We start from the raw sequence: 72089 nt of genomic DNA on the forward strand, positions 1-72089 counted from the left end.
GGGCCGAATGACACTTAAGTGACTTTTATTCGTTCGACCCGAAAACCTAACTTTTGGTATTGAAATCATTATAGTTACGTCGGTATTCAATTTATAGACGCATAGGAAAAAGAATCACTAAAAACGGACTCATGAGTCAAAAGTTATGGTCGTTTTAAGTTGAAAATCTGAAATTCTAGAACTGGCAGCAAGTGCAGGATTCAGAACTGAACCTGCTGGAAAATCGTTCCTCCCGCGCCACGCGACAGGATCTCATGATCCTGCCGCGACACGCGACAGCTGCCGCGACACGCGACAGCTGCCGCGCCACGCGACCGGACGATCAGAACCTGCCGCGACACGCGACAGGATGAGTTCTGAATTTTTATTTTGTTTTTCATGCTTGAATGCTAGGACTTGTTTGTATGATCTAATTCAATGTCAAAACTAACATTTTTAGTGGTTTTGACCCTAGGTGACTATGAAGATCTTACGCATGACAGTCAAGCAAGGGTTGAAGAACCGAACACGACTTTTTTTGAAGCTTCCGCATCATTTTAACTTCTAATAGTCTATGTTTAAGGGATGTAAACAATTGTTAAACAACTTTTGAATGTTTTAACTTAGTCGTTAGTTGACTAAGGGTTAACTACTTTTAAACTTTGTCTATGGAATCTATGTTATAACTAGATATCTTTTATATAAAATGGCATGAATAACTATTATATTCAAGTAAAAAAAAATTTTAGACGGGTGTAACACCAAGCTTCCTTATACACCTTCTAACACCTTTGTGATTACTTGAAACTGGATGAAGATGAAGTGAAGGTGGTGGTATGGTTGTTGTTGTTCTCGGCTGAACCCAAAGAAGAAGGGAAGAAGGAGAGTGGTGTGTGTTGTGTAGTTTAGAGAATGATGAACTCATGTCTTGTGGTTAACTTATAAATCTTCTAACACACAATTTTCCATTGGTTCTTATGTTTTATAATGTGAAACATGATCCAATATAATATGTAAATAAAATCTTGATGTGGAGCCCTTGTTGGCCGATTACTAGGTGTGTGTGTGTGTGGGGGGGGGTCTAGGCTTAGGAAGTAACTAATAGTTAGTTTATGTAGTTAATATTCAAGTATTAGTTAGGTTAGTTAGTTACTAGGTGTTATATGATGTGTTATGATGTTCGGGAACCGTAACTAGCTTGGTAATGTTAAAACAATGCTTCTAGTAATTTGGTATTTCGGGTAGTGTCCGGTTGTTCGGTTGGTTACCAGTTCGTTAAGGTGCTAAACTATGCAGTTTAGTGTGCTTTATGTTACCTTTCGTGATATCCTAGTGTTTAAATGCTGAATTTTGCTGACTTTTGCGGAATTCTGCAGTTTGTTTATGTTTTATGCACTTTCCTGCACTTAAACTATCACTAGGAAGGCAGTTTTGTTATCCTTACTTTCCTACACACTATACTAGTGTAATACTTGGTTTCTGGCTTATTCTGTGTCTTAATACAATATCTGTCTATGTACTGAACTCCGTCAGCATATTTCTGATTTATCTGATAACTGTGCTAACTGTGTTTCGTGCATCATTTGAGTCAATAAAGTTTGCATGTAATAATGATATGTCATTTGCAATATGTGATGCACATGTATGTATAAGGCAATAATCAAAAAGCAATTCTAGTCATTAATTGTAATTCAGCACAGTCATTAAGCACAAATCATTGTTTAATAATTGTACGGATGCCTGAAATTTTGACAGTTGTCGCATTCTCCCCCTATTAAGAAAATTTCGTCCCGAAATTTTAAGCTTTGCTGCTAGCTGCAGGGGAGTTGGGGAACAAATGCGGGTATTTTGCTTTCATGCGGTCTTCACGTTCCCAAGTGAACTCCGGGCTGTGACGTGCATTCCATCGAACATTGACAATCTTAACACTACTCCTCTGAGTCTTGTTAACCTTCCAATCAGTAACCTCAACGGGTTCTACGGTAAAGTGGAGTGTGTCATTAATGCGAACTTCGTCAGCAGGGATAACCACTGTCTCTTGAGTTGGACTTTTCTTCAAATTAGATACATGAAATGTATCATGAACACCATTGAGTTCTGCCGGTCCGATATAACGTGGGTTTAACTTACCACGCTTCCCAAAGCGTGCCACACCTTTCCAAGGTGAGACTTTTTACAGAACCATATCACCCACTTCAAATTCCAAGGTTTTTCATCTTTGGTCCGCATAGCTCTTTTGGCAATCACGAGCCGCCTTGATGGGCTCTCGGATCTGCATAATCTTATCAGTTGTCTCTTGGACCAGTTTGGGACCAACCAGTTGTCTATCACCTGCATCTGCCCAGCATAACGGTGATCGACACTTGCGTCCGTAAAGGGCCTCGAACGGTGCAGCTTGAATGCTTGTATGGTAGTTGTTGTTATAGGAAAACTCAACCAAAGGCAGATGAGTATCCCAACTGCCACCTAAAACCATTACACAAGCACGTAGCATATCTTCAAGCGTCTGAATTGTTCTCTCACTTTGACCGTCCGTCTGCGGATTAAAAGCAGTACTCAGATTCAACTGAGAACTAAAAGCTTCTTGAAAGGATTGCTAAATCCTTGACACAAATCTTCCATCTCTATCTATTATAATTGAGATAGGCACTCCATGACGTGTGACTATCTCTCTTAGGTACAGCTCAGCTAGCTTACCTGTGTTATCCTTTTCTCTAATCGGCAAAAAGTGCGCAGACTTTGTCAGACGGTCCACGATTACCCAAATCATATCATGACCTCTGGGAGTCTTGGGAAACTTTGTTATAAAATCCATAGAATTCTGCTCCCACTTCCACATGCGTATCTCTGGTTGTTGGAGAAGACCTGAAGGCTTTTGATACTCGGCCTTTACCTTGGCACAAGTCAAACACTTTCCAACGTAAGTAGCCAGATCGCCCTTAAGTCTTGGCCACCAGTAATAATCCATCAAATCTTGGTACATCTTGTCTGATCCTGGATGGAATGAGTACCTCGATTTATGAGCTTCATAAAAAATAACATCTCTAAGACCACCAAAAAGCGGAATCCAAATTTGTCCCATAAAATACAAGGTTCCTTCCTCGTTGGGTACCAACTTTTTCTCCATCCCACGGAGATATTCAGCCTTTAAGTTCTCTTTCTTAAGAGCTCCTCTTTGTGCAACACGAATACGCAACGAGAGTTTTGTCTGAATGATCATCTCTAAAGCCCTAACCCTTATGGGCTTAATCCTTTCTTTTTGGCTTAAGGCGGCTGCCACCACATTCGCCTTTCCTGGATGATATTTAATTTCGCAATCATAATTGTTTAACAGCTCTACCCAACGTCGCTGTCTCATGTTAAGTTCTTTCTGATCAAATATGTGATGAAGTCTCTTGTGATCCGTGAAAATCATACATCGGGTACCATACAAATAATGCCGCCAAATCTTCAAAGCAAACACCACCACGCCTAACTCCAAATCATGTGTGGTGTAGTTCTTCTCATGAGCCTTCAATTGGCGCGAAGCATAAGAGATAACCTTTTGTTGCTGCATCAGCACACAACCCAATCCCTGACGCGAGGCGTCACAGTATACCACGAAGTCGTCGGTGCCTTCGGGTAGGGATAAAATAGGTGCATCACAAAGCTTATTCTTAATCAGATGAAAAGCTTCTTCTTGTTTGTCTCCCCATTCGTACTTCTTATCCTTTTGAGTAAGGGAGGTCAGCAGTTGAGCGATCTTTGAGAAATCCTCAATGAATCTGCGATAATACCCTGCTAAACCCAGAAACTGACGGATCTCGGTTGGCGTCTTCGGAGTTTCCCAATTCTTAATCGCCTCGATCTTGGTGGGATCCACATGAATTCCATCCTCGTTTACCACGTGACCGAGGAACTGTACCTCACGTAACCAAAACTCGCACTTCGAGAACTTAGCATAGAGCTTCCCCTTCTTTAGCAGCTCTAAGATGGCTCTAAGGTGTTGCTCATGGTCTTCTTTTATCCGCGAATAGATTAAAATATCATCGATAAATACGATCACGAATTTATCGAGATATGGCTTGCAAACCCGGTTCATCAAGTCCATAAACACTGCTGGTGCATTCGCCAAACCAAACGACATTACTAGAAACTCGTAATGTCCATAACGAGTTCTGAAGGCTGTCTTCAGTATACTTTCTTCTTGTATTCACAGCTGGTGATAACCTGATCGAAGATCGATCTTAGAGTAGTAACTTGATCCCTGAAGTTGATCGAATAGATCATCAATCCTCGGCAAAGGATACCGATTCTTGATGGTTAACTTGTTCAGCTCTCGATAGTCAATGCACATATGAAAACTACTGTCCTTCTTCTTGGCGAACAGAACTGGAGCTCCCCAAGGCGAGAAGCTTGGTCTAATGAATCCCTTATCCAGAAGCTCTTGAAGCTGCGTCGACAACTCTTGCATCTCTGAGGCGCAAGTCGGTAAGGTGCCTTGGCGACAGGCGCGACGCATGGAATTAAGTCAATATGGAACTCGACTTGTCGTTGAAGAGGCAATCCTGGCAAGTCTTCGGGGAAGACTTCAGGATATTCCCTTACCACAAGGATATCTTCGAGCTTCGGTTCTTCGGCTTCTTTGTCCACGACATGAGCCAAGAAGGCAACACATCCTTTACGCAAAAACTTCCGTGCCTTCAAACAACAGATAATCCGTAGAGGCGTATCCTGCTTCTCCCCATGAATCACGATCGTCTCTTCATTCGCCAATGGGATACGGATAATCTTCTCATGGCATACAATTTCAGCTCGATTACTTGACAACCAATCCATCCCAATTACTACGTCGAAGCTTCCCAACTCAACTGGCAGGAGATCTACCGAAAACTCACGTTCTCCAAGCTCTATCATACAGCCTCTAATTACTTCGCTAGCTTCTACTAGCTTTCCATTGGCTAGTTCTATCGAGTACAGAATATCTAACTTACTTGCTACTAACCCAAGTATATTCTTAAACTCTAGAGATACGAAGCTATAGTCGGCACCAGTATCAAATAGCACAGATGCAAAATGTTGATTAATAGGGAACGTACCAGTGACTATGTTCGGATCTTGCCGAGCTTCCCTAGCTCCAATGTTGAAGAATCTTCCCCAGGCTTGGTTATTCTTGGGGCAATCCCGCTTGAAGTGCCCTACATCACCGCAACCAAAACAGCCTTGGTCGCGTCCATTCCCATTTCCACCTTGATTGTTGTTATTATTCCCTCCGCGGTTTCCATTTCCCGCCTGATTCCCGTTTCCATTCCGGTTTCCATTACCTCCCTGATTATTTCTATTCCCATTACCGTTTCCACCACGGTTACCATTCCCATTGCAATTTCCATTTCCTCTCTAACCACCATTCCCACGACCAGTACCATACTAGCGTGTATCCTTCGAATGACCAACCTTTCCACAAGTTTCACATTTTCCAATTCTGCATCGTCCAGTATGATGAAAATGACATACATCACATTTGGGCAAGGTGCCCATGTATCCCTTCCCTTTGTTCTCAGAACTTGCAGCACCAGTCCTGACCTCGGCTGGTGGGTTAGCATCTCAACGCTTGTTAACACTGTTGTTGTTTCCTTGGGTAACCTTCTTGAAATTTGAGAACTTCCTCTTGTTCTCTCCAGACGACTCGACATGAGTTTCTTTCTTCTTTCCCTCAGAAATCAAAAACTTGCCCAATCTGATTGCTTCTTTAGTCAGTGCCATGCTCAAGTCGATGGCTTCAGTAATTGTTGGTGGCTTGGAAGTAGTTACCATGCTCAGTATTTGGGGTGCCAATCCCCAAATGAAACGTTCAACTTGCTTGAACTCTGGTTCTACCATGTAGGGGACAACACGAGACAAATCATGGAATCTCTGCATGTACTCAGCTATCTTAGGACCATCCATTTTCAGATTTCAAAACTCGGTTTCCAACTTCTGAATTTCAGCCCTGGAACAATACTTCTTTCGCATCAGCTCTTTCAACTCATCCCAAGTCATAGCATACGCTGCAGCCTTACCTAGAGTCTGAACCTGAAGGTTCCACCATGATAGAGCTCCATCGAGGAATAGTCCAGAAATGTAAGTGACTTGATGCTCTGGCGCACACTTACTCATCCACAGCACCGAATTTGTCTTCTCAGCCCATCTCACAAAAGCTACGGCGCCTCCAGTGCCGTCAAAGTTCAGAGGCTTGCAGTCCAGAAACTGCTTGTAAGTACAGCCTGTACAAGCAACATCATTCACAGAAAGCATTAGCAAAACGCACTTGGAAATGTCCAAACGTATTGTAATGTGTCTTAAATGACTTAAACATTACCGTTAGGTGGGTTATTCCCTGAGGTGCCTCCGCTGTGTTCGGAGTGTAGGGCCTCATGTTGTGCGATTGCCTGTGAAATTCGTTCTTGTAATTCTGCCTTGGTTTTGGGCAACTGAGTGTTCCTTCGAGGAGGCATCTTCTAAGAAGAAGATTGTATAGGTCAGGTCTTATTTGTATAATAACTAGTACGTATATATAATAGCATTTATCATAGCCAGCAAGCATATAACATCACAATCATAGCACAAACATGTAAATCAACAATGTGTTTAATGAGAACATGACAATTGAGCTTTCATAAATCATCGACCACAACGTATTGTTACATGTTTTACAAAGTGTATCATATCAAAAGGAACACATGGTCACACTAGCCTTGTCCAACAAGTCTACTAATCTACAAACGTCATACAATCAAAAGGTGGTCTCCAAAAGGCTTCACAAGCTCAGCTCAATAGTGGTGCTCTCATCAAAAGTAATGCAACCTACATAAAACCAAAAACCAACTATGCTGATGGTGGTGGAGGAGGAGGTGGAGGAAAGAAAAGCAAGCTGCACACATGCGCAAGCTCCTCCTCAAGCTCATAGACATGACGCAGCAGATAACTGATCTGCTGATCGACGGTGAGAAATCGAGCATCAAACTCTGGAAAAGGAGTAAGTGGAGCAGGTGAATGTGAAAATGGAGACGGTGACGAACGAGGGGGAACAAAAGCCGGCTGACAAGGACACGGTAAAGGACGCGGAGTCAGCTCATGCTCCAAAATCCTGCGACTCATAACCTCAAACTGGAGCTGAATTGATAAAAGTAACTCATCCCGTGTATAGCCAACAAACTGAGATGGGTGGTAGGGATCTGAAATCGGCATAGTATAAGGTGGAAACCATTGGAATGGCTCATCAAGTGGTGAAGAAGTAAAAGGAGGAAACGGTGTAGACTGACGGATATGTGGAAAAGCTGCTGAAACGTAAGGGTCATGGCTAGGCTACTGGCCTGAAGTACCTTCCCCTGGACGGGGTGTGGGTATGTCCTGCAAGAAAATGATAGGTAAATCAACACGATGGACATCAGACTCCACAGGATGAAAAGGAGCAACATCAGCGGGTGCGGGTGCAAGTGGAGGAATAAGTGGCTCAATAACAGGAGGTTCAACGGGTGTAGGAACTGGATCAGGTATAAGGGGTGCAAAGTCGGGTAAACCAAAAGGAATAGGGTCATGATCAGGCATGGGCTCAGGATCAGCAGGTGCAAAATCAGGCATGGGCTCATGATCATGAATAGGGTCATGATCAGGCAGGCTGATCAAGAGGAACAAAATCTGGCTCAAGATCAAGCTCGGGGTCGTGTGGAGGAGATGGTGCAGCTGACATGGTCGTATCATCATCAGAATCAGTGGCATAGCGCTGTAATCTAACTGCCTGCAAAGCTGAAGACGTCACAGACTCAAAGGAATCTGAGACAGAATGCAAACTAGTATCAGAGGATAACTCGATAACAGGAATCTCAAGAAGTGGAATAGCAACAACGTCCTCATCTAGCTCTCTATCACCATGGGCGTCATTCGGAGGACCATCAACAAACAAATCAACGTCATCATCAAACAGATCATCAAAAGGCCAATCCTCAGGAGGGATGACCACTAGAGGAACAGGAGCGAGGATCGGTGCCACAATATTGTCGCAACCCCCGTCCCTTAACAAATCCGGGAACGGGCGGCCGCGGCCAGTTTTGGTGGTATCTTGTGTTTATCCATTTTGGCAGCGGAATTTTCATCAGGACCGTAGTTAGGAAATATTTTATCAGAGTAAAATACCACACTTTCATAATATTAAACACATGGGATAGAACCCCACTTTTAAGTACACACATTTCCATAGGAATAAATCCTATTTTTATTTAATAAAACATCTATTTATTTTAGGTAACTTTATTGCCACTTTTCCAAGCCTTCAGTGCTGTCCAGCTGACTTCTATTTGGCTTTCACATTTTGTTACCTGAAACGCGTTTAAAAACATTTTGTCAGTGGGAAATACTGGTGAGTGAATCCCAGTTTAATCAAGTTTAAGTAAAAACCATTGTACAGTATTGAGGGCGTTCACGCAATTATATTTGTTTCCAAGTCATACTAATTACCACCCACGGTACTGTCAACACGACTTATGGAAATGTTACGCCTCGCAAGGCAGTAACAAATTTTGTATACAAAACTCCAACATATCGATGATAATTATATCCATATAAATACTCAATAACTGCTTAATATATAATTAATCGTGTGAGGTTTTGTAAAAACAGTTTGCAAAAAGGAGATAACACACATTGCTGTCTTAGGTTTTCTGTAAGGGTTTCCTGGTGACAATCTATAAATTACACAAATGCACACGTGTTAGTATAATAACCCATTTTAACATTAGTAATACCCTCCCTGAGACGGCATTCCAATGACTACGTCGGGCAGAACCACGACAATCGGGCAGCCGTTACGGAACCCTAGATCAATCGGGCAGCGTATCTAATACGTATCCAGGGGTTATGATACTTACAACGGAGCAGAACTTCGTTATTTAGGGGGTATTATACCCGAGAATTATGCCTAATTCGTGAATTTTGAGAGAAAGAAAAGATCGTGAGCGAGTTTCGACTGAAGGCCGAGGCCCTCTTTATATAGGGCTATAATTCGAGTCTCTCGCGGCCCGCGTAAGAGTAAGCTAAGGCTTACGCGGCCCGCTGACGTGTGCGCGACTACAAATATTTTTACAATGAAATTACACACGATTTGGTTTTAAATTGATAAAAGTAATTATTACTTTTACATCAAAACACACACGAAAGAGGCAAGTGTACCCCGTCATATATGTAGTGAAGTATCGGTAAGAACCAAGTATCGATCCACGGAAATGGACGGAGAAATAATACTAGACCTTTTGCCACTAAATTACCGGTAAAAACATAAGTTGTTTTTGGTTTTAGTTAAACTAAAGTAAGCATAAATAAATACTTATAAAACATAGTAAATTATATATAAATAGCCTTGCTTAATACACAACCCAAGCATGTCAACTAAGTCAGTTTTGGCACTAAAAGCATTCGGTCAATTTTCCATTTTAAGACAATTAGTATCCCTTTCGGGAATCCTAACATGACAATCATTCGGAAAGTTAAAACGATAAACACACTTTAACAACCTAAAATTGTTCTTTAACGCGCAATTGATAAATGTCTATGAAAATCTCCTAAAAATAAGTTAGTCATCCGTTAGGAGTTTTCTAACCTCACTTAATCAAGGAAAGCAACACCGATAAACACAATGCAACCACTGAGATAAGCAAAAACTAGATTAAATCACAACCAAGTTCATTTTACAAATCTTGCACATAAATTCACCAAGATAGCAATTTTGGCCGAAACTACTAACTAAGCTAAGAAATCATGGCAAGTATTCATAACAACACCATCTAACCCGTTAGAGTCCTTCCGTGAGGGCAAGCTTTCTTGATTAACAATAATTACATTTTATTAAACCACTAACCATTTCTAGTATCATGATGCCCACATTTTAACCAAGTTAAACTAGTTAACCAAATTAAAAGTTTACTAATACATGATTAATTAAGCTTCATTTTTCAACTATCTTAACTAACCAAGCACCAATCATCCAAAACAATTACTTATAATCAAGAAATCAATATCAATAACAAGGTTGCAAACTAATCATCAAAGATAATCATAGAAAATACTTCCAAATGTCAATACAAACAAAGATTAACATACTAATGGCTATAATCAAGCAAGGAATTGTTGTGTTTTTGCCCAAAGGCTTACATTAATACATAATAATCAATCTAAATGCTTGAAACATAAAAAAATTATGGAAAGATTTGAGAAACCAAACCATAAACAAGCATAAGAATGAGAATCCGGATAGTAACCGAGCTAAACCGGGCAATGTGGCTTGAATCCGGGCTAAAGCTGATGCTTCCGGAGCCTGAAAATCGCCTGTGGAGCTCTCCAAAATTCCAGAGTTACGAACAGAATGCTTCTGTTCGCTTTCTATATTTTTTCGATGTCGCACGGTCGTGCACCGATCGCACGGCCGTTCACTTTATGCATTATTGTAGTTACTGTTCATGATATCAGCAGAGTTGACTGGTCTTCGGTCTCGCACGACCGTTCTTTATATGGCACGACCGTGCCATCTCGGGATTTCGTTGCACGAACAGCAGAACTGGTCGTTCATCACCGGGATATAGCTGATCATCGGATCCGCACGAGGTGCAAGGAATGGCACGACCGTGCGTCACCGAGATTATCTTGAAGGCCTTGTTGCACTAGTCGTTCATCACCGACTGATCTTGGTTTGTCGGAGATGCACGGTCGTTCCTCAGACCGCACGACCGTGCCACTTGCCCAGGTCAGTTTTCTAACAGAATGTCCGCAGCTTTGTCGTTTTGTCCGGAAAGTCCTCGTTTTCACTATCATCTTGTCCAGTATGCTGTTTTAGGACTGTAAACAAAAGTACACATAATTAAGTATCCGAATGACGATTTTACGGCCGAAAACGCATAAAATGGGGATAAAATGGCGGACTAAAATATGTGTAAATTAGTGAATATCAAATCTCCCCACACTTGAACCTTGCTTGTCCTCAAGCAAGCTAAACTAAAATGCAATAAAAGATAGAATCAAACAAGAACGATAATTTACACACTATTTTATTGAAAACAAATATAAACGGTTAGCCGGTTTTTCGAAAGACAACATCAAAAGACTCAAACCCAATAAGCATATGCAATTATATAGCGACAACCAAAAAGCCGTGACTTCACATTTAATTGACTCAACATGTTAATCTTCACACAACTCACAATGTTCACACACACTCGGTTTTATTTATGAAACATACATAAAATGTGTACGTGCAAACACTCAATGCCTCGTCAATGAAATGTTTAATATCATAAGCTTGTTATAAGATCTCGTCTCCACCAACTAACATGCGAAAAAGTGTAAATCAAGAGGTCTTTACGGGTTGTAACGTTAGGCTTGGGCGAAGGGTATGGAAATGGATATTTAAAGTGGCGAAACGATTAAAACTCAGTTTTAGCGTTTAACTAGCGACAAACAGTATAACTAAACATACAAATGCCTTAAAAAGGCGATTATTGTGCAATCGAGCTTATCAACAAAATTTTAACATTTAAGAATTCAAAATTGCTCGATTTTTGTCAACTATACCCTATTTTAGGGTGTTTCATTTTCTGTTTTTTTTATATATATATATAAACTAACAGGTTTATACAATGGAAAGTAAATTAAAACAAGTGCTAGTTAAACGATTATTTTAACCGAGTTTCAACACAAATAGGGTAAAAACATAAAAAGGCTAAATATGGCTAAGTGGCGATAATATTGGGTAGACAAAGGTAAACGTGAAGGCTCGACATGGTTAATCCTAAAGGGTAACATAGGGTTTACGGGAAACACAACACAAAGAACAAAGCTAACAACGAAGGGGTTATCTAGGTTCCTCTATCACTTTTACACAAATCCGCAAGTTCATGGTCTTAACAAGTATACTAGTGACAAGTTCTAAATTACACATAGCATCCGGCTCACTCCTATATCCGAAATGAACAAATATATAACAATATCAAGGCTCAAATATGCTCACGTAACGGAAGGAATGGGTAAAAGTGTGAAAACTATCATGCAAGTCTTTCTTTGTTTGTCACGCTTTCCGGTTTTCTTTTTCAAAAATATTTTGCTTGTCGAGTTTTTATCAAGTCCGAAGCTTTCTAAAACACAACCAACCGGTTTATTTACTAAAATATATACAGAAAACAGATATTTTAAATGAATTTTCTGATTTTTTTTAGAGGACAAACAAAGTTAACAAAGTTAACCCCCTCCCCACACTTGAACTTCACATTGTCCCCAATGCGAAACCAAAATATAGAGAAAAAGGATAATAGTACTCCCCTCAAGATGATATCTGATGAAATGAGACCTCCAAAGCTGTGTCTGTCATATCCTCCGGTCCAAGATATGTCGGATCTGCAAGTATGTCACATGTACACCAAAACAGAACAATAACAGAATAACATAAAAACCATAATGTACATAAATACTACCAATCCGAACAAAGACATAACAGAAAGTAAAGTGTTTGGAAAATAAAATACAATCTGAGGGTGTTTGAAATACTTAAGCAAAAAGAACACCCGAAATAACAAGTACTGAAATAGTAATAAAAACCACCAACGAAAAACACCATCATCTCCTACTCGTCATCACCATCATCATCTCTCGTGAAGGATGGGCCTGCATCACCATAACCAGGTGGGTTCCATGGTGGGAACCGTGGAGGGTGCTGAAAGTAGTCGGGATATGCATGATGCATCTCCCCGAACAAGTATGAAAATCCGGCACTCACCCCCTGGTATAAGCTCTCCTGGCTATGCCTAAGTTGATCCTGAGTGGCCCTGAGCTGATCCTGACTAGCCCTGATCTGGTCCTGGCTAGTCCTAATCTGGTCGATATAAGTCCCATGCTGCTCCTGCGTAACACGCATCTGCTGAAACTGCTGGTAAAACTCTGGCCAATCCTGATGCTGGTGGTAATCATGGTGTTGCGGCTCATGTCGCGGTGTCTGTGGCTGGTGTGGTGGTGTGTGCGCCTCATGCTGCTGAACTGCATGTTGTTCCTCCATTTCCTCATCCTCATCATCTGCTGGAAGCGGGGGCAATGGGCCCCAGACCTCATTGTTGAGCCCCCTCAACCTATCCCCGTGATCAGTCTCAGCAACTACCCCCATCGCTTTCAACGACCAAATATCAACATAAACACCATCGGTCACATGAGTGAGACTCTCAAGCACCTCATCAGTCATCATGTTTAAATTGTAAGCAATTTCGGTCACATATTGACCGCCGTGGATCTGACTGTTGGGTGTTCTACCTGAGCACTTCACAAAGTATTCAGCCATCCTTGCGGCTAGGTTGATGTGTACTCCCTTAACCAGCGCGTATAGAAAAATCAAATCCGGTGTTGGACAGTTCCCCAGACTGTCCATGCGACCGCAAATAGTGTGGCTAAACACATGATGCATCACTCGAACCAATGGGTCTCTCAACCGTGAAGCCTTAGACATTCTCGGGTCATAAGGGTCACCAATAGCATTTGCAGCCCAGAATGCAGCTCGTGCTTCATCAGACGGAAAGTTAAACTGCTCAGTGAAAAACTCAGAATCCATGTCTGCAGTTGTGTAGATACCCAGCCTCCTACCCAATCGACCTACCGACCAACTGTGCCATCGTCCGCCCAACCTAAAAGTTACCCGCTCCTTGTAGCGGAATTTTGGCCTTCTAGCAGCAATAGGTTTTTCATAGGCATATGTGGAGAAAAACTCTATCGTTAGCTCAAGATAGATGGGTCAGTCGACGGCTACTAAGAGTGCAAGCGGGATACTGATCATGTTTTCAAGTCTATCAAACTGATTGAGATCCCGCATAACGTCCCAATCCAACCTTCTGGGGACGCCAAATTGCCCGCGCCTTCTCCTTAAGGCGTCCCGTCGTGGGATACAAAGGGCTTCTCGTTCATCGTTGGGGTTAAACTGAAGGAAGGGATGATCCATCTGCATGAGGAATATAGTTAGAAATCATGGAACAGGAAAAATTTCATTCGAAAACAACAGAACACACAATTATGAAGGTTCTGTCAAACTGATCTGGGCGATTGGCATGGGCGTGCGGCCTGTCGCACGGTCCTGCGTCACCGAAATCGAGCAGATGTGGCCGACAAATGTCGTAACCGCACGGCCTGCGACCAACGGCACCACCGTGCAATACCGAGCCAACATCAGAATCAGTGAACAACCGGCAAGGCACGACCGTGCAACTCCGATTCTGCAGTTTTTCGAACCCCTGATCCAATAACAGCCTGATTTTTACAAATTTTAACAAGTTTTGGGCCAACAGGGGTCGGAATCTCAACCAGGTGTTCACGATATACAAGATTCTTGCAAGGGCTAGGGTTTCGATTTGTTTATGAAGAGAACCCTAGAGAATCCTTGAAGAATCGGATGAATCTAACCTAGAAAGCGAAGAAACTAAAAATCTACAAGAAGGAACATACCGTGCGAAGATATGGGTGAAACCGTGCGATTTAAGGCAAAAACGCTCTGGAACGGTCGGCAGCAGTTAGGGTTCGCGAATTGTGAATGGGGGCTGCAGATGAAGGTATTTATATTGGACAAATGACCAAGCTGCCCTTAGTCATTCGCACGGTCGTGCGACGGACCGCACGGTCGTGCGTCGCCGACATTTGGCTGACCCTTCGCGTTGTTCTCGGAAATGCACCGGGGGTGCGACTCACCGTTCCGTCCAGCCCGTAAACACACGGGCGTGCGACAGGTGGCCCGGCCGTGCCATATCTGTAGATCAGAATTTTTTGCAGTAAACAGTTTCAGCACCCTTTTCGGCCGTTTTTCGCCATTTTTACCATCCGCAAACTGTTCTAACATTATTCCCACGCAGACCCTTCACTCGGCACGTATAAAAACTGTACAAACTAATGGAAATTACCAAATACTCCTAAATTACGCTAAAACTAGAAAAACACAAAAAAGGACGATTTTACCCCTAAAGCGCTTTTGACGCTCTTGCTGCATTTTTGATCCGCGAGTCAGCAGCGTAGACTCTCTCCTCCCCACACTTATGATGTGTGCGGGGTTTGGAGCTCAATGACCTCCACCACCGACTCTATCGGCCCGTCAACGTATAACTTCAAGGGATGCCCATTTACTTTGAAAATAACGCCGTCCGCGTTCTCTATTGCAACAGTCCCATATGGAAATACCTCTTTAACTGTGTATGGGCCTTTCCAACGTGAATGAAGTTTCCCGGGAAATAAGCGCAACCGCGAGTTGTAAAGAAGAACAAGATCGCCCGCTTGGAATTCTTTGTGGTCCTTCAAGCGTTTATCGTGCAATCTCTTCGTGCGCTCCTTGTACAACACGGAGCTTTCATAAGTGCGTTGTTGCAACTCTCCCAATTCATGAATCTGGAGAAATCGGGCTTCACCTCCGGCTTTTAGGTCCAGATTTGCGGTTTTTAGAGCCCACATCGCTTTATGCTCCAACTCAACCGGAAAATGGCATGCTTTTCCGTAAACAAGCCTAAAGGGAGTAGTCCCAATAGGTGTCTTGTAAGCCGTACAGAAAGCCCACAACGCTTCATCAAGCTTATCCGACCAATCCTTGCGGTTTGCACCTACCGACCGCTCAAGGATTCTCTTCAGCCCCCGGTTCGTGACTTCCACCTGCCCGCTTGTCTGTGGATGATAGGGCGTGGATAAACGGTGATGCACACCGTAACGGGACAAAGCTCTTTCGAGCTGGGTATTGCAAAAATGCGTCCCTTTGTCACTGATAAGCGCTTTCGGGGCGCCAAACTGGGCAAATAAGCTTTTCAAAAATCTCACGACCACCCTGGCATCATTGGTGGGTAAGGCCTGTGCCTCCGCCCACTTGGATACATAGTCAACAGCGACCAGGATGTACTTATTACCTCGTGAGGGGGGAAATGGTCCCATGAAGTCTATCCCCCAGATATCAAAGACTTCACAAACCTGAATCCAGTTCTGAGGCATTTCATCACGTGCCGATATATTTGTCGCCCTCTGGCAAGCATCGCACGCTCTAACCTAACTCTGCGCATCACGAAATATAGTCGGCCAATAAAACCCGGAATCCAACACCTTCTTGGCGGTAAAGTTAGCTCCGTGGTGGCCTCCGGTAGGTCCCTCGTGACAATGGCGCAGAATATCGGTCGCCTCCTTCCCTGAAACACATCTCCTAATCACCTGATCAGCACCAACCCGAAACAAGTAAGGGTCATCCCAAATGTAGTGCTTGACATCCGCAAAGAATTTCCTCTTTTGCTGGTGAGTCAACCCTTTAATCAGAATCCCGCAAGCAAGGTAGTTCGCAAGGTCAGCGAACCATGGCGACTCATCGCATATTTCAACACTCATCAAAGACTCGTGTGGGAAGTTGTCATTTATGGAATCCCAACGCGCGTCCACGATGTCTCAATGCTCTAACCGAGATAGATGGTCAGCCGCTACATTCAACGCACCCTTTTTATCTTGAATTTCAATATCGAACTCCTGCAGCAACAAGATCCACCTGATCAGACGCGGCTTAGCGTCCTGTTTGCTGAAGAGGTATCTGATGGCTGCGTGATCAGTATACACAACGGTTTTCGAAAGCACCAAGTACGATCTAAATTTTTCAAATGCGAAAACGACCGCCAAGAGCTCTTTTTCTGTCGTGGTATAATGCTCCTGAGCGTCGTGAAGAGTTTTGCTCGCATAATAGATCGCATGAAAGTGCTTTTCTCTCTTTTGGCCAAGAACGGCCCCTATAGCGTAATCACTCGCGTCGCACATAATCTCAAATGGCAGACTCCAGTCTGGTGCAACTAAAATAGGGGCCTCAATCAACTTTTGCTTGAGAAGGTCAAAGGCCCTCAAGCAATCATCTCCAAATGCGAACGGAGCGTCTTTCTCCAACAAACGGGTCATGGGCCTAGCGATCTTTGAAAAATCCTTGATGAATCGCCTATAGAACCCCGCATGACCAAGAAAGCTCCGTATCGCTCGCACAGAGGTGGGAGGCGGAAGTCGTGAAATGATATCCACTTTGGCTGGATCGACCTCCAGACCAGCATGCGAAATCTTGTGTCCCAAAACTATGCCCTCCTTCACCATGAAGTGGCACTTTTCGCAGTTTAGGACAAGATTCGTCTCCTCACACCTCTTCAACATCCTTTTCAAATTTTCCAAACAATGATCGAAGGAATCCCCAAATACCGAAAAGTCATCCATGAAAACCTCCATAGAATCCTCGATCATGTCATGAAAAATTGCAACCATGCATCTCTGGAAGGTCGCTGGTGCAATACACGGCCCAAAAGGCTTCCGTCGGTAGGCGAACGTGCCGAAGGGACAGGTAAAGGTAGTCTTCTCCTGATCCTCGGGAGCAATAGGAATTTGGAAGTATCCAGAGAACCCGTCCAAGAAACAGTAATACAACTTCCCCGACAGACGTTCCAACATCTGGTCGATGAATGGAAGCGGGAAGTGATCCTTGCGAGTAGCATCATTGAGCTTGCGGTAGTCAATGCAAACTCGCCACCAAGTGACGGTACGGGTAGGAATTAGCTCATTCCTATCATTTGAAACTACAGTCATACCACCTTTCTTAGGTACAACCTGCACCGGACTCACCCACACAGAGTCAGAAATAGGATAAATCATGCCGGCATCCAACAACTTAATCACCTCCTTCTTCACCACGTCTTGCATATTCGGATTTAAACGCCTCTGATGCTGTGCACATGGTTTGTACCCGTCTTCCATCAGAATCTTGTGAGTACAAAAAGAAGGATTGATGCCCTTGATATCCATGATTCTCCATGCAATGGCTCTCTTATGAAGTCTCAGAACCTCGAGAAGCTGATTTTTCTCATCCTTTTCCAATGATGCCAAAATTATGACCGGTAAGCGACGCTCCTCGTCTAGAAATGCATACTCGAGATGTGGTTGGAGTTCTTTCAACTCCAAAGGCGTCGGATCTTCAACCGAAGGCTTTGCTTCCTCCTCTTTTACATGGCCAAATTCTAGAAACCTCTCAGGACTCTGGGAACCATCGTCACCAATCTGATAGACTGGCTGCTCGAAATCGTGGCCCTCCTGCGTAATGCCAATCAGGTCCCCACACGACAGACGTGTGTCCGAATCAATCTCGTCAACAGTGCCTTGAAAATGAGAGCACACACATGCGTCGACAATGTCGACATAGTAAAGCATGTCATCGTGACTTTGCGGATGCTACATTGATCTTTTAATATCAAATGTCACGTGCTCATCATTTACTCGGAGCGTGATTTGGCCAGCTGCCACATCAACAATCGTCCTCGCTGTGTTGAGGAATGGGCGTCCAAGTATTAAAGGCACTCTTGAATCTTCGTCCATGTCAAGGATAACAAAGTCCACGGGGAAAACAAATTTATCGATTTTTACAAGCATAATTTCCACAAACCCACGCGGATACTTTATTGAGCGGTCTGCCAACCGAATGCTCATCCTAGTGGGTGACGGCTCACCCAGATCCAGCTTAGTAAAAACCTTATACGGCATAAGGTTGATACTCGCTCCCAAGTCAGCCAATGCATGGCTAACAGACATGTTTCCAATCAAACACGGGAGCGTAAAACTACCCGGATCTCCCATTTTCGTGGGCAGACGGTTTTGCAGAACGGCGGAACAAGATTCATTCATCACCACACATGATATATCCTCGAGCTTCTGTTTATTCGACATGATATCTTTTAGGAATTTCGCATACTTTGGCATCTGGGCCAAGGCTTCAACAAACTGTATATTAATGTGTAGTTGCTTAAACAACTCAAGAAACTTACCGTATTGCTCTTCGTTTTTCTGTTTCTTCAGCCTGCCTGGATAAGGTACTGGTGGAGTGTAATCTTTGACCGGCTCCTGGACTTGTGCTGTACTTGCTGGGCGTAGCCTGGCTTGCACCTCGTCCGGTGTGTCAGTCGGGACCGCTCCAGTGATCGGTGATGAGTCCGATATGACGGGTCCGGTAGTTTTTCCACTCCTGGTCATGATCGCATTCACGTACCCTCCCGGGTTTGGTTCTGTATTACCCGGAAGACCACCTGGGGGTCTTTTGGACATCATCTGCGCCAGCTGACCAACCTAATTCTCGATATTCTGAATCGAGGCTTTCTGACTCCTCATTTCTCCCTCGTTAGCTAGAAAACGATCTTCGCTTTGTTGGTATCGTTTTTCGGAGCTAGAGAGAAGCTGAGCCATCATATCCTCCAGCTTGGAACTAGATTGAGGGGCCTGCTGGTGGGAGCTATTCCCAGTGCCTTGATTCTGGTACGAATATGGACGCTGCTGGTAAGGTTGGTTGTACTGCTGGTACTGCTGACCCTGCTGGGGCGCTGGAGCACGCTGAGTGAACCCCAATGGGTTCTGATTACCTGTGTTCGCTCGCCACCCAAAATTTGGGTGATTTCTCCAACCGGGATTATAGGTGTTGCTGTAGGGATTGTTCTGCGGCCTCACCTGATTACCCACAAAATCTACCTCTTCGTGGCTCTCATACACGACTCCCTGAAAGCATGCACCAGGCTCATGTGACACTCCACACTGGTCACATCCCGAACCGGCTTGTGCAATCATCTGCGACTTCTTGAATTTCGCTGAAAGAGCCGAGATTTGTGCAGTAATGGCCGTGTAGTCATCCACCGCATGTGCTCCTGCGCGAGATGATGATGCTGCCCGGCCTCTATCCCCTTCATGACGCGAGCTGGACTTCAACGCAGCTTTTTCTATAATATCATACGCTTCCGTCAGCGTCTTAGTTCCAAGATCGCCTCCCGCGTTCACGTCTAGTCGCTCTTGTGTGTGGTAACTGAGCCCCTGATAGAACGTCAAAACCAGCTGTCGCTTGGAGAAGCCATGATGTGGAACATCAATCAACAAATCTTTAAATCTCTCCCAGGCTGCGTGCAATGACTCTCCCTCGTCCTGGCAAAAGGAAACAATCCGGTTCCGAAGCTTGTTTGTTTTCTCAGGCGGAAAATATTTCTGCATAAACTGCTCCGCCAACTAATTCCAGGTCCTGATGGACCCGGCTGGAAGTGACATAAGCCAAGCTCTAGCTTTGTCACGCAACGAGAAAGGAAACAACCTCAACCGAATTGCATCCTCCGAAACACCTGTAATCCTAAATGTCGAACAAACAGCGAGAAAAACAGCAATATGCCTCCCAGGATCTTCATGCTCACGTCTGTCAAACTGTACAGAATTCTGCACCATGTTAATAATACTAGGTCTAATTTCAAAAGTAGGAGTATCTATAGTAGGCTGAAGGATACTCGGCTCCAGGCCTGCCCTTCCGGGCCGATTTGTTTCATTCAAAGGTCGGTCGTCGTCCGCCATGACGACTCTCTCCTCATCCCCTGAGCTTTCGTCTTCAGAGATTATCACCGGCTCGTCAATTGCATTTGCAATGCGTTGCGCAATGACAAGTGACCTTTCGCGCAGCCTCTTAATTCTTCTTAGGTTATGCGCTGGTTCGTCAGTCGGCTCAGCAATAGCGGGCGCGGGAGTTGAGGACATCAACCTGCAAACGAAAAACTGACACAATGAATATTTTATTAATATAATAATGCTGTTTTTTTTTTTTTGCTGAAAAGAAACAGAATATTATTTTAAATGGGCTGAAAAATTTTATAAAAATCCGAAAATGGGCTGAAAAATTTATAAAAATCCGAAAATGGGCCGAAATTTTTATAAAAATTAAAGCAATGAAAATAATCGAATCGGCTAGTGTAAAAACGATTTTTAAGAGCCAAAAATTCAATGAATAAATGAATAAATAAATCCGGATTAGAACAAATAAATAGAATAAAAATTTACAAGTGTACAAAAGAATCACGAAAATGAATAAATTAAATTAAAAGCAAGAAATATTAACAAATAAATCAACAAATAAATAATCACGAAAATATACACAAATATTAACAAGTATATACACCGATAACACAATGACTCGGGTCGTTCCTAAAGCTCGCCAGTCCCCGGCAACGGCGCCAAAAACTTGACGTGTGCGCGACTACACATATTTTTACAATGAAATCACACACGATTTGGTTTTAAATTTATAAAAGTGATTATTACTTTTACATCAAAACACACACGAAAGAGGCAAGTGTACCCTGTCATATATGTAGTAAAGTATCGGTAAGAACCAAGTATCGATCCACGGAAATGGGCGGAGAAATAATACTAGACCTTTTGCCACTAAATTACCGGTAAAAACATAAGTTGTTTTTGGTTTTAATTAAACTAAAGTAAGCATAAATAAATACTTATAAAACATAGTAAATTATATATAAATAGCCTTGCTTAATACACGACCCAAGCATGTCAACTAAGTCAGTCTTGGCACTAAAAGCATTCGGTCAATTTTCCATTTTGAGACAATTAGTATCCCTTTCGGGAATCCTAACATGACAATCATTCGGAAAGTTAAAACGATAAACACACTTTAACCACCTAAAATTGTTCTTTAACGCGCAATTGATAAATGTCTATGAAAATCTCCTAAAAATAAGTTAGTCATCCGTTAGGAGTTTTCTAACCTCACTTAATCAAGGAAAGCAACACCGATAAACACAATGCAACCACCGAGACAAGCATAAACTAGATTAAATCACAACCGAGTTCATTTTACAAATCTTGCACATAAATTCACCAAGATAGCAATTTTGGCCGAAACTGCTAACTAAGCTAACAAACCATGGCAAGAATTCATAACAACACCATCTAACCCGTTAGAGTCCTTCCGTGAGGGCAAGCTTTCTTGATTAACAATAATTACATTTTATTAGACCACTAACCATTTCTAGTATCATGATGCCCACATTTTAACCAAGTTAAACTAGTTAACCAAATTAAAAGTTTACTAATACATGATTAATTAAGCTTCATTTTTCAACTATCTTAACTAACCAAGCACCAATCATCCAACACAATTACTTATAATCAAGAAATCAATATCAATAACAAGGTTGCAAACTAATCATCAAAGATAATCATAGAAAATACTTCCAAATGTCATTACAAACAAAGATTAACATACTAATGGCTATAATCAAGCAAGGAATTGTTGTGTTTTTGCCCAAAGGCTTACATTAATACATAATAATCAATCTAAATGCTTGAAACATAACAAAATTATGGAAAGATTTGAGAAACCAAACCATAAACAAGCATAAGAATGAGAATCCGGATAGTAACCGAGCTAAACCGGGCAATGTGGCTTGAATCCGGGCTAAAGCTGATGCTTCCGGAGCCTGAAAATCACCTGTGGAGCTCTCCAAAATTCCAGAGTTACGAACATAATGCTTCTGTTCGCTTTTTATATTTTTTCGATGTCGCACGGTCGTGCACCGATTGCACGACCATTCACTTTATGCATTATTGTAGTTACTGTTCATGACATCAGCAGAGTTGACTGGTCTTCGGTCTCGCACGACCGTTCTTCATATGGCACGACCGTGCCATCTCGCGATTTCGTTGCACGGACAGCAGAACTGGTCGTTCATCACCGGGATATAGCTGATCATCGGATCCGCACGGGGTGCAAGGAATGGCACGACCGTGCGTCACCGAGAATATCTTGAAGGCCTTGTTGCACTGGTCGTTCATCACCGACTGATCTTGGTTTGTCGGAGATGCACGGTCGTTCCTCATACCGCACGACCGTGCCACTTGCCCAGGTCAGTTTTCTAACAGAATGTCCACAGCTTTGTCGTTTTGTCCGGAAAGTCCTCGTTTTCACTATCATCTTGTCCGGTATGCTGTTTTAGGCCTGTAAACAAAAGTATACATAATTAAGTATCCGAATGACGATTTTACGGCCGAAAACGCATAAAATGGGGATAAAATGGGGGACTAAAATATGTGTAAATTAGCGAATATCACCCGCGTAATAGGGGTGTAGCTGCTAGGGTTGTTGATTCGTCGGTATAGGTTCGACATGATCATGACACGTGGCGGCTCCGGGGCTCGCCTAGTGTCTTGACGGTCGCGGCCCGCGTAGGCAGTAGCCAAGGGCTATGCGCCCCGCGAGAGCCTCAATTTTCTTGTTTTTAATTAATTTTAATAATATTAAAGGCATTTGGGGTCCGTTTTCACGTATGGGGTATATTTTAGGACATATTGGGATATCTTAAATATTTTTAGGGTGTCGAAAATATTTTGAGGGTTGTTATAAATATGCTCACCATCAGGATGCCCGATGATAAGATGATCATGGACTGGAATGGGAACAACAAAAGGATCCTCGTCTTGAATACCATCAGCAAGCGGTAAGTCATCTCCAAAATCAGGCAACGCGAATGGCTGGAAGTAATCCTCGTCGTCTGATAGCATATCTGGGTCGCTCTCAGTATCAGACGTAAAGATCTCTGGCTCCGGTGCGATCTCGTCATCGGAAACAATAGCCATAGGGTCATCAGTGTCGGACAATCCGCTATCGGATGAAGACATAGTGTCTGTAACAGAACAATTATAACATATGCACATATATTAACTATTATCATTCAGTATGCAATCAAGACAATGTATCATGAAATCATGTATCCTCATTATTCCTCACAAATCCTTTCTATCCTTCCTAGTCTATCCCAGACTAGCCCACAAATGTAAACCTTGCAATCATGTTTCTTGTCTTTCCGTTTGTAAAAAAAATGTTTGTTCCATGGATCTGGGCGTTTCGTGTATGCAATGAAAACACGTTGTAAAAATATTTTTCGTGAGAGCCCTAAGGATTGTAGTCTAGACTCGACAAAGAATCCTAGTTCGCTACAATCGAAGCTCTGATACCAAATTGTCACACCCTGACTTTTGCGGAAGCGTGATTATGTGTGACTTGCTTAATATCATTGCATTCAACGATAACAAACATCTATATGATAAAACTAAAGATGTTCATCCATTAATTTAAGTTTAAAACATCACAAACAACATCGTCTTAAACTCAAACACAGACTTCAAATCCATAATACAAACCATGCAAATTGTTTTAGTGTTCCATAAGGACTCGACAAAAGACATTAATAAAAACCAGGCTTGGGAAGATGTGCCTTATCCAGGATAAGACACACTACCCAAACCCTTAGACTTCGGATGACATCTTTTATTCCCAACATTACTTGAAACATCCAAACGCCCGCCAAATCCACATATAATTCCCTGAAATACATGTAGTTTGAAAACATCAACAAAAGTTGAGTGAGTTCATGTGTTTGTATGTGTGCACGAATAAACTTTTGAAATCATTGTAAGTATGTATGTTTTGTAAACCCGGTATGAAAGCAAACAAGGAAACAGATCAATCAATGGTTTGCAAGGCCATTAACATGTGTGCAACGGCGTAGGAAGGCTCAAACCTAGCAGATTTTGTACCGGGCCTCCGGCTGTAAGACATAGTCACCTCATGTGCCAAACCCCGGTCCACATGGGTGTGGGCTCACTACACCCAAATAGATCTATCACTCATGCCCCTCGGTCCTAACACGAGGATTAATGGCCTTAAGAGTGCACCTACCCATTCACATGATCTATAGTTCATTCCTTAGCTAACTATACAATTTCTAATTGTTTGTAAACATTTTGTAACATGTACTTCACCCCCGAAGTTATAAAACAAAACAGTTAAAAGAAAAGGGGGACATGAACTCACAGTTTTATGTTCTTCGAATCCGACTGTAACTCAAAGTTTCCTCTGGTGTACACGACTACCTACAACGTACTACGGTCTATTAGACAAGTGTGTTGTACTTGACTTAGTATTAATTAGTGTCTTTGAGTTATGTTTTATTGTGTCTTCAATATTATTCCAAGTTATATAATTATTTGTTAAAATAATAAACATTTTAACTAAAATTATATTTATTAAATTTTGGAATAATAGATAAAATAATATATTTTAGCTTGTTACTTTTTATGCATTTATACATGTATATCCTTCCCAAGGATGGGTGTATTTGTATTCGTATTCTTATACTTGTATATTTTTGCCAAATATCGGTGGCGTATTCCGGTGTGTATTTATACGTACGAGAATACGTATTTTCTTGTAATTATCAAGTATTTTATACTTAACTTTTCCGGAATAATATTTCTAATAAAACATCAATATATATTTTCAACATATATATTTTAAGAAATATTACATAGAAAAGTTATTCATAATTTTTCTCTTGGCAAAAATATTTATAAATCTCATACAAGTCTCAAAAATAATATATTTCTAAGTCTAACTTAGAAAATATATGTGTAAACTTATTTTCACCCAAAAATAATGTATTTCATGTTTATTCAAGAAAATGTATTTTTCACTCCAAAAATAATGTATTTCATGTTTGTTTGAGAAAATATATATTTTCTTCTAAAAATAATACATCTTCTAATAATTCCAAAAAAAATATATATTTTTACTTGCCAAAAATAATATATTTTTCTCCTTGTCAAAAATATAATATATTTTGTAATAATTGTAAAAATTGTATTTTCATTCTCTTGGTGTCCAAAATACTAATTACCAAAATATACTTATGAATAAAATTTCTGGAATATTTTTGTGAGTTATATTCCTTTGTTTGGTTTCTCCAATATTGTGGGTATAATTTGTATATTTATTCCTTGGAATTTTGGTAATATTTTGGATTGTAATTTTTGGTATTTTGATGAGTTATATTATTTCAAGTCCTAAAATAATATAACTAATACACATAATATACAAATAATCACACACATGGTGACTTCTAAATATATATTTCCTAAATACATATTTAGTCACTTTTATTTATAAAAACTAATCTCCAATATTTATAATTTTTGTAACAAAAATTATGGCAAACTTTATATAAAAATTCATGGTTTAAAATATACTTGTAAATATTTGTTTAAAAATATTTGTCTAAGTGTTTAATTTTTAGAAAAATTTTTTGCCATAGTTTCCCCTAAAAATGGAGGTTTCCATGCCTTCAAGGCATATCATTTTCTTTTGTAAATCAACACAATCAACAACAAATCAATCTACACTTACTGATTTTGCCAAAATCAAGCATAAACTACTACCTCATGAACTTGAAATTTATAAAAATGTGTAGTAACTTACTAGTGTATTTAGTAAGTCTAGTTACCCTTTAAAGTGTGGTTGTTTATTTAAAAACTTCCTTCTTGAAGAAATTAGATCTTCACAACTTGTAATTAATTTTTCTAAAAATGTTTTCTTCTTAGATTTTTCTTGTTAAATACATGATCCTACACTTGATTAACCACTAAAAATGTGTTTTATTTCTTTAAGAACCAAGATTAAGTAAACTTTGTATTTTTAACTTGGTTTCTTGAAAAATCATTCTTGAAATCTTAGATTTACAAGACTTTATACTTACTTTGATCATCCCTTAACAAGAAAACAACCTATTCTTTCAAGTTCATGATTTACATGAGGATGATCTATTGATCTTTAACATTTTCATTCTCTCATCTTGCTAGATTATGTCTTTAATCACTATCTAGCAAGATCATATGATGATCTACATCAATAACATGAGTAAACAACAATCAACAAGCATAACAACACATAAACATCATGATTTCTTATGATTTTAAGCTTATGAGCAAGTTTCAAGTTCAAGATTCTTAGTGTTCATCATGATCAACAACTTGTATCTTCTTTTAACCACTAAAATAAGATATAAAATGAAGTGTAGAGTGTTCTTACTACTAGCTCAAGGCCAGGGATGATTACTTAGATGAAATGGAGTGGATAAAAGCACATGAGAAAGGTCCTTCAACTTCCACAAGCTCCAAGCTTCGTTATACACCTTCTAATACCTTTGTGATTACTTGAAATTGGATGAAGATGAAGTGAAGGTGGTGGTATGGTTGTTGTTGTTCTCGGCCGAACCCAAAGAAGAAAGGAAGAATGAGAGTGGTGTGTGTTGTGTAGTTTAGAGAATGATGAACTTATGTCTTGTGGTTAACTTATAAATCTTCTAACACACAATTTTTCATTGGTTCTTATGTTTTATAAAGTGAAACATGATCCAATATAATATGTAAATAAAATCTTGATGTGGGGCCCTTGTTGGTTGATTACTAGGTGGGGAGGGTCTAGGCTTAGGTAGTAACTAATAGTTAGTTTATGTAGTTAAAATTCAAGTATTAGTTAGGTTAGTTAGTTACTAGGTGTTATATGATGTGTTATGATGTTCGGGAACCGTAACTAGCTTGGTAATGTTAAAACAATGCTTCTAGTGAAATTTTGGTATTTCGGGTAGTGTCCTGTTGTTCGGTTGGTTACCGGTTCGTTAAGGTGCTAAACTATGCAGTTTAGTGTGCTTTATGTTACCTTTCGTGACAGTTTTGATTCCCGACACTTAGGAAAGTATTCTGAGCTATTTAACCATATTTTTGCATGATATCCTAGTGTTTAAATGCTGAATTTTGTTGATTTTTGCTGAATTCTGCAGTTTGTGTATGTTTTAGGCACTTTCCGGCACTTAAACTATCAACAGGAAGGCAGTTTTGTGATCCTTACTTTCCTACACACTATACTAGTGTAATACTTGGTTTCTGGCTTATTCTGTGTCTTAATACAATGTCTATCTATGTACTGAACTTCGTCATCATATTTCTGATTTATCTGATAACCGTGCTAACTGTGTTTCGTGCATCATTTGAGTCAATAAAGTTTGCATGTAATAATGATATATCATTTGCAATATGCGATGCACATGTATGTATAAGGCAATAATCAGAAAGCAATTCTAGTCATTAATTGTAATTCAGCACAGTCGTTAAACACTAATCATTGTTTAATAATTGTACGGATACCTGAAATTTTGACAGTTGTCACATAGTATTTCTTGGGATGGAATACGGTTAATTTACTATTTATATTTCATGTCTTAAGTGGACTAGACGGAACTCTATCTGAAAGTCCCCACACAATTTATACTGATTAATTGTCGGGCCTAGCAAAAGGGATATTACTTAGTAGCGCTATTAGGTCTAACAAACCTCACACCGTGCCGCAGAGGACGGGAGTGAACTATTATTCCTGGGAAACTAGTCAATGATGATAGACATTGACTTAGGGCATAAACATGACTATAGTTAGTTTCAGTATGGCACGAGTTTAGTAGCTTAAAACGATGGGGTAGCTCCCCATGACGTGTTTTATAAAACAGAGTAATTTAACAACCTACGTTTTTGGAACAACACTGATAAACTGTGAACTCGCCACCTTTATGTTGACACGCTATTACATGATTTGCAAGTCGTTAGATACTTTGCTGGAGTTTGCACGGTGGAAGAGTCATTGTGGTGAAGAACCATTGTTGGGTTCTTGTTAAACATTATGAACTTTAAACTATTACTTGTGGTTTAAATTTTATGCTTCCGCTGGTACTTAAACTTTGTTTTGGTCTTTTAAGTACTTAGACACTAATGGTATTGATGGTGATGGGTTTTTATTCAATATGATTGGTAGCATGATCCTGGTCGGTCACACGCCCCGCGGTAATACTTTGCAGGTGGAATTTGGGGGTGTGACAATTAACGACGTGAATTACGTTATATTGTTTACTTTAAGGATAACTCAACGCGAAACCGAGCTCTAAACTGAACTAACTAGCAAAATCATTAAGGAAATAAATATCTCAGACTTATTCGTAATCATGTTTATATAACTTGTATGTGTGTATATATATATATGTATATATATATATGTATATATATATATATATGTTAGTAAAAAACCGAACCTAGACGCGATAATATATATATATATATATATAGGGGAAGGATGTATAGAAAACCCACTTTAATTTAGAAAACCCGGGAAACTCAAAGCTGCCGATGTTTTTTTTTTTGAAAAAATTTACACATCTTATATACATGTTTTTAAGGGTTTTGGGCAAAAAAAATCAAAAAAACGCCGAGTAGATATTAAAAAAAAAAAATAAACAAGTTTTGGTGTAACACATGTTACATTCATCTGACATATTTGTAACATGTGTTATACCAAAACTTGTTTATTTTTTTTTAAAATATCTACTTGGCGCTTTTTTGATTTTTTTTTTTTTTGCCCAAAACCCTTAAAAACATGTATATAACATGTGTAAATTTTTTCAAAAAAAAAAAACCATCAGGAGCTTTGAGTTTCCCGGGTTTTCTAAATTAAAGTGGGTTTTCTATAGATACTTACATTATATATATATATATATATATATATATATATAGGGTAAGGTTCATTTGAAAACCTCTCTTATTGTGATAACCGCGAGAACAATGGGAACACAAAAAAATACCTAAAAAATCCAAAAAACACACAAATTTTTTTTTTAGTATTTTTCTAATAAAAATCGCTATATTTCTTTACCAAAAAAAAAAAAACTTTTTTTTCGAGTAACAGTTATGGATGCACATGTGCATATGTATCATTTCTTGTACAAATTCCATAATATATTACCAGTAGTAGAAAAATGCACTTTAATTTACATAACAATCCGCAATACACTAATTTTTACATTACCAATATTAAGAATGCACATGTGCATCATTATGTATAACCATCATATAACGTGTTTTGGTACAAAAAGTTTGTGATTTTAAATGATGAAGTAGGCCCATATACATGTGTTTTGGTTAGTTATATGTAGTGGTTGATGGTTTGATTATATTTGTCACTTTATGATGTAATATGTTGTTTGGATGGTATAAAGGGTGTTAATGTACATGTAATAAAGTGAAATATTGGTAATAGTATTGTATTATGGATGGTAGGAGGCAATGGTATTGTATTACTGATGGTAGGAGGTAATGGTAGTGTATTATGGATGGTATGATAGATGAAAGGGAAGGTGTTATCGCAGCCCCTGACCCCTACCCCGGGAGAGGGCGCCGCGAGACTCAGAACTGGCCGCGAGACCCAGAACTGGTGGTATCGGTGTTTATTAATTTGGCAGCGGAATACATCAGGACCGTAGTTAGGAAATATTTTTATCAGAGTAAAACACCAACTTTTATAATATTAATTTATTGGGATAAAACCCAAGTTCATTTGACAATACATTTGTAGGGATAAACCCTAATTATTGAAAACAAAACGTCTTGTTTATTTAGGTAACTTTTATAGCCACTTTTCCAAGCCTTCAGTGCTCTCCAGCTGGCTTCTATTTGGCTTTCATATTGTGTTACCTGAAACACGTTTTGAAAACATTTTATCAGCAAGAAAAGCAAGAAATACTGGTGAGTGCATCCCAGTTTAATCAAAACATTTTTATCACTTTTACAGAATTGAGGGCATCCTGAAGGGGTATGGTCCCAAAAAGCCGCGCAAACCTTTTTCAGGCTGCGCGCTAGACCATACTCCTTATTCAACAAGCTGATCAATACTAGACTCGCACGGGCTACTTAAACAAGGACTGACCTCGCTCAAGGTCCAAACAAGAGAGAACATCAGTTTCAGTAACTTAGCATTCTGAATAAGAGCCTTCAGCACCGATAACCCTGCGCGGGCTAGTTACGTGCTCAGCAAGGGTCACGCATGAGTTAGAGTGCAAAGCCACTTCAGAGAGTACACAAGGTACAAGTGGTAGAAGAAAGAGCCAATCAGCGTCCACCAGGCCGTGCTCTATCGTGCTCCACGATCGTTTGACGTGCAGGAGACAATAAGTACACAAGGACGTCTACGTGGCACCAATCAGGGGGCGACGACACCTGCCCCATGATCTCCAGTTACCTGCTGATGGCAGAGGGACAGCAAGGCCGACAATAGGGACATGTGGCTCCAATCAAGGTGCGCCAGCACCGGAGATCTTCTAGAAGACACTAACGGTCGATACTTGTGAGACAAGAAGGATATTCTCTGTTGTCGCCTTCCGGCCCAAGGCCCATCAGCCCATCTCTTCTTACACCTCTCCGGCTATAAATAGAGGACCTTCATGCACAGGTTAAATCATTATGCTCCCTTCACTCTCACTCTTAACACACACTTATTTCCTCAAAGCAGATACTTATTCTCACGCCAGAGTCTGGTTAAGAGGGAAACCCCCATATTCCCCTCTTAACGAGCTAACGGTGTTCTGTTTTGCAGGAACATCGGACCATCAAGGAGCTCAGGAAAGTTATAAGAAGATTAACCCTCATGTTTGAAACATAAACCAAACTAAGTAACTCTAAAATTAGTTCCGTGTTTCTTCATTGGCGCCCACCGTGGGTTTACAATCAATTTCATCTTCTTTTTTCTGAGTTTTTGCTGTTCTCTTGATCATGGCTGGTCAAGGGATAATTCCCGACTTCGGTTTCGGCACGAACTCCAATGTAGGATTGGGGGAGGACAATCAAAATGTCCAAGCCCGACCTGTTGAGGAGATAGGAGAAATCGAAATAACAAACACTGGGGGACCCCGCACGAGCATCACTCGCATCACTCCAACGGGAACCCCAGGAAGTAATGTTGCTGGTCCTTCAAACCCAGCTCCAAACCCAAACATTTCGGCGTTACTAGGGCTACCAGAAGGCGAGACTTTAGCCTCTTGGTACGCCAAACAGATTGCTACCATAAATGTTGCGTATCAGTCTTTGAGCGCACAACAAGCAATTCTGCAAGCTGAACCATCCTTGGTTACACCTCCGGGTCCAAGTCAGGGGGCGCGCTAGACACCCCCGCAGCAGAATATCCAAGGAAGAACCAACATACCTCCTCCCCTGAGAAGGCCAAGTGTGCACGACACGCGCGACACACATGGGGAGACAGGCAGTTATTATGACCATCCGTCAAACGTTAAAAGGGGTCCAGTTCATAGCCGGCTTGGGCCGCGCAACATGAACAACGAATGGGATGACACAGACCCAAACGATCCAACTTGGCAAGATGACGAGGGGTCTTCAGTCTTCAACCGCTTACAGAAGAATCATGAATCTTACAAGCCAAGGCAGGGCATCGCATACAGCGAAGAAGCGGAACGAGACTTCAGCCTTGCCTATAGGCCAGCTGAAGCTGTAGAACATTCGAAGTTCATTCCAAAGATTGCTCTAGCCCCGCTATCAAAAGAAAAAATACCTCCAACAGTGGGAAAGTTCAATGGTCTAACTGATCCTGACGATCATGTTCGAGTATTTACAGGCGTTGGTGTTATAGAAGGATGGAACATGCCAATGTGGTGTCATCTGTTTATCCAGACCTTCACAGGGGCTGCTCGCGCCTGGTTCGACATTCTTTCGCCTGGAAAGATCACGTCATGAGTTGACTTCAGAACCCAATTTATAAATCATTTCAGCCAGCAAAGGCGTTATCGGCGCGACACAGCTGAAGTAACAGGCATCTGGTGTAGAGACAACGAGGGGCTAGAAGATTTCATCACTCGCTTCAACAAGGAGTGTTTAGAGATTGGTGGTGTAAATGAACAATTGATGCGCGCTCACTTCAAGAAAGCCATTCGATGTGATAGTCTCATCAGGACTATCACAGGAAAAGATGGTATGCCTAAGGAATGGGACAAACTCATGGAGGCCGCAAAGATAGTAGCGCAAACTGAAGAATCATTGGCCGGTACCAAGAACTATTACATTGGAGATCGTTTTTCCAAGGGAAGCTCGCGCGATAACAACAGGCGAAACAAAAACAGATACCCTGGATGGAAAACAAACCAGTCCAGCGGTTTTGATGAAAGGCCTCGATTTAGAGAGGACGCGCGAGACACAGTCGGTCGCATTAGTTATCGAAAGGCGAATAGGAATGAGAATCAAGAAAAGCATTGGACTCCGCTCATAGAGACACCGAAAGAGGTGCTCATGATGGAAAACCATGACTTCAAGGCACCAAAGCCTATGACGAACAAGAAGGGGCAAGACCCAAACCTGTACTAAGATTTTCACAATGATACAGGTCATCTGACGGATGACTGTATCAGTCTAAGGCAAGAAATTGAAAAAGCACTGAAGAGCGGAAAGTTAATTCATCTGGTTAAAAACGTGCACAAGGAGACGCGCCAGATTCAGAGGAATGATGACCAGAAGAAGGTTAGACGTTTAGAGACGCACATGGTCAATGGACCAAGATACAGCGCGAGAGACAAAGGCAAGCACCCATTCGAACCAGCATAGCAGGAACAACAAGTCATCTTCCCGGTAGTGCGCGGAGGACCACGCGCCCCGCGCCCCATTGTCATTACCGGCATCATAGGTCACTATGAAACAGAATACATCTTCATCGATCCCGGGAGTACAGCTGATATCATTTATGAACAATGCTTCAATCAGTTCGATGATGAAGATAAAGCGCTCCTCGAACCTGTTTATTATCCTCTATCAGGATTCTGTAATGAGATGGTCTTCCCACTAGGACAACTCAGTTTCCCTGTCACGCTATCTGACGGGAAACATTCAAGAACCACAAATTTTAACTTCATGGTGATGCCAGTCAACTCAAGGCATGATGTTTTGATTTGTCGAGAAACTCAAGGAGAAATGAACATGGTAAGCTCCACACCCCACCCAGCCATTGGCTTCCTAACAGAGACGGGGGTGGCGATTATCTATGCAAAGAAGGAAGTGATGGCAGCTGAGGATGCACGCCCAATCAAAGCGCCAAAAATTTCAACAACTAAGCCAGAAAAATGGGTCTTGAACCACAAGTACCCAGAACAAATGGTGACGATAGGCCATGCAATCTCACCAAACATCAGGACGCACCTCAAGCAGTTACTGCTCCACGATCGTCTGACGTGCAGGAGACAATAAGTACACAAGGATGTCTACATGGCACCAATCAGGGGGCGGCGACACCTGCCCCATGATCTCCACTTACCTGCTGATGGTAGAGGGACAACAAGGCCGATAACAAGGACACGTGGCTCCAATCAAGGTGCGCCAGCACCAGAGATCTTCTAGAAGATACTAACGGTCGATACTTGTGAGACAAGAAGGATATTCTCTGTTGTTGCCTTCCGGCCCAAGGCCCATCAGCCCATCTCTTCTTACACCTCTCCGGCTATAAATAGAGGACCTTTATGCACAGGTTAAATCATTCTGCTCCCTTCACTCTCACTCTTAACACACACTTATTTCCTCAAAGCAGATACTTATTCTCACGCCGGAGTCTGGTTAAGAAGAAAACCCCCATATTCCCTTCTTAATCAGCTAACGGTGTTCTGTTTTGCAGGAAGATTGGACCATCAAGGAGCTCAGAAAAGTTATAAGAAGATTAACCCTCATGTTTGAAACATAAACCAAACTAATTAACTCTAAAATTAGTTCTGTGTTTCTTCACATCCGCAATTACATTTGTTTATATCTACACAATTACTCATTCAGTACTGTCAACACCTGACTTGTGGGTCATATTACCCATTGGCTAACTCTTTGTCCAACGGTAACGTTTTCCACATTTTGTATACAAAACCCCAACATACCGGCAGTAATTGTAGAATCACAAATACACAATTACTGTTAAGTGTAATTTAAAACATTTGAGGTTTTGGTAAGATATTTGGACTCACAAAAATATATTTACAAAAAGATGGCAAAAAGAGAATGTACTCACATTGTTGACTTAGGTAAAACTAAAGCTTCCTGTTGTGTCTCCTGAATATTATCTATTAAAATCAAATAATTCACATGTGTTAGTAAAATAACCCAATTCAAATTAACCGTACAACTCGAGACAGAATTCCAATGACGGAGTCGGGCAGAGCCGACATGCATTACGGAATCCTAAATCAATCGGGTGTACACACGAGATAGAATTCCAATGACTGAGTCGGGCAGAGTCGACATGCATTACAGAATCCTAAATCGATCGTGTAGGGTAATAGCAGGGTTATAGTACTTAAAACGAGGCAAAGCTTCGCTTTTATAGTGGGTATATTCCCCGGGTAGAGTTTCTACTATATAGAAATTTAGAGATAGAATTTTGATTTTGAACGGTTTGCAAATGGCCTGATCGACCACTATTTATAGGCTGGACTAGGGCGGCTCGCGCCCCGCGAGGAAGGCAAGGAAAGCCTTCGCGGCCCGTGAGGAACCGCGTGTCAACTATAGCTTTGACCAGTCATCGTTGTAGCCCTGGTGAGTCATGTGCCACGTGGCACCATGACTTGCCCGACAATTAAGGGAAGTCACGACCCGCGACAGACCAGGGTGGTCTCAGTCACGCCCCGGGAGCAATTGTGGAATTTTGTTTTTCTTGAATTTAATAAGTGTAGGGCTATTTCGGGTCCGTTTCTTGTGAACGGGGTATATTTTAGGACATTTAGGGGTGCATAAAATATTTTTAGGAGGGTTGTTATAGGTGTATTCAAAGTGGTGTACCAAAACGCGTTATAACATATTCATACATATAGATGCACATGTGCATTTCTAGTGTTGTTAATGTTATCACAAGTTCATACATATAGATGTACATGTGCATTTCTAATATTGTTAATGTAAAAAATAGTGTATTATGAATAGTAGTGTAAATGAAAGTGTAATTGTCTGATATTAGTAATGTATTATGGAATTTGTCAAAGAAATGGTACATATGAACATGTGCATGGATAATTGTTACTCGATTTTTTTTTGGTTTTTTTTTGTGACGAAATATAGAGATTTTTTTATAAAAAATAGTAAAAAAAAATTTTTTTGAGTGTTTTTTTTTATTTTTTAGGTATTTTTTGGTTGTGCTCACACTTGGTTCTCGCGGTTCTCACAATAAAGGGTGGTTCCTAACAGATCGTTCTCCTATATGTATATTGGATTTATGAGACGAGAAAACGGACATTTTGAAGATATGAGGGAATTATATATATATATATAAACGGGTTCGGGAGAAAACGCTCAAAAGTGTGAGAACAGTGAGAACGCATCCTGGCCTAACACGTGTCCTGCGGCATAAAGAAGGGCTGAGGGGCTTTTTTGTCTTTTCATTCTTCTATTATTTTCACAACGCGGTATAATATTTTCTGGCGTCTAAGTTTTTTTTTTTGGCGTTAATTGTATTTATTAAACTTTTTGGCGTTTAATTAATTGTTTTTGTGTCACGTATATAATTTTTTGGCGTTATATCGTTTTCTGGTTAATTTTTTTAGCGTTTGTGGCGTTTTGTATAATAATTCATTACGAGTAATTAATATTTGCATAAGATTAAAATAAGTCCAATTTTTCTTTTTGGCGCTTATTGAATTTTTTGGCGTTTTAATACCCTTTACAAGGTGCTTTGCCAGCAGTTGTTCTCCCAGTTTTCATTCTACTATCGTTTTGGTGTTTGTAGTTTTTGGCGTTTTATATAATAATGTATTTTATTTATAGAGAATTAGATAACAAAACAACATATAACTTGATATCAATACAATATAAAGTGAAAACAAAAATAATTAAAAATGGTAATCTAATTTTTCTTTCCAATCTTCAATGTCATCAGCCTCTTCCTTCTTGAATTTGTTTTTGGTGTTTTGAACCTTTTTTGAATAATTTAGCTAGATGCCAACTTTCCTTCATAAACCCCGTCTTTTTCAGAAGAAGCTGCTTAGTGGCATCCTGTTTTTTGGTGTGATATTCTTGTCTGGTGGCATGTCATTAAAGATCAACTCTTGCTTGATGCTATTTGTAATAATGGAGTCCAAAATAGCATTTTATACTTGTGTTGAACCCTTTCTTCCATGCCTATAATCATCAAGAACAAAGCTCACACGATGGCATATCACTGTCATCAGTCTCTTTTTCTTGAATATTTGTTCATCTCATCCAGCAAAATGTTATTGAGTTAACCCCCTCAGAAAAAAGGATCCATTTCAGTGAAAGCTTTGCCATCTGTGACGTTTTAAAGGGAGTGGTTTCTAGAGGATATGGCGTTTTTTTGTGTTTTTCTGGGTGTGATTAATTTCACCATGGAACATGCCCAGGTCTACCAGAAAAGGGGCTGTGTATAGACCCCTCTCTTATAGGAGTTTTTTTGGCGCGTAGTTTAGGCAGAACTTTTTATTGTAATAAATGATAGTAATAAAGTAACTGTCTTTTCGGTTACTGTTTTTTGTATTTACTGTGTTGATCAGCTTTTATCAGTTTTATAGGTTATAGATGTCCCATCTTCTAAGTTTGGTTTTTTTTTAAATGGCCTTATGCAGACCAACATGACAAAATACAATAACGGAGTAAATAAAATATTAAGCAGGAAAAATATTTTTTGTTATTTTGGCGTTTTGTTAGGGTTAACCATTTTTAGTATTATTTTGGCGTTTTGCTAATAAAGATAGAAATATATCATTTAATTATCTTTAAAAAACGATTACATAGAAGAAAAAAAAAGAGGAAAAAAATTAAAATCCTTAGTCAGAATGTACTTTATCCGAATAGTATCAATCACTTGTGTCATCTTCTTCCTCCCCGGAGTCTTCATCTTGGTCTTCATCCATGTCATCACATTCACCTTCATTAGCTTCTTGTTCATGAAGATTCTGAAGCCTCCACCTGAACATTTCTTGCATTAACTCCAATTTTGAGTCTATTTCTGTGTTGGTACAAGTGGCGTTATGCAATTCTTCCATGAAACCCAGTCGCTGCTTTGTCATGATGTTCTCTAGCCAGTAGACTTCCTGCTCTCCGCTGTCGTATGTAACCGTCACCATGTCTGTTTCATCATCAAAACGCCATGATGTCATAACAGGGTCTGGCTTCACATCTCCTTTGATTGGTCCAAATTTGCTGGTTAATGCTTTCATAAGAATATGTGTTTCATGGCATTCGTTATCTAGAGCGATGCCAATGGATAAGATTTGCCTCTGTATCTCTTCTTCCATCTTCAGAATTGCCCTGACTGTCTTAACATACACCCTCCTTCTGTTGTCAAAATGGAGGACGTATCGCCTGATTCCCAGAGTGTATCTCCACGAAACGATTGTTGCCATTTTTGGCGTTTTGTTTAAGTTGGTGTTTTTGGTTAACGATTTTTTTTTTTTTGCAGAAAATGGATAGATTGAAGTGATTATGGAAGCTATGTTTTACGTTTGTTTATATAATGTTGCTTTTGGCGCGTAATTTAGGAGGGAATTTCTTCTAATAAATGTTAATAACTGAAATTCAGTTATTTGTGTTGTTTCATCTTCTTGTAATATTCAACGCGTTTTATTACTAATTTTTGGCGTTTTGTTTTTAATGGCGTTTTATTTTTTTGTATGGCGTTTTATCATTTGATGGCGTTTTGAATATGAGGGGTAAAAGACCCTTTTACCCATAATGAAGCGCGTCCTACATAATAATATTGATGTTATTTACGAAAACGCCACCGCGCAATCTAGTCCATGGATTGTTTTGATCGGACGATCCATAAGCGTTCTCACACTTTTCACCATTTTCTCTAAATCCCGACCCTATATATATATATATATATATATGTTACATTGAATCGTTGCATATTGGAAAATTATCGACAACTTGTATTGTCGGGTTTTGTTACAAAAATATAGGAAACTCTGCTCGATTTCCTTAAAATATATAAATATTTCCTTAAATGTATCGGGACTTAATGAATTTTATAAAAATAAATATAAGTGTATATTTATTTTGGACGGTTTACACGACTCACAAAACAAGTTTATAACATTTCGGCGAACGCGGTTTACAAGATAATGGAATTGGAAATCTATATAATATAAATCGATTATTTATATTTATTTCAAACGTCTATAACTCGAAAATTTTATAAATTAAATATAATTATTTATATTTATTTATAACGTCTAAACTAAATACGATATGTTACCGTACAACTTAACAGTTATTATTATCCGAGTTATTTTGGTAACGAGCAAACGAGAGTCGATTATAACAAGCAAACAACTATATAACTATTTCGATAATTATTAGGATACACGAGATTATTATTTCAGCAACGCGGCGATTTTATATATATATATGTACATCTTACTGAAACTACGACGAGTCGAGAAATGGTTCATCAACGTACGTGACGACTACTTGGAATCTGTACATCCACATTATATGAGTCTATAACATGTATTATTTTTATACAAACATTTGTATAAGTACGTGTATTACTATATATATATGTATATATATGGACGAGTTAAAATGAGAACACTACGAGTTGTGAGAACCGTGAGAACTTTTTGATCCGGTGCGAGTTGGGCCAAATTTTTATTGCACAAACGTAGATGAAACATTATAAACACATCTTGTAACAACCCTCACTAAACCAGGTATCCGTACGACTTAATTAACTATTAAGTGTTGCCTAATTACTGTGCTTAACTGAGATTTCTGATAAACTACTACTTGATTGTTGATACTTGTACATATCTGCATCATACTTTGATTTCCTGTCACTACATTATTTACTTACTGAACTCTAGTGACAAACATGATGCACAAAAGCACAAGTAGCACTTGAACGGATAACCTATTTGACATGCTGATATAGCCAGCATCAGGCAGACACTGCCTCTAAAGGCCTGTATGAGCCAGAAATATTTTACTACACCCATAGTGTGTGTAGAGATACAAGGGTTGTATAATTGCGTCTCTAGGAATAAGATACAGAGATTGGATGTGCCTAAAACGTACTCTAAGCACAAAACACAGCACTTTTATTTACATACTAGCTTCTAGCTAACTAATAAAGTGCCAAAATATGAGGAATTATTCCTGACACTTTGCAGAATAAATTGTGTCGCTAAAAATATTATTTACGACGCTTAAAGGATTACTTAAGCACTTTAACGGATTACTATCCAATCGAACAACCGGACTATACCCGGAACATAAAAATATTGCCAGAAATATTATTGGTATTTTTCTGAGCCAGTTAGGGTCCCTGATTACCCTAACACCCGCTTTATAACGCATTAAACAACTAACGGGGTTAATCTCTAAAAGTAACCGACTTAGAGTAACTGAACACTAACTGTACGATCGAGATCCAACCGGGTGACCCCACCCCCCTTTGGGCCGGTTTGGTCCCTTTGTAACTAAGGGTACAACTTTTAATTATTTAATTAGATTTCGTGGATATCTAGAACATGAAACCGATGGACGATAACGCTTGATTTTTCTATAAATACCCTCTCTCTCACACAAGATCACACACACTTTTCACCACCAACTCTCTCTCCCTCTTGCTCCTCTCTTCTCGGCCGTAACCCCCCACCCACAACCATCCATCTTTCGGTTCTTGTCTTGCCATTCCAAGCACATACAAGGCATTCGGGTCACGTACGAGGAAGCTTGAAGCAAGCGGAAGTTGAAGGACCTCGTTCATTTGCTTTTATCCACGCCATTTCCGACTAGATTCTTCCCTAGCCCCGAGCTAGAGGTATAACATTTAAAACTCACTCTCGAGCGTATCTAAAGTGGTTAATATGATTTTTAACGGTTAAAAGTTGGAATCATGCGTTTTGAATCTTTAAAGACTACTAAAACTCGAATATTGTTGGTTAAAAGCTTATAACGCGTGTAAAAGTCGTAGTATTCGAATATGTTGATTATTGAGGCCCGATCTACGATGTGGTGGCTCTTATCATCGTTTAACCCGACTTTGTTAAGATCACGAATCTTGACATACGCTTGTTTCTATTTGTACAAGGGTTAAAAGGTGAAACTCCACCACACGAGAAACATGAACTTGTGTAAAAGTATTTTGACTTGTAAAATAGTATTTAAAACGAGCCGATCTACGTATGTACAAGTGGTATATTCGTAGAACCAAGTGTCGAGAAAATCATGTTTTATAAAAGTTGGATGACATGTTAATAAATATGATTTTTACAAACTACAAGTGTATAAACACTCGTGAAACGAAAGATCCGACAAAATAACAATTTTTACAAAAGTTGTCGGGAAGTTGTAAAGAATGATTTGTTCCAAAAACGGGGTTTTTGCAAGACTAAACTATTTTATACATAGATCCACTAAATATAAGGTGATCTACACTATAGTTTTCGGAAAAATTACAAGTTCATGTAATAATGCGATTTTACATACTAGTCTACAAGTTTAATGTATTGAAACTGGTTTGAAGTATCGGAACTTGATTGGTTGATTAAAGAAATTGTTGAAGTGATTTTGTAAAAGAAAATGATACGCTTGAAAGCGTGGCCACCTCCAGTTACAGGGGAAACTCTGGCGAAATTTTTCTAAAATCTAACACTTAGAATTATTTGCAAGGGTTAAACTATTTTGAGACGTTTTCAAAATACATTTCGCCATGACTTTATTTACAAATATTCGGAGGTGAGATTTTCACAAAAACTAAACGTGATAAATATTTATTCGATAAATATATTTTTCACCACACTGTTTATGATTATTTTGTGAAAATATATAAATATTATTTTTAGAGTAAAAATAATATTTACAAACTTTGTCGAACCCAAAATAATACCAACGCCTACACGACAAACATATAAGTTACAACGGTAATTACTATTACCACTTAATCGCCAAAACGTAACTTACGCCTTATCCGGAAATATTCATAAATGCGGATATTGTCAACGTATTATTTTGGAAAGTATTATACGAAGAGAAAATATATTATTTTTGAGAAAAATAATTATATTTTGGAATGAAAAATAAAATATATTAAGTGAGACTTAACATTATAAACACGCATGTATTAATTCCCCCATCCTTGGGAAGGAGATTTTCTACCAAGTATACACGCTGAACGGTTGTCTAACCGTTTCCCGAAAAATTAAACTATAAAGCTAAGGCACGGCCATCCGTCTAATAGAATTAGCACATGTAGGTCGTTGCGCAGCAGTTGGATATTTGGATTACTTGGTATTGTGACGCACTCACTGTGAGTTCATGTCCCCCTTTTCTCTTAACTGTTTTCAGTTTTATAAACTGTAGGGGTGAAATACATGTTACTATGATTATGAATACTTGATACATGGTATGGTTAGCGTAAGGAGGTTTGTTACTCAGATCATGTGAGTGGGTAGGCACAACTTGAGGCCATTAATCCTCGTAGTAGGACCGAGGGACAGGAGCGGTAGATCTATCTGGGTGTAGCGAGCCCAGCCCCAGGTCCAGCATAACGGACCTCGGGGTGACTTAGTGCCCGACGCATAAATCCGCTAGGTTTGAGTCATCCCTACTTGCACTTCACACATATCAATGGCCTTGCAAACCATTGGTGATCTCTTTTTCCTTATTTGCTACATACCAGGTTTTTGATAAAGATAAAGGTTTGTTTACGCACTTTCGCATGAACTCGCTCAACATTATTGTTGATTTTTCAACTTACATGTATTTCAGGAAACTAACGATCTGGCGCGGTATGGCTTGTTTTCCGCTGCATTAGGCCCGAGGTCATCCAGGGTTCGAGGCTTGTGACTCTTTCCTGGACAAGTCACAGTCCTTGAATCATGTTTATGTTAAGTTTGCATTTGTAATGTTTAGACAAGTTATGGTTGTTGGGTGTTAACCCGCTAAGACAATGTTATATATTTTTATCAATGGATGATCTTGCATATTTTTAATTCATATAGCTTGTTATGATTAAGCTATGGTATTAAGAAGTCACACCAAATTAACCACGCTTCCGCAAAGCCAGGGTGTGACAGCTTGGTATCAGAGCTCTGATCATAGCGAACTAGGATTCTTTCTCGAGTCTAGACTATAATCACTAGGGCTCTCACGAAAACATTTTTCTGCATACCACTTAAGTCCAGATCCAAAACGTTTTTATAAACAAATGTTGAGCATATTTTATTTATTATTTTTAGGCTCAGTCTGGGAGGCTGAGGCTCGGTCTGGGAGACTGAGGCTCGGTCTGGGAGGCCGAGGCTCGATCTAATGGATCGAGGTAGTCGTCTAGTGGGACTAGGGAGTCAGTCTGGGAGGCTGGGAGAATTTGCTAGTGGGACTAGGGAGTCAGTCTGGGAGGCTGGGAAAGTTTGCTAGTGGGACTAGGGAGTCAGTCTGGGAGGCTGGGAAAGTTGGCTAGTGGGACTAGGAAGGACAGTCTGGGAGGCTGGGAGGCTAGTGGGACTAGGAGAATTATGTGATTATTATTTGGTAACTTATGTGATTACCTGATTTACTGATTATTTGTGCATACTTGTGATTATGTTACAGACACATGGATACATCAGGCACCGGAGACTCAGATACCACTGGACCTCTACCCATAGTGTCGGATGACATTGTGTCATCGGAGCGTGAGGTGCATACCTCAGACTACACGAGCACGGATGATGATGACTTCCAGCTGTTCGCTCTACCCGACGACATTGATGAGCATACTGATGGCTCCTTGCCCTTCGCTTTACCCGAGGGTGCCTATGAGCCTATTGATGGCGATCCTGCTGAGTATCTTCCCCTTGTTGTGATTCCAGCTCCGATTCCTCTTGCTTCTTACCCAGCACACGAGCTATTACTAGACGCCGAGGCTGACGGCGACATTGATCTCTACGAGGACGAGCCTTTTGAGGACGAGGTTCCTGATGCAGCCCCTTTACCCGCTGGCGGTCTCTTGATGATTGCTGATGCCCCAGCTGGAGACTCGCCCGTCCACTCACCAGTCCCAGACTCTTTTGAGTCTGTGGCATCTGCTCCGTCTCACGAGGTGAGCACTCCGCATTTTGTTCATGACTCGGACCCTGATCAGGCGTCTTCTGCCGCCCCCATTCCGAGCTTTGTATTCGAGCACGACGATATTGAGGATTCCGATCCCGTTTTCCCTCCAGGATTTGATCCTGACCGCGATATTGAGTATATTCCTATGGACCATCATATGGAGGACCCTGTTGATCCCGTCGATCCTATCGATCCCTTTGATCCAGAGTTTGATTTTGACATGGCTTTTGACGACCCGGAGCCTGCCGTAGCCCAGAGCAGGCAGCTGCTTTCGATCCTGTGCATGAGCATGACTTGGTACATGCTGACATTCCTGTCGAGCCCGTTTTGGCTGACCCGCCAGTTGGCGATCTTCCTATTGATGATGTCCCTTTGCTAGTTGCTGATCATGCTGTTGATCCTTTTGTTGACCCACCTTTGAATGCTGACGTCCCTGTTGACCATCATATTGATCATGTTGGTCCTGTCATTGCTCCTTTTGATCCTGTACCCATTGAGCCTGAGCACGCTCTATTTGCAGAGCATATGGATCCGCCCGATGAGGAGGCTCAGCACGGTTGGATACCGGCTGACGAGGATGTTCCACCGCTTCCACCACATCACACTGAGGCACATCATACTGATTTTTCGTTTCAGATCCCACCATTTGTACCTCCAGCAGGGCCTGGAGAGGGCTCTTCAGCCCACCCCTTTGGGCACATACCGATGCCTATGCCTTTCGTACCTCAGATGACACCTGTTCCATCTTCTGTTCATGTAGCACCATTCGATCCCACCAGCATGCCACTGCTTTGGTCATCTTCCTCACCGATGCCACCTACTCATCCATATCATTCATTCCATATGGGACATACCATTGAGGACGTCTTGATGTCCTTTGTCCATCAGCATGATTCCCATACACAGCGACTCCAGGAGCTCGAGAGAGCTCAGTTATCACTAGGTCCATATCTTGGTCAGACATCCTCATCTTTTCAGCCTTTTCGATCATTACCTCCTGACTATGCTGCCCGACTTACGACCTTGGAGCAGCAGATTGCATCTGTTATTTGCACTCAGCAGGCGATGGAGGAGGATTGGCTTCATTTACGCCGCTTACTTTACGCTCATTTTCCCCCTCCTCCACCCCCATCCGCATAGGGCTCATTGGTGCCATAGTGGTAGGCGATGGTGAGACGACCGCGATTGTGACTGCACAGCCTTTTGGAGACCATCTGACGATACTGATTTTTGTTGATATTTGTTGATGTACTGGATGTATGTGACACTGATGTGATATTGTTTTTGACAGGGGTGATGTAGCCCCTATTTGATTTGTGATTGTATGATACAGTGACGTACTGATACCCTTACCACATTATGGTCTCGATATATATAACAATCGCCGTATTCTCACCATATCTGATTCACTTGATTGCTTATTTATGTTGTGGGACATGGGATGTTGTATGTATGATATTTGCAACATGGGATGTTGGGACATGGGATGTTGTATGTATGATATTTGCAACATGGGATGTTGGGACATGGGATGTTGTATGTATGATATTTGCAACATGGGATGTTGGGACATGGGATGTTGTATGTATGATATTTGCAATATGGGATGTTGGGACATGGGATGTTGTATGTATGATATTTGCAACATGGGATGTTGGGACATGGGATGTGGTGTGTATGATATTTGTAACATGGGATGTTGGGACATGGGATGTTGTGTGTGATATATAGATAACATGAGATGTTATATGCTATTACTATTACTATATAGCTTTATTATGGCCTGACCAACGTACACATCTTTAGAAGATGGCGCCACGACGACAACCTCAGTCGATGCCTACTACTCAGGACGAATTACAGCAAGTTATTGCTGCCGCCATTGCTCAATATGCTGCCTCGCAAGGAGGACCAAGCGGAAGTAGCTCGAACATCAACGGCAACCAAAATCCTCCTCATGGTAACCCTAAGTCATTAAGACATACCATGGCCTAAATGGATTCCTTTAGCAGATGCTAATGCCGTTCCTATGATGTAATGTATGTGCAGGGTGCACCTACAAACAATTCTTGGACTGTAAGCCCATAAACTTCGACGGCACATGTGGTGCTGTTGCTTTCGTCCGCTGGGCAGAGAAGACCGAGTCCGTACTTCGCATGAGCAAGTGCGCTGTGGATCAGCAAGTCACTTACATCTCAGGGCTATTTGTGGATGGAGCCCTATCCTGGTGGAATCTACAGGTCCAGACCCTTGGCGAAGCCGCAGCTTACGCACTGACCTGGACAGAGTTGAAAGAGCTCATGCGCAAGAAGTACTGTTCTCGTGCTGAAATTCAGAGGTTAGAGACCGAATTCTGGCACCTAAAGATGGAAGGTTCCAAGATAGCTGAGTATGTCCAGAGGTTCCACGATTTGTCGCACGTGGTACCCTACATGGTTACACCGGAGTTCAAGAGGATTGAACGCTTCATCTGGGGATTGGCTCCTCAGATAATCAGCATGGTGACTTCTTCCAAACCTGCAACCATCACAGAAGCCATTGATCTGAGTGTGGCTCTCACCGAAGAGGCGATTCGGTTGAACAAGTTTGATGGGGTTGAGCCCAAGAAGAAAGAGACTCATGTGGAGTCATCTGGTGGTAATAAGCGAAAGTTTTCGAGTTTCAAGCAGAGCACCGGGATGGTGGTTAAGAAGGGAGAATCGAATGCGCCAGCTCAAGATACGGCTAGTGGTAAAAAGAAAGGGAAGGGATACATGGGTGCACACCCCAAGTGCAACTCATGCCAAAAACATTACTCTGGTCGTTGCAGCCTGAGAGTTTGTGAATCATGTGGGAAGACTGGTCATACGAAGGATTTCTGTTGGGCTAATGCTGGCCGGGGAGGCCAAGGAGGAAATGGGAATAGGAACAACCGTGGTGGTGCTGGGAACCGCCCACAAGGAAACCTGGGAGGTGATGGAAACCGTGCCAACAATGCTAACCAAGCAGGCGCCATGAATCGGAACCAGGGAAACCATCAAGTTGGAAACAATGGTGGGAACGGGCAGAGGCCCGGATGTTTTAATTGTGGAGATCAAGGGCATTTCAAGAGGAATTGCCCAGAATTAAACCAGGCACGCGGAAGAGTGTTTAACATGGAAGCCAGGGAAGCGCGCCAGGATCCCAACGTTGTCACTGGTACGTTCCCTGTAAACCAACGCTATGCATCCGTTTTGTTTCATACTGGTGCCGATTATAGCTTCGTATCGCTAGAATTTAGAAACATGCTTGGTTTAGCCGCTAGTAAGTTAGATATTCCATACTCGATCGAATTAGCGAATGGGAAGTTAGTAGAAGCTAACGAAGTGATTCGAGGTTGCGCAATCGAATTGGGAGAGCGTGAGTTCGCTCTAGATCTACTACCCGTCCAGTTGGGAAGCTTCGACGTGGTAGTAGGGATGGATTGGTTATCGAGTAACAAGGCAGAGATAGTTTGTCACGAGAAGATTATTCGTATCCCGACCGATGATGGTGAGACCATTGTTGTTCATGGGGAGAAGCGTGAGACGCCGTTAAGGATGATTAGCTGCCTGAAAGCAAGGAAGTGTTTGAGGAAAGGATGTGTTGCTTTTCTAGCACACATTGTGGATAAGAAGACTGCTGAGCCGAAGATCGAAGACATCCCTGTCGTGAGGGAGTACCCAGAAGTCTTTCCAGAAGACTTGCCTGGCTTGCCACCTCAAAGGCAAGTGGAGTTTCGCATCGACTTAGTTCCAGGCGCCGTGCCTGTGGCTAAGGCACCCTACAGACTTGCTCCGTCTGAGATGCAAGAACTGTCGACACAACTTCAAGAGTTGTTAGACAAGGGTTTTATCCGACCAAGCTTCTCGCCTTGGGGAGCTCCAGTTTTGTTTGTGAAGAAGAAGGACGGTAGTTTCCGTATGTGCATTGACTACAGAGAGTTGAACAAGCTGACGATCAAGAATAGGTATCCCCTGCCAAGAATCGATGATCTGTTCGACCAGCTTCAAGGTTCAAGCTTCTATTCAAAGATCGATCTTCGATCTGGATACCATCAGCTACGGATACAGGAGGAGAGTATCCCGAAGACAGCTTTCAGGACTCGATATGGACACTACGAGTTTCTCGTTATGCCGTTTGGTTTAACAAACGCACCTGCAGTGTTCATGGATTTGATGAACCGAGTTTGTAAGCCGTACTTGGATAAGTTCGTGATTGTATTCATCGACGACATCTTGATTTATTCAAAGACGAAGGCTGAGCACGAGCAGCATCTTAGAGCCATTCTGGAGCTACTAAAGAAGGAACAGTTGTACGCCAAGTTCTCTAAGTGTGAGTTTTGGCTACGTGAGGTGCAATTCCTTGGGCACGTGGTGAATGGAGATGGAATCCATGTGGATCCCACCAAGATCGAGGCGATCAAAGATTGGGAAACGCCGAAAACGCCAACCGAGATTCAGCAATTCTTGGGTTTGGCTGGCTATTATCGAAGGTTCATCGAGAACTTTTCTAAGATCGCTCAACCGTTAACACTCCTCACGCAGAAAGATAAGAAGTTTGATTGGGGAATCAAACAGGATGAAGCGTTTCAGACATTGAAGGATAAGCTTTGTAACGCGCCAATCTTAGCTCTACCAGAAGGTACTGACGATTTCGTGGTATACTGCGACGCATCGCGTCAAGGATTGGGTTGTGTGTTGATGCAACGCCAAAAGGTTATCGCCTACGCATCACGCCAACTGAAGGTGCACGAAAAGAACTATACCACGCATGATTTGGAGATAGGCGCAGTGGTTTTTGCTTTGAAGATCTGGAGACACTACCTTTACGGTACAAAGTGTACAATTTTCACAGATCACAAGAGCCTCCAGCATATATTCAACCAGAAGGAGTTGAACATGAGGCAAAGACGATGGGTCGAGTTGTTGAACGATTACGACTGCGAGATCAAGTATCATCCAGGGAAGGCGAATGTGGTCGCCGATGCCCTAAGTCGTAAAGAGAGAATCAAGCCCATAAGGGTTAGGGCTATGGAAATGATAATTCAAACCGACCTTTCCTCACGCGTTCGTGCAGCACAGAAGGAAGCTCTCAAGGAGGGAAACCTTGAGGAAGAATATCTCCGTGGGATGGAGAAGATATTGGTGCCAAACAGGGAAGGAACATTGTGTTTTGGGAAAAGGATTTGGGTTCCTCTGTTTGGTGGTTTAAGAGGGATTATCTTTGAAGAAGCTCACAAGTCGCGGTACTCTATCCACCCTGGAGCGGATAAGATGTACCAGGATCTTAAGGATTATTACTGGTGGCCTAGGATGAAAGGCGATGTTGCTATTTACGTGAGCAAATGTTTAACTTGCGCCAAAGTTAAGGCAGAATACCAGAAGCCTTCGGGACTTCTGCAACAACCAAAAATTCCCCAGTGGAAGTGGGAAGAAATCTCCATGGATTTTATTACGAAGTTGCCAAGGACGCCAAAAGGCCATGACACTATCTGGGTGATAGTGGACCGCTTAACGAAGTCAGCACACTTCTTACCTATCCGCGAGAAGGATAATACAAGCAAATTGGCTGAAATCTACATGAGAGAGATTGTTACACGCCATGGAGTACCTCTCTCGATTATTTCTGATAGAGATGGGAGGTTCGTATCGAGGATATGGCAATCCTTCCAGGAAGCTTTTGGCTCAAAGCTGAATATGAGCACAGCTTTTCACCCGCAGACCGACGGCCAAAGCGAGCGGACGATTCAGACATTGGAGGACATGCTGAGAGCATGTGTGATGGATTTAGGCGGTAGCTGGGATAAGCATTTACCTCTGGTTGAATTTTCATACAACAACAGCTACCACACCAGTATTGGTGCCGCGCCATTCGAAGCGTTATATGGGCGCAAGTGCAGGTCGCCGCTCTGTTGGTCTGACGCGGGTGATAGACAATTGGTAGGTCCCGATGTAGTTCAGGAAACTACAGATAAGATCGCGCAAATCCGAGATCGCATTAGTGCGGCTCGTGACCGTCAGAAGACCTACGCAGATCTAAAAAGGAAACCTCAGGAGTTTGAGGTTGGGGATATGATTTTGTTGAAGGTATCACCCTGGAAGGGTGTGGCACGATTTGGGAAACGTGGGAAGTTGAATCCGCGTTACATTGGTCCTTTCAAGGTTTTGGAAAGAATTGGGACCGTAGCATACAAGTTGGATCTACCTGCCGAACTGAATAATGTTCACGATACATTTCATGTATCTAATCTGAAGAGAAGTCCAACTCAAGTTAACGTTGCCATTCCTACCGACGAAATTCATATTGATGACACGCTCCACTTCGTTGAAGAACCTGTCGAGGTCACGGATTGGAAAGTTAACAAGACCCGCCGGAGCAGTGTCAAGCTCGTCAAAGTTCGCTGGAATGCTAGACATGGTCCTGAGTTCACCTGGGAGCGTGAAGACCAAATGAAGGAGAAATACCCCCACTTATTTCCTGAGAACCCTGCTTCTACAAGCAGAATTTAAAATTTCGGGACGAAATTTATTTAACGGGGGGAGAATGTGACAACCCTCACTAAACCAGGTATCCGTACGACTTAATTAACTATTAATTGTTGCCTAATTACTGTGCTTAACTGAGATTTCTGATAAACTACTACTTGATTGTTGATACTTGTACATATCTGCATCATACTTTGATTTCCTGTCACTACATTATTTACTTACTGAACTCTAGTGACAAACATGATGCACAAAAGCACAAGTAGCACTTGAACGGATAACCTATTTGACATGCTGATATAGCCAGCATCAGGCAGACACTGCCTCTAAAGGCCTGTATGAGCCAGAAATATTTTACTACACCCATAGTGTGTGTAGAGATACAAGGGTTGTATAATTGCGTCTCTAGGAATAAGATACAGAGATTGGATGTGCCTAAAACGTACTCTAAGCACAAAACACAGCACTTTTATTTACATGCTAGCTTCTAGCTAACTAATAAAGTGCCAAAATATGAGGAATTATTCCTGACACTTTGCAGAATAAATTGTGTCGCTAAAAATATTATTTACGACGCTTAAAGGATTACTTAAGCACTTTAACGGATTACTATCCAATCGAACAACCGGACTATACCCGGAACATAAAAATATTGCCAGAAATATTATTGGTATTTTTCTGAGCCAGTTAGGGTCCCTGATTACCCTAACACCCGCTTTATAACGCATTAAACAACTAACGGGGTTAATCTCTAAAAGTAACCGACTTAGAGTAACTGAACACTAACTGTACGATCGAGATCCAACCGGGTGACCCCACCCCCCTTTGGGCCGGTTTGGTCCCTTTGTAACTAAGGGTACAACTTTTAATTATTTAATTAGATTTCGTGGATATCTAGAACATGAAACCGATGGACGATAACACTTGATTTTTCTATAAATACCCTCTTTCTCACACAAGATCACACACACTTTTCACCACCAACTCTCTCTCCCTCTTGCTCCTCTCTTCTCGGCCGTAACCCCCCACCCACAACCATCCATCTTTCGGTTCTTGTCTTGCCATTCCAAGCACATACAAGGCATTCGGGTCACGTACGAGGAAGCTTGAAGCAAGCGGAAGTTGAAGGACCTCGTTCATTTGCTTTTATCCACGCCATTTCCGACTAGATTCTTCCCTAGCCCCGAGCTAGAGGTATAACATTTAAAACTCACTCTCGAGCGTATCTAAAGTGGTTAATATGATTTTTAACGGTTAAAAGTTGGAATCATGCGTTTTGAATCTTTAAAGACTACTAAAACTCGAATATTGTTGGTTAAAAGCTTATAACGCGTGTAAAAGTCGTAGTATTCGAATATGTTGATTATTGAGGCCCGATCTACGATGTGGTGGCTCTTATCATCGTTTAACCCGACTTTGTTAAGATCACGAATCTTGACATACGCTTGTTTCTATTTGTACAAGGGTTAAAAGGTGAAACTCCACCACACGAGAAACATGAACTTGTGTAAAAGTATTTTGACTTGTAAAATAGTATTTAAAACGAGCCGATCTACGTATGTACAAGTGGTATATTCGTAGAACCAAGTGTCGAGAAAATCATGTTTTATAAAAGTTGGATGACATGTTAATAAATATGATTTTTACAAACTACAAGTGTATAAACACTCGTGAAACGAAAGATCCGACAAAATAACAATTTTTACAAAAGTTGTCGGGAAGTTGTAAAGAATGATTTGTTCCAAAAACGGGGTTTTTGCAAGACTAAACTATTTTATACATAGATCCACTAAATATAAGGTGATCTACACTATAGTTTTCGGAAAAATTACAAGTTCATGTAATAATGCGATTTTACATACTAGTCTACAAGTTTAATGTATTGAAACTGGTTTGAAGTATCGGAACTTGATTGGTTGATTAAAGAAATTGTTGAAGTGATTTTGTAAAAGAAAATGATACGCTTGAAAGCGTGGCCACCTCCAGTTACAGGGGAAACTCTGGCGAATTTTTTCTAAAATCTAACACTTAGAATTATTTGCAAGTGTTAAACTATTTTGAGATGTTTTCAAAATACATTTCGCCATGACTTTATTTACAAATATTCGGAGGTGGGATTTTCACAAAAACTAAACGTGATAAATATTTATTCGATAAATATATTTTTCACCACACTGTTTATGATTATTTTGTGAAAATATATAAATATTATTTTTAGAGTAAAAATAATATTTACAAACTTTGTCGAACCCAAAATAATACCAACGCCTACACGACAAACATATAAGTTACAACGGTAATTACTATTACCACTTAATCGCCAAAACGTAACTTACGCCTTATCCGGAAATATTCATAAATGCGGATATTGTCAACGTATTATTTTGGAAAGTATTATACGAAGAGAAAATATATTATTTTTGAGAAAAATAATTATATTTTGGAATGAAAAATAAAATATATTAAGTGAGACTTAACATTATAAACACGCATGTATTAATTCCCCCATCCTTGGGAAGGAGATTTTCTACCAAGTATACACGCTGAACGGTTGTCTAACCGTTTCCCGAAAAATTAAACTATAAAGCTAAGGCACGGCCATCCGTCTAATAGAATTAGCACATGTAGGTCGTTGCGCAGCAGTTGGATATTTGGATTACTTGGTATTGTGACGCACTCACTGTGAGTTCATGTCCCCCTTTTCTCTTAACTGTTTTCAGTTTTATAAACTGCGGGGGTGAAATACATGTTACTATGATTATGAATACTTGATGCATGGTATGGTTAGCGTAAGGAGGTTTGTTACTCAGATCATGTGAGTGGGTAGGCACAACTTGAGGCCATTAATCCTCGTAGTAGGACCGAGGGACAGGAGCGGTAGATCTATCTGGGTGTAGCGAGCCCAGCCCCAGGTCCAGCATAACGGACCTCGGGGTGACTTAGTGCCCGACGCATAAATCCGCTAGGTTCGAGTCATCCCTACTTGCACTTCACACATATCAATGGCCTTGCAAACCATTGGTGATCTCTTTTTCCTTATTTGCTACATACCAGGTTTTTGATAAACATAAAGGTTTGTTTACGCACTTTCGCATGAACTCGCTCAACATTATTGTTGATTTTTCAACTTACATGTATTTCAGGAAACTAACGATCTGGCGCGGTATGGCTTGTTTTCCGCTGCATTAGGCCCGAGGTCATCCAGGGTTCGAGGCTTGTGACTCTTTCCTGGACAAGTCACAGTCCTTGAATCATGTTTATGTTAAGTTTGCATTTGTAATGTTTAGACAAGTTATGGTTGTTGGGTGTTAACCCGCTAAGACAATGTTATATATTTTTATCAATGGATGATCTTGCATATTTTTAATTCATATAGCTTGTTATGATTAAGCTATGGTATTAAGAAGTCACACCAAATTAACCACGCTTCCGCAAAGCCAGGGTGTGACACATCTGTATAAAAAGTCGAAAGAAATTGTCAAGTCGTTAGTGTTGACTGATTCAAGTTTTTTTACGCCCTGATAAAAAAATAGTTATCTGTTAAATTTTACACAAGCGCGTAAAAAAACTTTCATCAGTCAAAACTAACGACTAGACAGTTTTTTGTACTTTTTTTACATATGTGTTTATAATGTTTTCATCTACGTTTGTGTAAAAAAAATTTGGCCCAACTCGCGCCGGATCAAAAAGTTCTTACGGTTCTCACAACTCGTAGTGGTTTTCATTTGAATCGAATCTTATATATATATATATATATATATATATATATATATATTGTAAATCTCTTGGAAAATAAGTGTTCTCAAGACTTAGTATTTATTGCCGAGTATAAATGGGATTAAACAAGTATAGCATTATCGTTTCCATCAAGTTAACAACATCTTCCCACCGAATGATTCGGTTAGCGATTCGAAAGAGCTCGGTGACATGTACTTTAGCTACGTTTTTAGTAGAAACTTATGAGTTTATTCCTTGATAGGAATGTTATATATTGCATGCTAGCGGGTTTATGTTTTGGAAATGACATTATGGATTGTATTATGCTAGCTTTGCACAAGAATATCGAGGTGAGTTCATAACCCCCACTTTTTTTTTACAGTTTTACATTTTTTATAAATGTTTTTGGGGGTGGAAAGACGTGCAAGTTTTGCAAAAGCATATAATATTTCGACGAACGAAGATTACATATTTCTAAACCATGTTTCAAATGAATTCCAACAAATACAAGTAGTTTATGAAAGGTTTATGCTAAACACACCGGTGTTACAAAAACATACGCGTTATCTTTTTCGAAACATGCATGAGTTTCACGACTAGTGACGGGATTGTCCTAGTTATAATTAGGGACTGGGTTGTCCTACATACGAAACAACAGGACTGGGTTGTCCTACATGCAAACAATGGGACTGGATTATCCTACTTTCAAACATCATGATTGGGTTGTCCTACATACAGACACAAGCCCTGGATTGTCCCACATACAAACATAAGGATTGGAACGTCCTCTACTCAACCATATGGGTCGTAGGGTCCTTAAACATGTATAGTGAAGTCCTCGCTACATATCGGAACTATAACTGACTGCTAGTCTATCGTCTTGAGTACACGATTGGCGAGGCACTCACTAGCTCGAGGTTGGTTATAGGCTCATGGAGGCTTGTTGTCTCTGTCGTACGCGGACATTGACGGTTATACAAGTTTTACAAGCACAACGTTTTTCAAATAACATGCCAAAGAAAATGGTTTATTACGTTTTCTCAACAATTTTTAAACCGGTTACCAAAAAGATTTATTTTTAAATCTTTTTCAAAGAAACTATGAACTTGCCAACTTTATGTTGAGTTTTTCGCATGTTTTTTCCCAGGTTACACATTCAAACTATGGCCCAGTTGGAATAGGAGAGCCATTGTGATTCGAGTACTTAGCGTGCACTCAACTTTCTAGAATTCTTAGCATTATACATCCGCTGTGAAATGAAGATATCAGTCATTACGCCCAACTCTGATTTTGCAGGGTGTAACACAATGAAGATGAGCATGTGGGCATCTAAGAGTTTCGGTAATGCATATGTTGTTTATATGTGGTTTTTTATCTGGTGAAGTTTATATTGTTAGAACTGTGGGTCTCAGTGAAGATGACGATTTGCTCATCTAAGAGCTATTGCAATGCATGTCTATAATGGCTATGATGTTGCTTGTCATTTGTTGGTGCATATTTTGTATGTCCGCCACTGTGAGAATAGGCTAGATAGAGCGTGTGTTGAATATTGTATAGATTAGTGTGAAAACGGATCATATATGTAACATTTGTACCCTTTCATACGAATGGCACATTCGGGCGAATGGGACATCACATCCGTCCAAGTCACATTCGCACGAGAGGAGCCCATCCATCCCAGGTGCATTCGGACGAATGGGAATTGCCTATAAATATAGTACTTGGGCTCCTCATTTTACAAGCTTTGGTTCCCAGAGGGGAAATGCTAGCGAAATTTCTCCAGAGTTTCGCTAGCTTGTAAAAGATGTAAACTTGTTCGGTATGAATGAATGAAGCATTCAACCAATGTCTATTATGCTTCTACTCCTTTCTTATCAATAGTATTCTACCGAATCGGTCCTATCGGGGCCAAAACTCCGTCAAACCTGTTGAGTCCTGGAATCTCATCATTTGGCTTGGCAACCTTTATTGCAGCCATGTCAGGGTTCTGAGCATTTAACTTTTGTATTTGCTTACTTGATTGTAGTTATTAAGACATGTGTTGTAATTGTAGGTTTGTTTTCTCATTCTATCAAAACTGTTTTGTTATGTAGTTTTGATTCGTAGCGGAAATTAGTTGAAATCCTTATTAACAGGCCTATGATGTTACGTATTAGTTGAAATTCGTAGCAAGAATTAGTTAACACAAAGAGTTACTAGCATTCGTAAAAAAACAAGCAGAAATTCAAGTTGCAATTGACGCGCTTAGCGCACATTACGAAAAGCCCGAGCATGTTGAGAAAATAGAATAAGTTTCGATGTATTATGCCTGTAGTACATTGGTTGTAAATTTTTTAATCTATTTGTAAACAATGAATGTTATAATCCATCATTTATGGTTCTATTTAATTTACTTTGTTCCAAATGACTATGTATAACAGTATTTAACGCCCCCGGCTACACGGGGAGGGGGCGGGGGGTTAATACTAGTTTATTTTAAAATGATAACTCTTTTAAGATAAATATAAATAATGATTTATGTGCTTGATATATCAATTCTTCCCTTAAATATATATTATTCAAAATTCATCTTAAAATTTTTGAAAGGTGCAATTGATATTCCATGTTTTTATATATTGTATGCATCATTACATCAGTAGCTTTTATCATTTTATAACTATTTGGCATTTTTTAATCCAATAAAAAGTTACATGCAATTAGTTGTTTTATATAAGTCAATAAGATTTTTATTATTGAAAGTTAATTCTGAGATAGGTTCTTAGTTGACAAATGTTGAAAGCTTAAGCATCTTCTTCATAATTAATTGGCACTAACTATCATTCTTAATCTTGTTGGTTAATGGTGTATATATCATACACCACAATCATGGTTGACTTTTTTTTTTAATTAAAAACTTTGAATTTATTTGTTTAAATTTTGACTAGATGATGTACGATCATGTTTGTTTTGTCTATAATATACGTTAGACCTCTCATATGCCACCAATTTTTAAAATTGTGCATGATAGAATGTTTGAATAATCCAAATTAAAAAGTCAAAAGCTTGAAATCTTTTTTTCCCAAAAATTGGTACCTTTTTATGGTTTTTATGATTGCGATTGAAATGAAAATTTCAGACATGTACGTGTTTTTGTTGCTGTTGCTGTTGCTTTTTTTTTTTTTTTTTTTTAACGTAAAATTTGGATTACTGACAGTTCACTGTAGTATTATCGTGTCACGAGTGAAATCATCAGATCATATCAATCTCCACTAGACAATAATGTCTATACACCAATTCAGGAGGAAACCCAATAAATTTGGGAAAAACTCCCTTGTGAGAATCGAACTGAGGGTCTAGCAGTCCTTGAGTCTTATCTCATCCCTAAGGCTGGACGGTATGGGGACCGTCCAGCGTCGTCCTCAAGCCATCGCCGACCCCCTCTCCATGTCGCCCCCCCCCCCCTCCGTCTTCATCCGTCGCGTCGTCTCCGTCAGAATTTTGACGTCCAGGACGGAGCAAAACAAGTGGGCCCCCTATTCTTTGTTTGTTTGTTTGTGAATAAGATTTGTACATTAGGCATGGATATTTGTACATAGTGGGATGGGGTAGGACCATCCTCCCATACCCTCTAGTTTAGTGGGATTGACCATCCTTGGGAGGACTATGACGTGGCGCCTACGTGATGGATCATCCTCCCTTGGAGGACCATCACCATACCCTCTAGCCTAAGATGTAACCAAGCTATAATGCGATGGGTGTACACGTTTTAGTGTACGTTGAATTTATTGATTGTTTATCTTTGATTTTGATGTTCTTATCAGTCATAATAATGACCTTCATGAACATATTTTTGGATGCATCTTTTTTTTAATACTATGATTGCATCATTATCCTATATGTTAATAATCAAACGAAAGGCACAGTAGAAATAACCAACCACATACCTACGTCACAATATTTCATTGGTTAAACCTTTATATATTAAATTACCTTTACCTATATAATAAAAACAGAACCAAATGAACCGGAACATCATATAGGGATAAGCAAATAGTACCAGTCTCAAATTTACCAAACCAGGTATATTTTTGGTGCCGATTCGATACCGACTTTTAACATTTTCGGTATCGGTTTTTACCCTCAAATACTGGTACCGTACTGATGCCATACCAGGTATATTCGGTACCGGTACCCACTTTTGGGGGTTTTCGGTACCGAGCTCATCCCTAACATCACATTTGAGCTCATGTCACGTAGCAACGCAAGTAATTGCACCGTTTAGATTGCTTTTCATAAACGTGGTAAGTAAATTGTATTTCGTTTGAATGATGTTTAATATACACAACTTTCTTTTTGTTTCTCTTTTGTCTTTTCCTATAATGAATGAATTGTAACATGTAAAATTAACTTGGATATTTAAACTATTGATGAGCAAATGGTATCAAATCCTGTAATCAAACAGGTATCGTATCAGTACCAAATTTACTATACCAAATCATTTTCGTTACCAATTTGGTACCCACCTTTTGGCGTTTTCAGAATCGTTACTTTCGGTTGGACACCGGTCTAGCACCATACGTGTATTTACTTATTTTTACCTTCAAATACCATACCGTATAATACCGAGCATTTTCGGTGCCGGTACCTAATTTCGGTGATTTTCGGGATCGGTACTTTCGGCGCCATTACCGGTACCGAGCTCATCCATATTTTATTACCGATATATTAAAACCATAACCAAATGAATAGTAACACCACATAGGAATAAGCAAATGGTACCGGTAACGATACCAAATTTACCAAACTGGGTACATTTTCGGTACCGATTCGGTACGATACCGACTTTTGACATTTTCGGTACCGGTTTTCACCCTCAAATACTGGTATCGTACCAGGCATATTCGGTATCGGTACCAACTTTTAGGGGTTTTCGGTCTCGAGCTCACCCCTGACATCACCTTTGAGCTCATGCCACGTAGCAACGCAAATAACTGCACCGTTTAGATTGTTTTACATACACGTGGTAAGTAAATTGTATTTCATTTGAACGTGGTTTTATATACACAACTTTTTTTGTTTTTTTTTTTTTGTCTTTTCTGTAATTAATGAATTGTAACTTGTAAAATTAACTTGGGTATTTAAATTATTGATGGGCAAATGGTATCAAATCCTGTAATCAAACCGGTATCGTATCGCAACCAAATTTACTATACCAAATCATTTTCGGTACCAATTTGGTACCCATCTTTTGGCGTTTTCAGAATCGTTACTTTCAGTTCGACACCGGTCTAGCACCACACCTGTATTAACTTATTTTTACCTTCAAATACAATACTGTATAGTACCGAGCATTTTCGGTGCTGTGCCTAATTTCAATTATTTTCGGGATCGGTACTTTCGGTGCCATTACAGGTACCGAGCTCATCCATATTTTAACGTGTTAGCAACGTCATAATTGAACTGAAAACAACCGAATTTCCAATGTGTAGGACGTGTTTATCCTACTATTATATATTATACTAGGTTATAACCCCGTGTATTACACGGGTTGAATAAATGCATTTTATATACTAAATAATAAAACAATATATCTTTAAAAGCCCCTTTTATTGCACGAGTTGAATAAATATCATTTTTAAATATTAAGTAATAAAAAGTTATATCTATAAGAACCATATTGTACGGGTTGAATAAATGTAATTTTATGTACCAAATAATAAAAAAAAATTATATCTTTAAAACCACGTGTATTACACAGGTTGAATAAATGTAATATTGTTTACCAAATAATAAAAAACTATATCTTTAAAAACCCCGTGTATTCACGGATTGAATAAATATGATTATATATACCAAATAAAGAATATTATATTTATAAAAACCAATGGATATATACTCGGTACGCGATAGATATGGTGATTGCGGAGATGATTATTGAAAACAAGATATAGTGGTCAAACATGTTATTCAAGAAACAAATAAGTAGTCATTTGAGTGATAAAATATAAATTATATTTAAAAAACCTGTAATAAATCTAATTTTATATATAAAGTAATATTGAAAGATACATACAATTTGTTAAAAATTATGTAATAAAATCAATATAATAATATTTTTAATAATGAAAATAAAAATAAATAATATAGAGTAAACTGTCATTTTGGTCCATGAGGTTTGGTCACTTTTATCAGATTAGTCCAAATTTGAAACCTTTTGCATCTGGGTCCCTGTGATTTCACTTTTATTGCCATTTTGGTCCAAAAATAAATCAGCTCATATTTCTCAAATTAATTCCTGCTATTTTGTTTTTAAATTTGGACTAAAGTGGTAAAAGTGACCAAACGGACCAAAATGACAGTTTACTCAATAATATTAATACAAAGTTTGGTTTTGGTGATAAATAATTTGGTTATTTAAAAATATCTTAAACTAAAAATATTTAGTAAGAGAGTTATCTATAATTAGTTAGAAGAAATTAAATTAAATAATAATTATCCATAAGATATTAAACTAAATAATATTTAGTATGAGGGTCATCTTTAATTAATTAGAAGAGATTAAATTAAAACAATAATTATCCATAAGACATGGCCTAATATGACGACACGTGTCCCTATAATGGTTTCTTTTATTATATAGTATAGATTATTTAAAATCGTTTTTAAGACGGAGTAACTATCGTTGCTACGTCATTTTTATCTATTTTTGATATTCGGTATCCACTTGCCGTTATCGGCACGCGTTTTGCAGACATTGGATTTCCGCCGCAACGCGGCGCCGGAAAATCAACTAGTTTTGAGAATTTGTAAAGTCATGTGTTTAAAAGTATTTTTAATCCAAGCATTTTACTGTGGTTTTATGATGACTATAAAGAAAACCTAAAGTAATCAAGCAAAACCAACAAGCATTTTACTGTGTTTTTATGATGACTATAAAAAAACCTAAAATAATCAAGCAAACCAACTTTTCTCAAATTTACATTATCTATATATTATCTATATATTAAAAATAGAAGTTAATTAACAGTAATAAATTATATATGGTGTTTTTATACTTTTATTATTCTAATATTATAATAATAATTATTTCTTTTTAGTATCACAGGCTGGGATAGGCTTGATTTCAATCAGTATTGAACCGGTACTGGTTAAATTGAATACATTTTCATCTTTTTCTTAACGTTAATGATTTTTTTTATCACGGGTTGGAATAAGCTTGGTGTCAACCAGTATTGAACCGGTATTGGTATCGAAAATACCTACGATCTTGTTCAGTATCTTTAGGTGAACATAAAAACCAGCACCAGCCTGGTACAGAAAACGTCAAACATCGGAACTGAGTTAACATTGAAAATCTTTTAGTTCAAGAAATTCGGTACTGCTACCTGGTACTATTTGCTCATCACTGATCATGGATACCGTACGAACGACGGTATAACATTGAAAAATTTTTAGTTCGAGAAATTCAGTACTACTATCTGTTACTATTTGCTTATCCCTGATCACGGATACCGTACGAACGACGGTACCATACAATTGTTAATTTTCTTCAACTTTAATGCTTTCTTTTTAATTTTAGTTTCAGGGGTAGGATGAGCTTGGTGTCTACCGATACCGAATCGGTAGTATCGAAGATACCGGTTACGGTACCGGTATATGAAGGTGTAGGTCCCCCGGAGGTCGAGGTTAAACCTTATCCTTGTTATGTTTAACACTCTAGCAAGTGCGGAATCCAAGCTAGAATGCAAACCGGTAGTTTATATGAGAACACAAGCTACAAAGAGAAAGAGTAGACACACAAGATATCAAAGTTTTCTCTTGTATTTCAGTGGACACGGTTACAGCCCTTGACCAAACTGAAAATGCTCTCTACAAGACTTGGTTCACTCACATACAACTCTATCGGATGTCTCAAATGTCTAACTGTGAAGTGAACCATTACATGGGTATATATACCCATAACAGATTGATATGTCGAAGGATCAGAATGCCTGGTCGAAAGATCATCTATCGACCAGAAACCCACCGAAGGATCAACATATACCTCGAAGGATGGTATATCCTTCGAGGTCCATTTGTATCCATCGAAGGTTATCCTTCGAGGTCATCGAAGGATATAAACAATCCTTCGATGACATTCTTCGACACAACATATGTTACAACCTAAGTGTTGACTGTTTGGCCAAGTCAAACCAGGAGGATGGTTAACTTGGTCAAACTTACATTCAAACACATATACAAACCAACAAAAGACGTAAACAAGACTAACAAAGACATCGTTTTATATCATTACAAAATACAGACAAAGTACAGACACAAGTGCACCAACAAACTCCCCCTTGGCTGTAGCTTTGTCTCGATCTTCGTGTCTTTAAGTCTCGGACGTCCTTTCAACTGTCAAGTGATGCGATGACCATGCACTTCCCGCATTAACCAGTAGATTGAAGCAGTACAAGGCCATCTTCTGAAACTTCATTGCTTGTTCACGATCTCTAACCAGGTAGTTGATCTCGTGATCCTTAAGAATAATAATATCCGACCTGGACATGTTAGTAATCCACATCGGATCTATTATTCGAAAGTTCTCTTGACTATCTCGGAATAAGATCACGGCTTCTCCAGTATCCGCATCATAAACCCAGCAACGAAAGTTCCCCAGAAAATCCGTCTTCATTTTCAACAAAGGTATCTTCTTCATCAACTTTGGAGGATCATAAACCAAACGATAGCGAGCAGTGTTGGTTTCTGGATCAAGCGTAAACCTGATCTGCTCGTATCGAGGAAACTGCGGCTTGTATAGCGGATCCTTCCAACCCCTTCTTCTTTCCAACCTGATCTTCTTTGCAAACAGGTCCACCATCTTGTCTTCGACTCGGTTAATAACCTCTAGTTGAGCCAAAACTGCAACATCATAGTAAGGAAGTGAAAGAATGCTGAGAAGAGACCTGAAGTACTGAAGACCGCATTCTCGTTTCACAACCATGCAGTGAAGCTCCTTGATAAACATCCAGCTAATGATACGACCCCGAGCCTGATTCTTTTCCAGACTCATGTAATTAACCTGATCCAACGGAGCGAGCGGAGGAGGATTCCTAGCTAGGAAATCCGCTCGCCATTCGTTCACAGTCTTCTCACGGTTTTCTTGAGCTGTAGGAGAATCTGAAGAAAGATTGGCAAATTCTGCTGTCTTTTCTGCCACATACTCATCATCAAGAGCATTAAACTCCTCATTATCTTGCCCAACATAGACAGGACGTTACGGATCCGAACCGATGAAGATTTCATCAATTGTAGAGAAATCGGTTTGGTCCGGAACCAATGGAGTAGCATCAATCATGTTCACATCAACTTCATCCAACTCTTTCAGAGCCAGTACCCGTTCATCAGACATTTCGGTAACATGTTCTCCCTCTTCTAACAGTTCACCCGTGACTGGATGATACTGATGAACAGCTGAGGATTCAGGGAGATCTGCAAACGCTTCTGGTTCCAGACTAACATGCTCAAGCCCTGTCGAAGTTTCTAGCGTTTCTGTCTGCTCAGATGGGCCAGTAGTAGCTGTTGAAGGAGCAGAAGGAGCAGCTTGAGATGTATCAGACCCACCTGCAGCACCGGATGCAGTTGCACCGGAACCTGAGGCAGCTGGTTGATCAGGATTTGCTGCATCATCGTCTTTGTCATCGCCACGCTTTGAGGGAACGATGTCTAATGCTTTGCACCTTTCATTCCACAGCGTACCTACTTTGTGTTCCAACTTCTTGAAATTTGCTTGAACAGGCTTGAAGCCTTCTATTAATCGATCATCGCGATTTTTATAGCGCTCCGACAGCTCTTCATGCTTCTGCCTTAACGCTTTTGCCTCATTCTCTAACACAGTACTATGCCCTTTCATTATTTCGACCTCCCTATCACGAGCCCTGTTCGCTTCCTTCAACCTTTCAATCTCTAGGGCCTGTTCCTTAATCTTGAGATTCTGAGCATTAACAATTGAAACCAGCGTGTTGTGTGCCACCACATCCTGTGTTCGCTGCACACGATACTCTTCAATCGTTCTTGTATGCCGACCGACTATGGAACCCAATTCACTGACTTGTTCGATCAGGAATTGAATCTTTTCAGCTTCAGATAAAACAGACAAAGTCTCTGCCAGAGTCGGTCGCGAAGGCTCAGGTCCTGAGGAGCCAGACTGACCAGCCTGACCAGAAGCACCTGTTGGACCAGTAATAACAAGAGGAGGTCGGACATGTGTACCTGAGACGGGAGTTGCAGGCGGCTGTTGATCAACAGTCACCGTGCGCGTCCCAGAAGACGTCTGAGAAGAAGACATCAGCTCCAGCATCTCTGATGCAGTCAATTGATCACTAACAGGAGGTAGCTGTTGCTCTGGAGCCGTTGAATGCTGAATAGAAACAGGAATAGGAGCATCACCAGCAGTTTTCTTTGAAGCACGAATACCCTGTCTTTTTGCATTCCTTTTTCTAATCAAACCAGGAGCGACATGGATATAATCCTCATCTTTGTCAGATTCTCCGGTTCTAGCCGTCTTCTCTATTCGTTCAAGACCACGGAGATTCCCGCGATTATCATAGACCTTACGCATCCCAGGTGGAGGAGGATTATCATCCTCAGAAGACGAACCACCATTACCAGAACCGCCTTCATCTTCAGAAGACGAACTACTTTCATCCACCAATCTCCTCGGCTCATCTGCCTTTCCTTTACCTTTGTCAGTCGCAACATCGCCTGACTGACTTGCAGGGCCACCATCTCCACCTGCACTACCGCCTGTCTCACCAACTACAGTACCACCAGTCTCACCAGCCGTAGAACCAACCACATTACTACGGACATCAGATTCGATGAATACACCCTGAACTTCTTCCGCAGCAACATTAACATCAACTTCAACATGTGCTGCAGCACTAGAACTGCCAGCAGATCTCTTGCTTGATGCTTTGATTCCGTGCTTAGCCCCGAGCTGCGTGTTAGCCAAAGCGATTAACCTTGTCTCTTCATCATCAGAATCACTCGCATCTCGACGCCATTTGTTGTTCTGCGGTGCCTCGTAAGTCGGAACATCGAGATGACCAATAAGCTTTCTAATTGGATCCGATTCCTTATACTTGAACATGGACTTGAAAATCAGCAGTGTACGTTCGTTCATCGGATAGACAGGTAGAACATCTGCTTCAGCTTTAGGAAGATCAGGAATCTGATCATCAATCATCATCTGCAAGAATCTAGGATATAGCCAAAACTTCGTAGATGTTCGTTGAGTTGGTGACGGGAGTGGCCTTCGAGCATTTTCTTTCAGATTGTCGAAAATATAACGTGATATGTTGAACGGCTTGTTCAGAATCAAAGCCGTAAACAATCCCGTTAATTCAATCGGCGACAGATCATATCCAGATCGTTTGTTGCTCAGGCAGTGAATAAGGATATGCAATAAGAACTTGTGTCGAAGCGGCATAAACCCTTTGTTGATCTGATTTGCAAGAACGTTATCGCTGTACCGAAGCCTCATCAGTAAGCCCCGCTGACATTGTAAATCAATAGAAGTAGAATCTTCTGGTTGATCTCCTAGTTGCAAACGTGCTCTGATAGTGTTCTCTGTAATCACCACGGGTTTCTCAGCAACCGCTCCACTAATCACTTCCTTGTTATCCACTGTTTCAACCACAGCCGAATTCCAGAACTCCTTGATATGAGACTGATAAGCAGTGTGCTGTGTAGTGATTGCATAGTTTATACGAGCGCGATGAAGATACTCCATTATTCCCGTGAATTCCGGACTGATTTTGCCTTCTGGTTGAAGATAAGCGGCCATGTTATGTCTAGGTTCAGACATAGATTCAACCTCAGATTTTTCTTTCTTCGTTGGCTTTGCCCGTTCCTTCCTCACTTTCGGTGCCATTTCTGTACATCAAAACAGTGACACGTAATGAGAAAACAGTCAAACAGTCAACAAGGATTTCACACTTAGAAAAATTTCAATTTCTTGAAAAATTTCTAAGTGTTGAATCCTCGAAGGATGCCATTTAGCCATCGAAGGATTGAAACATGGCTCGAAGGATGACAGACTGTTCGAAAGATGTTACTTTCCTCGAAGGATGAAATTCCTTATCGAAGGATCATCTTTCGAAAGATCATAAATTTGAAAGATATCTTGATCATTCGAAAGGTCTGATCAATCGAAGGATGAATCCTTCGATAAACTTAACATCTTTCGAGTCTCAATTCGAAAGATATTTTGCAATACATCTTTCGAAGTTGAGAATCAACATCCTTCGTGTTGATTTCCGGCAACACAGTTCATCGGAATATTTTCCGGTGGGGATTTTTAAGATTGTTTTAAGTAGGTTTCAAAACATTCAAGCATCAACATTAATCCGTTTAACCACATCAGTCTCAAAACCAACTCGAACACTAAACCCAACCCCGGATACTAATCCATACACATCCACTGATTTAAACCAAACACCCAAACAAGACTCTGTTTAAACAAAATCCAAAACCCTTGACATCAAGATTCAAACCAAACATCTGAACACAAAGAAACAGATAGAAAGAAAACCATATGATCATCAAAATCTACCATTGCCCCATTTACAACATATTCACATTTCACATTTTATCCTATCATAGAAATAAAGATTAGAAAAATAAGAACACATGATCATGTTGATGTTTGAGTCGTTGTATGTTAAGATGATTATGATTATCCTACCGTGAATGTTATATAAAAATCCTGATCTTAACTTGTTTTGATTTTGGCAGAGTTTCGGTACAATAAGAGGGTTTAGTGATGATGAAATTTGAAAAGTTATGTTGAAGTGAAGAAGATGACCACTTTTTATACTCTGACCTCGAAAGTCGAACCGTCTCCAAGGATCAATGACCTTTCGAAAGATGAAAAGGTGTTTCGAAAGATCAGCTTTGGGTCGAAGGATCCATATCTGGATCGAAAGATACCAGATATTTGAAAGATCTGGATCGAAGGATACCAGATATTTGTGGGAATCCTCGAAGGATATCTTTCAACCTTATCCATCTTTCAACAAGGTCTGATCAGCTCGAAAGATCAAATTGGTCAAATCCTTCGTTGACCAATTCATCTTTCGACTGAGATGATTGACTTTCATTGACCATCTGATCTTTCGAGGGCCATTGCTTCCTCGAAGGATCAGATTTCCACCAACACTTTGGATTTTGGGAATTTCCAATTCAAACCCTTCAAAGATTTAGAGGTTTTCAGAATTGACCATTTTGAAAAATTGTCCGTTATGAAGTTCTGCAAAGGTTAGTTTTATGAAGTATCTCGGCTTGCCAGGTATCGGATTGAGCACCAACATCAGTTAATCAAAAATAATATTAAATTGAAAATCTTTTTGGATTTTAAGTTTTGATAAAATAAAAGACAACAATTTTAATATCCTTTGAATGTTATCAAACGACATCACCGCTAATGTCGTGCTGATATGCACCAAACGACAAAACTGTTTAAAATAAGACAATAAAACTAAGCAGTAAATAAATATGTACAAACACAACAATATTTTTGCGAGTTTCTGGCGAAGAGAATCATATCAGCTTGCGGTCTTTTGTCAAAACACATTTCCTTTTAAAATTCTTTTACAGACGCGGATAAGTATTCTACCACAATTACCGATATTGTTATCCACTTAAACTCAGCGATCAAGTGTAATCATAATACAATGAGATACATTTAAGGTATGATTTATACTTACCGACCGGTGTTTATCCACTCACGACACATTCCCGTATCAAGGTATGCACGAGAGTTCATCTTACTGGTGAGTATACCGATTATCATCTGTTTGACCGTATATGATGTGAGATTCTCACTTATTTTGATTTGAAAACAAGCCCTATGTGATAGAATCACTTATTGATGAGGAACTTGATTTTCATATGCATGAGGGCACAGGAGCAAGTCCGTGAACAGGTCAATACTTTCGTACAGCAGAGAGACGAACTTGACTCCTGGATAAATGTGATATTTTATCACTTATTTGTTTGGACATGTGATTGTTTATCACTTATTGAGGTCGAATGCAGTATGAGATATGTACACGTATGTATGGTATCATGGAAGAACTAGACTTTGTCTTTTATAGAAACAACCATGATACCCAGATGATAAACAGCATAAACCCCGAATATCTCAGAACCTCGGCAATCTATCAAACGAAATTTTGGTACCAAGACCATATGCCAATGAGCGGTTCCCACGCGGTTTTCAGTTCGTTATGTTTATATCTCCTGCATACTTTAAAATGATCGTGAGTCTACCGGTACATCATTAGTAGAGCTACTTATCATTTTCTTTTCTTTTGATTTCTAGAAACATGTTTCGACCGACCTCTGATGTAATATCATTTTCCCTTATATTACCAAGAAACTCATTTTTGTTTTTCTATTGTTTTTGTGTTTTTCTGAATTTTCTCCCCCTTAAATGCAGAAAGTAAATAAATTAAAGACATATTTTTGTATTTTTGTGGTTTTTCAGTGTTTTTGTATTTTTCTTGAAACTTTCTCCCCCTAAAATTCAAAAATAAAATAAAGTAAAAACATATTTTTGGATTTTTGGTTTTAGAAAAATATTTACAAAAACGATTTCCTGATGTCGGTTACTCTTGCTTCACCTTTATGCCGTTTACCAAAAGTAAATAATCGAATCTTGATTTATCAAATGCTTTGGTAAAAAGGTCGGCACGTTGGTGATCGGTATGAATGTGAACCACATCGATAAGTCTCTTTTCAAAGCAATCACGTATGAAGTGATATTTAATATCGATGTGCTTCGTTTTTGAGTGTTGTACAGGATTTCTAGTGATCTGTAAAGCAGCTTCATTATCAACATAAATAGGAGTAGTTAGGAATTCAAAACCGTAGTCCCGCATTTGTTGTTGGATCCATAGAACCTGGGAGCAGCAACTAGACGCAGCAATGTATTCCGCTTCACATGTAGATGTAGCCACACATGTCTGCTTCTTGCATTGCCAAGTGACTAGGCGATTGCCTAAGAACTGACATCCTGCTGTAGTTGATTTTCCATCCTTCTTGCAGCCGCCGAAATCAGAATCACTGTAAGCCTTGAGATCGAAGTTATCATCCTTAGGGTACCATAACCCGGTGTCAGGGCAACCCTTCAGATAACGAAAAATCCTTTTGACAGCAGCATAGTGAGAGACCTTCGGATTTGTTTGGTATCTGGCGAGAAGGCACGTTGGATACATAATGTCGGGTCTTGATGCGGTGAGATACATTAAAGATCCAATCATAGCACGATAAAGTGAAGAGTCCACAGCTTCCCCTTTTTCATCCGGAATAATCCCGTGATTCTGCGGAAGAGGAGTAGAAATCGGCTTCGAATCGGACATCTGGAACCGGCTCAAGATGTCTCCGACGTACTTGGTTTGATGGATAAAAATTCCAGATTCGGACTGATTAACTTGCAAACCCAAGAAGAACGTCATTTCACCCATCGCACTCATCTCGAATCGATCTTGCATCACCTTTTCAAATTCCTTGCATAATTTATCATCGGTAGAACCAAAGATAATGTCATCGACATACACCTGTACCAACAGAAGATCTTCACCTTTTTCCTTGATGAAGAGGGTACAATCGATCAAACCCCGTCTAAACCCATTGCTCAGCAGGTAGGTAGACAGTGTCTCATACCAGGCTCGAGGCGCTTGATGAAGACCATATAACGCCTTGTTAAGTAATAAAACTCTGTCAGGATGTAATGGATCTTCAAACCCCGGTGGTTGCTCGACATATACTTCCTCTTCGACTACTCCGTGAAGAAAAGCACTTTTAACATCCATCTGGTACACCTTGAATTTCTTGAAGGATGCGTAGGCTAAAAAGATTCTAATAGCCTCCAGACGTGCAACAGGTGCATACACTTCATTGTAGTCAATACCTTCTATCTGACTGAAGCCTTGAACAACTAACCTTGCTTTGTTTCGGACAACAATCCCACGGTCGTCCTTCTTGCACTTAAACACCCAACGAGTTCCGATCTTCTTGTAGTTGTCGGGCCTATCAACCAATTTCCATACGCCCAACTTCTCGAACTGCTGAAGTTCTTCTTGCATGGCTTCCACCCAGGAATCATCTTTCAATGCCTCCTTCCAAGATCTAGGCTCTTCTTGGCTAACATAGCAGGCGAAAGACCAATCATTTTGTTGTCCCGATTCTCGTATCTCAGCATACAAGCCAGCATTTTCGTTATTTCTGATTTGATTCCTTGTCCTTACACCACTGAGAACATCACCTATAATATTCTGCTGAGGATGAATGTTATGAATTCGGGTTTCAGAAACTGGAGGAATTTCAACATTTGACCTCAAGTTATTGATATTTAAATTCCCGATATCATTCTGAAGCTGTTGAGTTGTAGAAGATGATGCATTTTCTTCTTGGACAATTGGCGCAGACACTGGATCCGTTGCTTCTGAAGTACCTTGAACAGGACGCGGTGCTTCACCATCATTTGCATCAACATACTCCTCATCTTCCGATGACAAATTGTAGTCAACAGCATCATTAAACACCTCATTTGAAACGAGATTGTTGACAGAAGAAGCTGCTTGTGAATCAACAATGATTGGACGAGCTAACTGAGAGCCAGTCGCATTCTCGCTTTCAGACAACATTTGAGCAATTGCATTGTCATCATCAAATGTCGGCAGATTAAATGAGTCGAAAAGACCATCATAATCGAACATCCATGGATCTCCAGAAGGCTTCGGTGGATTAGAATATCTTTGAACTCTTACTTCACCCCATTCTTCAATCTTCTTGGTTGTCAGGTTCCATACTCGCAGATTAGGAGTAGCATACCCAAGGAAGTAACCTTCGATAGCTTTGGCACCAAACTTCCCATCAGGCTCAATCATGGTACATGGTGCACCAAAAGGTTCTAGATATTCCAAGTCAGGATTCTTCTTGTGTAGGAGTTCGAAGCACGTTTTGCCATGTCTTTTCACTGTGAGAACCCTGTTTAACGTGTAGCAGGCCGAGGCAACAGCTTCAGTCCAGAATCGAACTGGAAGCTGAGACTCAACCAACATGGTTCTTGCAGTCTCAATTAAGGTTCTGTTCTTTCTTTCAGCGACTCCATTTTGTTGTGGTGTGTACCGAGAGCTGTATTCATGAAGGATTCCTTTTGCAGTGCAAAATTCATCCATAACCCTGTTTTTGAACTCGGTTCCGTTGTCGCTTCGAATTCGCCTCACCTTTAGATTATAAAGATTTTCCAACAAGGTGATCAAATTCTTTAGAATTTCTGGAGTCTCACTCTTGTGAACCATGAAGTCAACCCATGAAAATCTTGAATAGTCATCAGTAACTACCAAGCAGAAAACCTCCCCGTGCACACTCTTGTGTTTGACTGGGCCGAAAAGGTCCATATGCAGACGTTCGAGTGGCATGTTTACAGTGTTAACCTTTTTCAATGGATGTGATTTCTTGATCTGCTTCCCTTTCTGACACGGCACACAGACATCTTGAAGTTGAAAATTCTTCACATTGACACCTCTCACCAAATTGTTTTTGACAAGGTGATTCATTTTTCTGAGGTGAATATGACCCATCCGTCTGTGCCAAGAGATCGTCTCCTTTTCAGTGGCCTTTGAAATAAAGCAAGTAACTTGTTTGGACTGAGTTATTGCTTGGCTCATATCAAGGACATACAAATCATTAACTCTTGGGGCTGATAAGAGAATCCATTCTGCGGGAATCTTGAATCCTGGCTTCAGCACATAACAACCGGCATCATCAAAATGCACGGTGAACTTCTTGTCGCAGATCTGAGAAACACTCAGGAGATTGTGATCCAACTGTTGCACATAATTGATTTTGTCGAAACTCACAATTCCATTTGAGATCATTCCCTCGCCGGTGATATACCCTCCTTTGTCTCCAGCAAACGCAACATATCCTCCTCTTATACTTCGCACATCGAAAAGAAGACGATAGTCGCCCGTCATGTGCCTAGAAGCCCCACTATCAACAATCCAATGACTATTAATAGTTCCTCCTGGAGCCGCCTGCACATGTAACTAACTTATCAGTTTGAGAGGGGGACCCAAGCCTTTGTGGACTTGGGTCGTCCTTGATCATCAAGGAAGGTGATCTCAATCACTTGATGATTAGGAAAAAGAACCTGTGGTGCTCCCCCTGATTGAATTATCTGTTTTTGTTTCCAAGCTGTTTGTCCTTTACCAGTATTTGAATTTATTGTTTTAGCTTTTACTAGTTTTACAGTTTCATGTGTTGCTTGTACAGGTT

This window comes from Helianthus annuus, chromosome 14 (assembly GCF_002127325.2).
Source record: "Helianthus annuus cultivar XRQ/B chromosome 14, HanXRQr2.0-SUNRISE, whole genome shotgun sequence".
Classification (NCBI taxonomy): domain Eukaryota; kingdom Viridiplantae; phylum Streptophyta; class Magnoliopsida; order Asterales; family Asteraceae; genus Helianthus; species Helianthus annuus.